This window comes from Podarcis vaucheri (genome assembly GCF_965113315.1).
Source record: "Podarcis vaucheri genome assembly, chromosome: 8".
Taxonomy (NCBI): domain Eukaryota; kingdom Metazoa; phylum Chordata; class Lepidosauria; order Squamata; family Lacertidae; genus Podarcis; species Podarcis vaucheri.
This window is the reverse complement of record NC_138766.1, coordinates 15,939,217-16,011,305: the sequence shown is the minus strand read 5'-3', so window position 1 is coordinate 16,011,305 and position 72,089 is coordinate 15,939,217.

The following is a 72,089-nucleotide window of genomic DNA, read 5'->3' as shown; positions in this document are numbered from 1 at the left end:
ACCAGACTCTGCTCTGTTCCAGTAACAAGAAGCCGAAAGCACCAGCCTGAAGATGACGAGTGAGACCTCGTCGAAACGTCGCACAGACACCCCGACTCTTACACGGGAAGACACCCGAAGACACCAAAACCTGCATTCCTGTACCCGTGAAAATCTACGAAAGCATATATATATATATATATATATATATATATATATATGCTTTCGTAGATTGTTCTCTGTTCCAGTAACAAGAAGCCGAAAGCACCAGCCTGAAGATGACGAGTGAGACCTCGTCGAAACGTCGCACAGACACCCCGACTCTTACACGGGAAGACACCCGAAGACACCAAAACCTGCATATATATATATATATATATATAGCAGTCCCCATTGATAACATAATTCCACACGAATAATGTGCCATTCCCAGAGGCATTATAAGTGTATATATATATATATATATATATATATAGAGAGAGAGAGAGAGAGAGAGAGAGAGAGAGAGATGGCCCATCCCCTAGTGCAAGCCCTAGTGCATACTGACTAGCAATTGTATTCCTGTTACACACACTCAAATTAACATCCAGATCCTATGCACTGAGAGCCAGTGTGGTGTAGTGGTTAAGAGCGTTGGACTCGTAATCTGGTGATCTGGGTTTGCATCCCTGCTCCTACACATGCAGCTGCTGTGTGACCTTGGGCTAGTCACACTTCTTTGAAGTCTCTCAGCCTCAATCACCTCACAGAGTGTTTGTTGTGGGGGAGGAAGGGAAAGGAGAATATTGGCTGCTTTGAGACTCCTTCGGGTGGTAATAAAGCGGGATATCAAAGCCAATCTCTCTCTCTCTCTCTCTCTCTCTCTCTCTCTCTCTCCAGAAAGAGAGAGAGAGAGAGAAAGAGAGCACTTTGGAATCGATCCTCTTCAGCCTGCCTGACCCATTCAGAGAGTGGGAGCACTCTTCACTTTGCCTAGAGTAGCCACTGAACTTTGACCTAAAGCAGGTCAAAATTGAAGGTCTTGTGAGGGAGGCCAAAATAAGTTTGAAAAGATGGTGATGGTGGTTGTGCAGGCATTCTACCCCTCTATCAGTGGCCTCAATGAAAAATGAAAAAGGAGTTTTTGACATTGCCCACTGTCACTTGCAGAGAGATGCTCTTTATTCTTCTCTTCTTCTCTTCTGTGCAGAACAGAAGGCATGGTGGGTGTCCAGTCCTGGAATTGATGAATTGTAGGCACGGAAGAGAGCCTGAGGCACTGTAAACAGGAACTGAGCAGGAAGAGCTGGCAGTTGTGGAAATGTTTACTGAGAGATTTTACCGGTGCCATAGGTGGTATCAGCACTTTGGTGCATGTGGGTGCCTCACTGGTGGCTGCTAAAGGAAGGGGAATGCATGTAAGCAGGAGCATTGCGCACTCCAAGGAACAATGGGCAAACATCTGAGAACTGCCTCGTGCATATAAAAAGGTAAAGGGACCCCTGAATATTAAGTCCAGTAGCGGACGACTCTGGGGTTGCAGCACTCATCTCGCTTTACTTGCCGAGGGAGCCGGCGTTTGTCTGCAGACAGCTTCCGGGTCATGTGGCCAGCATGACTAAGCCGCTTCTGGCGAACCAGAAACACTGTTTACCTTCCCACCGGAGTGGTACCTATTTATCTACTTGCACTTTGACGTGCTTTCGAACTGCTAGGTTGGCAGGAGCTGGGATTAAACGCGGGGATTCGAACCGCCAACCTTCTGATCAGCTAGCCCTAGGCTCTGGTTTAGACCACAGCGTTACCCACATCCCTGTGCCTCTTGCATACAGTTAAAAATAAAACACTCTGGAAATGTCTTCATTATGCAGCACTTGAGAATGGTGTCACTCTGTGACTTGGTGGTGTTAGACGCATGAAAAAAGAGGGCTTCTAGCTCTGTTGAACCAGGAACGCAAGACATTTTTATAGTTAGTAGGTGTGATGCTTGTTCATCACAATGTGCAGTGCCATAATTAGCCTGAGCTAATTGTTTTCCCCAGATCTGCATCAGAGCAGCCCTATGATGTCCACAAATCTGCTTCCTAAATGTCTCTTTTCCAAAGGTGACGCTTACCTGAAGCATGTTACAGCTGCACGGGCTGCGAGTCAGGGATCAAAAGCAGCAATTAAATTAGGAATAATTGGTATTTATCTAATCCACAGTGTTAGTTTAAAGTATATAATAGCACTGGCACTTGGTGTTTTCCTAAGGAGACAAAGAAGGATAGTTTCTGGCAGGGAGTCATTGCAGCTTGCTGGCACAGTAACTATTCAGAAGAGAGGATATCAATCAATTCCTGCACTTTTCATTGATCTTCCACGCAGGCATGCAAACTATCTGAATTTAAACCACAGGTCCAGAAGCAAATAGTGGCCAGTCTTGGCAGCATCCTATTTTACCCTTTGCATCTCCTTATCAATCTTATGCTGGGGTCCAGAACTGGATTAAGAAGAACCAAAACAAACACACACAATTAATTTCCCATTAAAGCTTGACTTGAAAATAAATGATTCAGCTGTGCTGACAACATGGACTTATGTGGAATAATTGATTCCATACATTTTTTAAAAATTATTATATTCAGTATGCAGTACATTTTTAATTTTTGTTACTCATTTCTGCCAAGATCATCCATATTCCCCAAACAATGCAGACCTAGAAAACGCCAAATGGAGAAATATGTTTCAATCATTGCTTTTGATGGATGACAAACTGCAAGGAAATCAATTGAAAACTCATATTCTCTCTTAAATAAAAGCACTTTCACTCGAACGGGCATTACTCCTGACACCATGGGGTTGTCACAGTGCTTACCGTGATCAGCATGTATATACCTGAAATCCTCACAGGTACACAGTCTGGAGGTCACATCAGGCTAGGACCAATGCCATCCAGATTAATTTATGGAATTTGCCACCACCAGATACCATGTGAACAGATTGCTTGAAGAAAGATGATTTAGAGGAAGTTGCAAAAATGGGTCTGTGCACACCTAACTAGCTATGAGGCACTATGGTCCTGGACATAAGATGCTGGGGACCAAAAGCAGAAGATGGGCATTATCTCCTTACTCTTCTTGTGAATCCCTAGAAGGACTTGCCAGGCTGCTGTTGCAAGCAGAATGATGGATTAGATGCATCTGTTTGATCCAGTGGGAGTCTTCTTGGCCACGAGTTCAGGAAACTTGAAATATATGAAGTTGTTTGTTTGTTTTGTTACACAATTGCCCTCACTAGCAACTAGTACATGCAGACTGGGCACATGCGTTTTGATGTATACATTTGATGAAACTCCCAAGGTTTTCCCCCACCTTAGTGCAGGGTGGGAGATGAAGATTGCACAGAGGATGTTGTGGATAAGCTCTTAGACATGCATGGAGAATCTGTGGCCCTTCAAATATTGTTGGAGTTCAACTCTCAGTCACCCCAGCTAGCATGGCCAATGGTCAGGAAAGATGTAGTCCAACAACATCTGGAAAGCCAGAGGTGAATACTGCACTTGTTCCCTTGAATCCAGCAATTGCCTCCAGGAATGGGAGCTCTCATGTTTGTGTGTGTGGAGCTCATTCATCTGGATTTGATTCCATGTTCATTTCAGTATTAAAGCCTTCCTATGCAGATATCCTTGGGACACGGGTGGCGCTGTGGGTAAAAGCCTCAGCACCTAGGGCTTGCCGATCGAAAGGTCGGCGGTTCGAATCCCCGCAGCGGGGTGCGCTCCCGCTGCTTGGTCCCAGCGCCTGCCAACCTAGCAGTTCGAAAGCTCCCCCGGGTGCAAGTAGATAAATAGGTACCGCTTACCAGCGGGAAGGTAAACGGCGTTCCATGTGCTGCGCTGGCTCGCCAGATGCAGCTTTGTCACACTGGCCACGTGACCCGGAAGTGTCTCCGGACAGCGCTGGCCCCCGGCCTCTTGAGTGAGATGGGCGCACAAACCCCAGAGTCTGTCAAGACTGGCCCGTTCGGGCAGGGGTACCTTTACCTTTACCTTTATGCAGATATCCTTAGTGCACACAGATCAGCTGTATCCCTTAATCTGACATGTATGTACAGCCAAACCTTGATTGTCAAACGTAATCTGTTCCGGAAGCCCTTTCAGCTTCCGAAACATTCGACAACCAAGGCGCGGCTTCCAATTGGTTGCAGGAACTTCCTGCACTCAAGTGGAAGCCACATTGAACGTTTGACTTCTAAAAAAACATTCGAAAACTGGAGCATTTACTTCTGGGTTTTCAGCATTCGGGAGCTGAAATATTCCAAAACTCAGCCGTTTGGGAACTGAGGTTTGACTGTACAGTGGTACGTCGGGCTACATATGTTTCAGGTTACATATGTTTCAGGTTACAGACTCTGCTAACCCAGAAAAATTACCTCAGGTTAAGAACTTTGCTTCAGGATGAGAACAGAAATCGTGCTCTGGCGGCGCGGCAGCAACAGGAGGCCCCATTAGCTAAAGTGGTACCTCAGGTTAAAAACAGTTGAAGTGTATGTAACCAGAGGTACCACTGTACACATATATTTTATTTATTGCATTTTTTTGCTGCCTTTCTTCCTCCAAGGATCTCAAGGTGGCACAAATGTTTCTCCCTCCCTCTCCTCATTTATTTCCCACAACAACCATGTGAGGTTGGTTAGGCTGAGAGGTGTTCAAGTGTCACTCAGTGAACTTCATGGCCTAGTGGGGATTGAAATTCTCCCAGTTCCTAGTCCGACACTAACCACTATACTACACGGGCCCTATATGCATCTGTCGACTTCACACTGACTTTTCCGCCATTTTTTAAAGGGGGAAATGAGGCCTTTGGAGCAGGTGAAATTTATCATCACGTGGGCATTTAAGGTGTGCGATTTTTCCCTCAGAAAGGCACATCCTCTGTTTGTCTCTTGCTGCTTATGGGCTTGAGAAGAGTTGTAAATGCAGTTTCAAATCACAAGTTAACACTCCCCGCCACTGCCTTCTTTGAACACCTTTAAAATAATGCCTTCTAAAGGTATTTATACTGTGACACAAACAAGAAAGGCTTCAAGAGACTCTCTGGGGAGTGTTTTCTTCTTCCAGCAATAGAGACGGTTGTCTGGATGCGTTAACAAGAAACTGTAGTGTAAATTAAGGAATACAGGATTAGACCTGAACTGACTGGAAAGAAAAAGAAATCGCCAGTCTAGCGGTTCACACCTGAAATAATTCTTGTGGCTCATGCCATATGCGGCTGGTCATTACCATAGCAACAGACAATGTTGTGTTACATCATGAGAGGCAGGCAGGGAAACATACGTTCGGAGTGAAGCACTTCTGAGGTGCAAACAAACATTGGCCGGCACTGAAATGAGGAAAGAGTAATAAAAATGTAAATAAATGTGATTATAAGCATTTGCCATTCTCTTGCATGTAGCTGTTAAAGTAGCGGAAGTAAAAGGTCAATGGCATGCAGTCGGGAATCACAAGGAGCTGTACGCTTGGATTTGTTTTCTTGAATTTTAAGCTTTTCACTGACCTCATTCTTTCTTAGGCTGTGTACGCGCCATACATTTAAAACACATTTAAAATCCCCCTTAGAGAATCTTGGGAACTGCAGTTTACTCCCTGGCAGAGCTACAATTCCCAGCATCCTTATACTACAGTTCTTGGGATTCTTTTGGTGGGTGGATGTGTTTTAAATACATGGTGTGTACACAGCCTTAAGCCTTAAAGAGAATACAGTGGTACCTCAGGTTAAAAACAGGGTGATAGGGAAACGAACTGCTTATTATAATGCAATAAATAATGTCATAGTGTTACAGTGGTACCACGGGTTAAGTACTTAATTCATTCCGGAGGCCCGTTCTTAACCTGAAACTGTTCTTAACCTGAAGCACCACTTTAGCTAATGGGACCTCCTGCTGCCACCGCGCCGCCAGAGCATGATTTCTGTTCTCACGCTGAAGCAAAGTTCTTAACCTGAAGCACTATTTCTGGGTTAGCAGAGTTGGTAACCTGAAGCGTATGTAACCTGAAGCTTATGTAACCTGAGGATCACTGTAATAAAAGGAAGTAGGCCACAAGAACTACTCTTCTTCTCTCATCTCCTATGAGGAAAAAGGGAAGTCTGCCACTTTTTTGTGGTGGCCTCATATATATTTATTTTGGAGATTTCTTACTCGCTCTTCACCACAAGATCCCAGAGTGGAAAAGAGCACCACAACAATGCAATTGTCATAATGGACAACTTCATTCCACGTGTATTCTAGAATCTGCCAGTGTGAAAGCATGTCCCACATAATGGATTGTTCTAAATGTTTTAAAATTATTTATTGGTTATTGGTTTGTTTTTGTTATTATTATTTATTTTGGGTGGTGTAGTGGTTAAGAGCGGTAGTCTCGTAATCTGGGGAACCGGGTTCGCTTCCCTGCTCCTCCACATGCAGCTGCTGGGTGACCTTGGGCTAGTCACACTTTGAAGTCTCTCAGCCCCACTCACCTCACAGAGTGCTTGTTGTGGGGGAGGAAGGGAAAGGAGAATGTTAGCCGCTGTGAGACTCCTTCGGGTAGTGATAAAGCGGGATATCAAACTCCTCCTCCTCCTCCTCCTCCTCCTCCTCCTCTTCTCTTGTATTTTTATGTTGTGAGGCACCCTGAGATCTACGGATGAATGGCAATATACAAAATGAATGAATGAAGTCAAGCTGTAAGACTATAGTGGAATCCATTCTTCTATTTTCCCAACTCCACCAGTGACAGCCAATGCTGTGGGATGGATCTGGAGAAACACGGGGGGTGGGGGAGGTGGGATAATCTGATGTCACCAGGCTGCGGTATACAGAACATTTCAGAGCGGGAGAATTCATCACTGCTTTTGGCCCATTGCTGAAAGGCAAATTTGCGTGCAAAAGGTCCCAATTTCAGTCCTTGGTATTTCTAGTTAAAGGCAGCAAATGATGTGAAAGTCCTTTGGTCTGAGACCCTGGAGAGCAGCTGTCGGTCAGAATAGACAGTTTCCTGCTTGGCAGGGCGTTGGACTCAATGGACCTTGTGGTCTCTTCCAACTCTATGATTCTATGATTCTAGGGCTAGATGGACAAATAATCTGACTCAATAGAAGATAGCTTCCTATGTTCCTGTTATGGAGAGTCAGTGGGGTGCATTGGTTATAGTGTCAGACTAGGACTTGGGCGACCAGGGTTGAAATCCCTACTCAGCTATGAAGTTTGGCCAATGCCTCTCAGCCTCAGGCAGTTCCTGGGGTTGTTGTGAGGATATAATGGGGTAGAGGAAGAACAATATATGTCACATTGAGCTCCTTGAAGGATATACCCGGTAAATGTAATAATATATAAAGCCCTGCTGCTTGAGGGACAAAGGCCAGTGTATGACCTCCAGGTTATCTGCCACTGCTTCTCCTTTTATCCTAACTCCTGAGAAGGTAGGACTCTAAGTTTATATCTGGAATTATTCTGATCACCTCAGAGAAAGGTTTGCCAATGTTCACCTTGCTTCACCTTGGTCAAAACAGGTAGGTTGAAAGAGAAGTCTGTCACACAGGGATTGAGCTGTCAAAAGGTATAGTGCATATTCCGACCCATCGCTCCATATTTACTTTTTAATATTGAAGGTGAAGAATATGATGTAAACAATTTCTGTACTTGGCTCAGTCACAGTCATGGTTACAGTTGTATTTCCTCCCTTGATTTGTATACCCTATTGATTTCTTGCAGGTGTACTGTCAAAAACTAATAAACACACACACACTTAAAAAAGGACAGTGTCAGACTCCAGGTTCCATATTAAGAAGACATTAAAATCAGGGATGGTGATTAGGGATGGAGGGGAAATTCAATTAAGTGGGTATTTTAAGACAAATCTATCAAATTTCTAAGGGACGCGGGTGGCGCTGTGGGTTAAACCACAGAGCCTAGGACTTGCCGATCAGAAGGTCGGTGGTTCAAATCCCTGCAATGGGATGAGCTCCCGTTGCTTGGTCCCTGCTCCTGCCAACCTAGCAGTTCGAAAGCACATCAAAGTGCAAGTAGATAAATAGGTACCGCTCCAGCACGTAAACGGTGTTTCCGTGCACTGCTCTGGTTCGCCAGAAGTGGCTTAGTCATGCTGGCCACATGACCCAGAAGCTGTACGCCGGCTCATTAGGCAAATAAAGCGAGATGAGCACCACAACTCCAGAGTTGACCACGACTGGACCTAATGGTCAGGAGTCCCTTTACCTTTACTATCAAATTTCTGAAGCATTAAGCAAACCAAAACATAGCTATTATTTGAAATTTGCACTGATCTGAATTCTGCAGTGCAGTTCATCCACTGACTTATGTTTACAAAACTGCAGATATATGGAGAAAGTGTGCATTAATATGATATTAGTGAAAATGACATACAAAAATGCATTATATTAGGGGAAATTGTTTGTAAAAACATATACATTAGCCAAAGCAGCATTATAAAAAATGTGTTTACCTAGAGAAATTTGCATTAAATTGCTGGTGAATTTTCATGTTTTTTTTTTTAATGTGGAAACTGGTGTGGAAATGTGGGGGGGGGGAATGTCTTAGTTGCTGCAAATTGTGGAGACAGGTAGCACAAGGAGAAACAAACCCAACCCAAACCCCTACCCTAGGCAATGTGTGCGAGGCAAAGATCACCTTGCTGATGCTCAGGAGAGGACAAATTTTCTTGGCAATAACCCTCTTTTTTAATCCTGTGGAATCAGGGTAGGAATTTGATTGGAGGTGGGGGAAGGATCATTCAACGAGATATGTGTTGATTTTTCTTTATCTTAAAGTGGTCTATAATGCTACTCAGGAACCAGGTTGGTTTCAGAGGTGTATGTTTGCAGTTTAACCTACTTAGCTGCACACCTGTGGTCTCTCGACTTTTTGCTTAATTAAAAGGGGAGTTACTTTCTGCACCGGGTGCAGGAAGGGATGTGATAGGATAATTGGTTAATTGAAACTGTATTTAATTTGATCGAATGCTTTGTAAGCTGCTGGTGAGGAGGAGTGATGGCTTGCAGCATTTGGCTGTTATGTTTTTGAAAATAAAACTTAAGAAATATATTGCGGACAGCTTTTTATTTCTACGCTCCATTCACTGTGCACACTCTGTGTTGATGAAGAAGTTCAATAATATGCCCTATGGGCTGAAGCACAACTCTAGGGGCAAAGAGTGGTTTTGCTTTGTTTTGTTACACTTGGGACCTTGCACGCCCAACATTTGGAAAGAGTGTCTAAGAAACTGGGCCATTGGCACCTTTCAATAATCCAGGAAGGTGGCAGTAAAAGATAAGAACTTTGAGAGCAGGACTCATCTCAAAGGAACCCCAGCCTATGCACCCAGAGGAAAATTGAAGGAATGGGTTTCCCAAAACCCAAAACTGACTGTGCAGGCAGTTTGAAACAGGCACCAAAATCCCTATTTTTCCTTAGCTAAAATCCATTAACTTGAGCTCTGAGTCAATGCATAAACAAAAACCCAGCTGTAAACACAAGTGCTCAGAGCCCTCTCCTTTATCAGTTTGTGACAGCAAGGATGGCCTTGACTGTACCAGTAGAACAGGGATGACACGTCTAGGTTTTATTTTCCGTCCTGACCACACCCTGATGCACAGACCTAGTCTGAGAACAGCACCAGAGTGTGTTCTTGGAGTTAGTGACCTCTTGCTCCAAGATAAGAGTAGGAACAGGAATATCCTTTTATGGTCAGGAGTACAGGAAGGAAAACCCTTTTATGGTTAAGAGTGCCGGAGAAGGAACATCTGTGATGTCAACCTGCGTGTACAAGCTGACGTGCTTGGATTCCTTGGGAAGGGGGAGAGGGTGCCTGGAGGATATATATACTGCACGAAATTTCTCATTTCTTTGGACTTGCTGTGGACTGAAGACGCAAGTGCCTTTCTGCTGCTCCGGAGAGCAGAAATAAAGAACTCTTTCTCTGAACCAACCCCCAGTGTCATTTGACTTCCTTCCTCCTGTCTGGGAGCAGCACAGAGCCCACCAATTGGTAAAGTCTAATAAGGCTACAACATGACAGAAAGGTTGCTGTGCAATGGGGAATCTAGGCTACTGTGCCATTTAGAGGGATTTTTTTTTTTAAAGAGACAGATATTATTTTCTCATGTTTTTCTCCACACCTACATTCTTGTAAATGTAGTGTCATCCTTGGATGGCTGTCTGGTTCATACTGGATCAAAACATTAGTCATTGTTAATATGCTTCACATTTTGCAGCAGGTTACCCAACTATTTTAATAAGTGCATACGATTTAAATGCTCCTAACAAAATAGAAATAAACTAATTACCTTTTGATCCCTAAATTAGAAGGCTGATTAAGTACCCTGCTGCAAGCTGTCGTAATCTGTAAAATCTAACTGCTCGTGGGCTAAAATACAAACCCTATTTGCAAGGTTTGAAAGTGAAGAAATTTCTGCCAAAAATACGTTGGAGGGTATTCTGCCCCTTTGGAGTCTGTGTTTCTGCCACTGCCCCCCAGAAGTTCTTACTCCCTCCAACTGACCCTCATTGACTTCCACTTCTTTGGTCCCTTCCACTTGCCCTCATGCAGAACATAGGTGACCAGTTATGAAGTCATAATTATGAGAAATGCTTTATAATCTCATCCCCTTGTATTGACTTGCCAGGTAAAGGTAAAGGTAAAGGGACCCCTGACCATTAGGGCTAGTCGTGACCAACTCTGGGGTTGCGGCACTCATCTTGCTTTATTGGCCGAGGGAGCCAGCGTACAGCTTCCGGTCATGTGGCCAGCATGACTAAGCCACTTCTGGAGAACCAGAGCAGCGGAGGGAAATGCCGCTTACCTTCCCACCGGAGTGGTGCCTATTTATCTACTTGCACTTTGACGTGCTTTTGAACTGCTAGGTTGGCAGGAGCACGGACCAAGCAACAGGAGCTCACTCGTGGGGATTCAAACCGCCAACCTTCTGATCAGCAAGTCCTAGGCTCTGTGGTTTAACCCACAGCACCGTCCCTTTTTGACTTGCCAGGGACTTCTCTATATTTCTGATCAGCTTCTGTTTACCACAGTGCAGATGACAGAATTACTACATGGCTGCACTGAACATTGCAATAAGTTTGCCAACTGGTGTGTGGCTCTTTGAACCCATACAAGCCTGACATCAGTGGGTCTTGCTTCAAAGTATTTTGAAACTGGAAGGCAGAGCCCAGGCGGCCGAGGCTGTCATGTACCTTCTGTGCCTGGGCTTTCTTATTTAGACATTTCATTCTCACTTGTCATAAAGTTACTGATTATGATTATGTGATTATGATTATGCATCTTAATAGGCTTATAAAGAACAGAACACGCACTAATAATAGCATTTATAACTGCTGTTTGCAGTTATTTAGGGCCAGCTCTTAGATGTTTTCCATTAACGGAGCCCCCTCTGGGATTATTCTCGTTGTTTTTGGTGCAGCTGCAGTCCTGGGCGCACTGCATTGTTAAATTTATTTTAGTTCCACTTAGATTCCTGCTCTGAGGCTACTTTCAGATGTGGAGCTGAGAGAGGCTTTTATGCAAACCTGATATCATCATGACTGTACAACGTATAAAAATAGTTTGTCATTGCTCAGAGTTCAAAAGAGGAATTGTTGCTAGATGGATCTGGTGTAGCATCTAAGAGATGGAGTTATGAATCAAGAAATCTCCAGTTTTAATCTCATCTCTGTCATGCTTTATCTACTCCAATCCTTATAACAGCCCTACAGGGTTGTTGTTGTTGATGATGCTACAGCTACTATTGTTATTTCTTTATCCATTCATAGAGATCTCAAGGAGACTTAACCAGGATACAGAATGATGATAAGAACATATGAGAACATATAAAATTACACACTCTGTCTCCAAAGATGATGTAAGGGTCTGTAGAGCTTCATAAAATATGAGAAGCTCCATAATGCACTGAGGTCTTGACCTGCACTTAGATCTGAACCTGGAAAATATATCGGAAGCCAGTGCAGTTGGGTGAGAAGAATTGACACCATATGTCATATTGTCTTGTCCTTGTTAGGAATCTGCCTACTGAATTCTGTGCCAGCTGTAATTTCTGGACAGGCTTCAAAGATAGCCTTCATATGACACATTGCATTCATCTAACCTTGAGGTTACTGAAACAGAGGGATCTGGAGCAAGGTTATTCACATTCAGATAGGGGCATAGTTGGGCTCCAACCAAAGCTGGTTGAAGGGGCTCCAGCCAAGGTTGGTTGAATGTGCTCTGCACCACAGAGGCCACTTGTGCTTTCAATGGCAGTAACAGATTCAGAAGAATCCTCAAGCTATGAACCTGCTCCTTCATGGGAGAGCACGAGTACTGGTTGAAAGCCATTTATCTGGACAGTGGAACCACTCAGTAAATGGGCAGGATTCAGCTAAATACCCTGCTGGTAGAAGCCCTCATAAGGACTTCTGCAACTGCATCTGGGATCCCTGCTCTCTTCCCTCCATGTGCTCTCCTAATTGGCTTGGTGGGTGTGGAAGAACTCCAGGAACAGGTATCAGGGATGAAGAGAGCAGATCATTCCACCATGCAGGCAGAAATAGGATTAGCACTATGTTGAATCCCTCCTAGTATCTATGGACCACAATTCCCATCATCTCTGACTATTGGCCATGTTTGGCTGGAACTGATGGGGACCAACTATTCCTGTAAGGTCTTAAAATAGCAAGATTTGTACTATACAAATGTTAAGTATTACCGATACTAGTTTAATATTTTTTTAAGCAGCGAAAAAATACAATACTTTTCTAGAACCAACCGCAATTCGAAGTGTGTTGTGCAAGTTTTTGAGTTACACAGAGCTCTTCCTCAAGCAGGATATTAAACAAACGCAATTCAAAAGGGACATATAGTAAGCTGGAGGATATGATTTCATGCTCTGCTTTCAATCTTACCCTTAAATTGTTAATGGTGGGGGGGGGGGAACCTTCCGCATACATCTTAGGTTAGTTTTGTGCTCTATGCAAAACTACAATATGGCATGCTGCACTAGAAAAGCAATGGAGGCAGTCTTTGACAAGACAAAAAAACCAGGAGTTATCTTAATCTGTCTCTGGCACTAATTGGAACTCACAGATTTCTTGTAAGACAGAGAACAGAAGCAACTCTGAACAGAATTACTCTGTGAGATGCTTTCATTAAGACATATATAACCTGGTGTTTTTGCTTTTTTAAAAATGAAACAAAATCTTATCTAAAAATGTGCGAGCTATTAGTGAAATTGTACTGCATTATTTTATTTACTTGAAACTGAATTCACTGAAAATTCAACAGACATTCTAAAAAGAAAAGCCTTTTTATAATCATGTGTGATGCTGTAAGAATGAAATGTAATAGTTCCCATGCATAGCACTCTAAACTTTGCGGTACAGCATGATGGGAAAATCCTAAACTGCCAGAAACAGTGACAGAAGGGACAACAATATCCTGCAGAGGCCTTCTCATTATGGCAATGGAGAGCTCCTCCACCACTGGTGCAGTGATGATGACAGGTTATGAAAAGGGACAAGTTGGAGATGAATTTGAGAAGGCCTTGAACCCTGGAGATGGCATTGTTTTCCTTCTTGCTGTTGATGTGGGGGGGGGGAGTATCAGCAAGAACATCAATGCAAACAAAGCACACACACCCCTCACAAACCTTTTGCCCCAGTAAGAACAAGCCCAACAAGGTGTAGGAAGTGGTTGTTCCTCTGACATGTACTCCCCACCTCCAGCGTGGTGTAGTGGTTAAGAGCAGTGGACTAGTAATCTGGGGAACCGGGTTTGCTTCCCTACTCCTCCACATGCAGCTGTGGGTGACCTTGGGCCAGTCACACTTCTTTGAAGTCCCTCAGTCCCAGTCACCTCACAGAGTGTTTGTTGTGGGGGAGGAAGGGAAAGGAGAATGTTAGCTGCTTTGAGACTCCTCTGGGTAGTGATAAAGCGGGATATCAAATCCAAACTCTTCTTCTTCCATAGGATTTACCTGCCCATTGTCTTAGTCATAGGCCATTGGCATTATATTTAAAATACCTATTCAGTGTGATTGTTGCCTGTTTAGTGGTCATTCCTGGCTAAACTGTAGGAATACTTGTTAGAAGGAAACCAAAGTTGGACAAGAAAATGTAAGGGATCACATAATGGGTCTCATCCAGTGAAGTCAATGTGCAAGGAGATCTGATGATTGAGGTTGACAGGGGAGGGGGGGTACATGGCGTACTGGATGGCAAAGCCCCTTGCTGGAGATTTTAAAGAGGCAGGGGTGGGATTGAAATGACCTGCTGAGCAAGAAGGGTTTCCTGGGTCCTGAAAATCAGTTGTCTGCATGTACATAATTGTGCCTCTTCTACATTCACTTTGTCCAGAGTAGCTCCGAAAATGCACATCATAATTATGTGAGCCATCATAACTATGTGAGTCAGTGTGGTGTAGTGGTTAAGAGTGATAGATTCATAATCTGGTGAACCGGGTTCGCGTCTCTGCTCCTCCACATGCAGCTGCTGGGTGACCTTGGGCTAGTCACACTTCTCTGAAGTCTCTCAGCCCCACTCACCTCACAGAGTGTTTGTTGTGGGGGAGGAAGGGAAAGGAGAATGTTAGCCGCTTTGAAACTCCTTCGGGTAGTGATAAAGTGGGATATCAAATCCAAACTCCTCCTCCTCCTCCTCCTCCTCCTCCTCCTCCTCCTCCTCCTCCTCTTCTTTATGATGGAATCAGGATTGATCCATCTTCCAATACAAACAGTATATTTTACAGTATATTCAAATGTGTCTTCTCACATTTTCAGGGTCAATCTTTCTTTCTTTCTTTCTTTCTTTTTTAAACCCCCCTGTTTCTACTGAAAATTTTCTAGTATTTTACATCTAGCAGCAACAAAAGATAGACGGCATATTAATGGGTCAGCAAAACAAACTTGTGCGCTTAAATATCAGCAGAGAAAATTCAATCTCTTAAGGACCCTGGAAAGCTGAAAACTTTACAAGTTAAGTCCATCTGTCCCAAAATGATTTATGGCTGTTAGTAAAAAGTCTTGTGTAACTGGTTTTGGTACAGACTATGGATGGTATTAGATGTTAGCCATACTCAAAGCCGACTCATCAAAAGTTATGTAACTCAATACCATTCATTTTCAATGAGTCTTCTCTGAGGATGACTAATATTTAATACCACCCACTTGCTAGTGTGTCAAATATCAACCATTGGGGGGCTGTTTAGATGTAACTTGATTTAGACTGCACCTGAAGAAACTAGTAGCATCAGGCAAAAGGTCCATCTTCTAGGAATCTGTCTCTAAATTTAAATAAGCATGAAATGAAAAGTAGACTTCAAAGAAGACAATCAAACCACAAGCAGCTCACAGTTGGGCTCCATCAGAAGTTTGTATCGCTGCCACCTTCTCAGCTTGAGGTGGCCATGCCGCCATATTTTGAGGTCCTTGACTTCAAGGTTTGTCCCATGCCGTTGGTGAAAGTGGCTGTTGAACTGGAAAGTTTCATTTCAGTGAAATAAGATATTCTCAGCAGAGGCAAAACTACAGTGGTGCCTCGCAAGATGAAAATAATCCGGTCTGTGATTCTCTTCATCTAGTGGTTTTTTTCGTCTTGCGAAGCAAGCCCATTGACGGATTAGCGGATTACTGCTATTAGCGCTATTAGCGGCTTTTAGCGGCTTTTAGCGGCTTATCTGCTGATCGGATCAGCTGATAAGCGGCTTAGTGGCTTAGAAAAAGGAGGGGAGGGGAAAAAACCAGCAGGAACTCGCAAGACATTGTCCTCTTGCGAAGCAAGCCCATAGGAAATTCGTTTTGCAAAGCACCTCCAAAACGGAAAACTCTTTCGTCTAGCGAGTTTTCCGTCTTGTGAGGCATTCGTCTTGCGGGGCACCACTGTAAACACCTAGACTGGGCTGAAGTCCCATTGAGGTCCAGAGATGTCTGTTAGTTACTAAAGTAACATTTGAGATGCCATTCTGAGCAGCATATGGAGCTGTCCAGGGTGCTACCCAAACTTGAAATTTGCATTGCCGTGTTGGAAATTGGAGGCTGCCTTGCTTTTCCTTACCAGAAACTGAAGGTTGACTTGGCTGGCTAGTTTCTCTGGTTGAATCCCAAACAGTTACCTAGAAACCCCATCTGACTGAGACAATCACCAAGGACAGAACATCTGAAAAACTTTCTGGGGAAGCCCAGAAATGGGCTGGGGTGAGAATGGGGGCAGGGGAGAGATTCATCACAGAAGCATCCTTCCTCTCATGTCACCTTTCGATCCTATTAAAAGTTTTCAGGTAGTATCAAAAAAGAGATCCCACCAGAAAGTAAAATCTCTCACTGCTTCCATTTCTTCCCCTCCTATTTGCCAGGAGGTGATGGGACCAGTGGCCATGATCTTCATTTTTTTGATGTTGAGCTTCAGACCATATTTTGCGCTCTCCTCTTTCACCCTCATTAAAAGGTTCTTTAATTCCTCCTCACTTTCTGCCATCAATATTGTGTCATCTGCATACCTGAGACTGTTGATATTTCTTCCGGCAATCTTAATTCCGGCTAGGGATACCTGTATTATTATTCTTCTGAAGAGAGATAGATGCAGAAAGATATTGCTCTGTGCATTTCCTGTTCCAAGTACAGGAAGAAACCAGAGAAAATGGCCGGCCTAAAAAGAGCCCTGCTCATCCACCTTCCTGTTTTTCCAGTGGTCAACCTGCCCATGGGAAGCCCGTAAGCAGCAGTTGAGTGCAGTAGCTCTCTCCCCACCTGTGATTCCTGGCAGCTGGTATTCAGAAGCACACAATTTAGCTTTGTTTAGTGATCTCCCTCGGTGCAAACTTCTGGTTTCCATTTATTCCAACTGGGGAGTGTAAAATGCTGTACTTGAAGAGACCATTGCCATGCTGTCCATAACCTTCCCACCATTCCTAGCCTTGGATGGTCTGGCCACGACCACCAGAAATCTCTCAGATGCTCCTCTTTCCTTAAGGCAGCTCCCAGTAAGAAATAGACTTTTTCCACACACATGCTTAGGGTGGATCATCTGAAAGCATCCCTGAAAGATGTCAGTGTTCTCAAACTGGTGACTCTGGGTGCCCTTTGCCTTGCATTACAGTGGTACCTCAGATTACATACGCTTCAGGTTACATATGCTTCAGGTTACAGACTCCGCTAACCCAGAAATAGTGCTTCAGGTTAAGAACTTTGCTTCAGGATGAGAACAGAAATTGTGCTCTGGTGGTGCAGCGGCAGCAGGAGGCTCCTTTAGCTAAAGTGCTGCTTCAGGTTAAGAACAGTTTCAGGTTAAGTATGGACCTCCGGAACGAATTAAGTACTTAACCCGAGGTACCACTGTACTCTTTCTTTCTTTCTTTCTTTCTTTCTTTCTTTCTTTCTTTCTTTCTTTCTTTCTTTCACAACATTATATACCACTTGATTGTAATAAAACCTTGAAGTGGTTTGCAAAAAGAATTAAACAGTAGAATTATAAGTTACAAACACACACACACACAGGAAGAACAAGGATATAGTTTGAGATACTCTCTTGTAGTTTTATAAATCATTTAATGTGTCAACATGAACAGAAGTTATTGATATTGCTGCTGTTGTATAAGGGATTATTATTATGACCAGAATGTAATTGAAATCAATAAGATTTTGGAATGCAGAAATAAAGAAAATCATCAAAGCATCAATTCTAGCATGCGGGCAGACACCTTATCTAATTATATAATTTGGTATTTGAATGATGGATATTAGTAATTGTATTATAAATTGGTATTGTTATAATGAGGCTATTATTGGATTGTAATTGAAAACTAATAAAAATTATTATTTAAAAAATTATAAGTTACAAACAAGTATTTGAAATATTTAAAAATAATTTAAATTAACAAACTAAAACCAGATTAAAACACATGACAGCTTCAACATTTCTGGGTAGGGTTGCCTAAACAAAAATGTTTTTAGCAGGTGCCAAAACAAGCACAGTGAAGTTGCCTGTCTCATAGAAAGAGAGTTTCAAAGTGTGGGAGTTGCCACACTAAAATATTATTTGCTTTCAAGTGTGGAACAAGTAAATGGGGCACCTGTAACCACAGATCAAAGCAGTCACATGGGCATGCATATGTAGACAGAAGGAACAGCTGGCTTGGCTTCTCTTTCACTACTGATCCAGCCTTGCAGATTCTTGGGGAACGGTTCTGCAGCTTGCAGCCCAGGAGGGATCTGGTGACACCTTGAACCAATTTGATCCTACAGGCCCTGATCTGGTTCCTGGTGTGAGCTGCTTATGGACTGTCAGCCCCTGTACTGCATAACACTGCACTTGCCTCCAGCTTCTCAATGCCACTCATGACATCCATCCTGTTAGGGCTGCCGCTGACAGCTCTCACTGACAGATGTTTCTTAAGATAGGAGTCTGCTTCAACAACAGGCCCCTAGTCTCTTGGGTAATAGACACCAGTATTTCTGCCTTTTCTTAATGTCCTTGGTTCTAAAGAATGAGCTAGTGAAAATAACAATAATTCATGTGCAGGCACCAAGCTGCCATCACAATGACTTTGGAACAGATGCACATTAGGGATAGGGGGGGAAATCAGGTATGAAAGTTCACTAGCCATTAATCAAAATATCATGGTAGACAGCTGCCAGAAATGCAGGTCTTAAATTCCATGCAACGATAAGGACAATGTGAGATTTCTATCCCTTGTTTAGCCCTTAATATTTCATTGAAACCATTTGATCAAAGGAGAGAGAGGAAGTTCTGCAAATATGGTTACTCTTGTCCTTCAGCTGGGCACTTTTGTCACAGTAAGTGAGCCTGTATGCACACATGATTTTGAAGGAGTGCCACACATAAATTGCTAGGCACTCTGGACAGATGGTACCTTTGCAGGAGTACCTCATTCTTGGATTATGAACCGTTACAACCAGAGCTTATCACATCATATTACTTTCCTCTTGCTAGCCAGTGAATGCACATTCTCGATAATGTAATATAAATTAAAAATCGTATTCACTATCTTTCAATCGTGAGTGTGAAATAGTAGCCTATCTGTTCCATGGTCCCGTAGTGTTTGTGCGCATGTGTTGTCAAGAATGTGTAGAAGGGGGGGGGGGACAAAAACAAAACCCGGCTCTTCTCCTTCCATCTTCCTATTTGATGGCAACAGATTGTGGAATGCTATCTAGAGGAGGTGGGGGAAATAGTCCCCCAAAAATTGTGGGAAGGGGATTGCTTCTGTCTTATATGCACACACCCACACCAAAAACTGCCCCAGCCATTTCAGGGTTGGTACAGTACAGTGGTACCTCGGGTTAAGTACTTAATTCATTCCGGAGGTCTGTTCTTAACCTGAAACTGTTCTTAACCTGAAGCACCACTTTAGCTAATGGGGCCTCCTGCTGACGCTGCGCCGACAGAGCATGATTTCTGTTCTCATCCTGAAGCAAAGTTCTTTACCTGAGGTAATATTTCTGGGTTAGTAGAGTCTGTAACCTGAAACGTATGTAACCTGAAGCGTATGTAACCCAAGGTACCACTGTACATTCTTCATGTATTCGGGAACTGAATTTCTGAAGACTTTGGGGGTAAAGCCAAAGTCTGAAGAAAACAACTGGCAAGTTATGCAAACAGAATCTTGTCAGGGCATCCCTCAAAGACGAAAGCAGGGAGGCAAAACAGAAGTAGTGATTTACTAAGAACATGTACCAGAAAATAAGCTCTCTTACTTTTTAAATACAAATTCCTGGAGAATATCAGAAGTTCATGGTGGGGGCGGTTCCAGGAGAGGATATTCTCTGTGGCATTCCCTCCTCACAGAAATGCTTCCGGCACCTTCATTGTATAGCTTTCCTCATATTTTGAAGAAGCACCTCTTTGACACCTTCGACATAGGTTTTTAGGACCCACCCTATTCTCTTGGAAGTAGATTGTTTTAGTTTATTTTGATATAGTGTTTTTACATTGCTACAAGCTTCCTTTGGACCTTGTAGAAAAGGGTAGGCAAGGCATGGTGCTGATGTTGATGATAATGGTGATGTGCTGTTACATACCAAAAATACAATAAAATGCTTTACTTGTGGAATGTTTACAGTCTACGCCTTGTGGGTCGGGTGAGTCACTGTTCTAGGTGTATCAGATTGGAAGGAGAACAGCCCAGAGCAGTGACTCATGCAGAAACCCATAATGCAAGGCTCCTTTGTGGGCATATAATCTAGCTACATCTCCTGACTAAAAACCACAATTTACAAATACATAGCAGAATTATCCACCCTCAATGGAGGCTGATTAGAAGGAGGCAAAACCAGAGCAGGGAAATGTCTGACAGCAGCCTCTTCTCTCTCTCTCTCTCTCTCTCTGTGTGTGTGTGTGTTTATGTGTGTGTAGTATAAACACTGACAACTGGGAAACACTGGCCTGTGAACACTCCAATTGGAGAACAGCCTTTGCCAAAGGTGTCACGGGCTTTGAAGATGCTCAAACTCAGGACAAAAGGGAGAAACATGCTAAGAGGAAGGTACACTTGGCAAACCTTCACCGTGGTCAACTCCCGTCTGGAAACATATGTCCCCACTGTGGAATTGGCCTCCACAGTCACTTACGGACTCACTGTTAAACCGTGTTTATGTCTTCTTCTATTTGTCCCTGTGTCAGCTTCAGTTTATTGGTTATTTTTTTCTAGTAAGGCTGTTTCCCATACTATTTGGTACCATTGGTTCATGCTTACTCCTGAGTATGGCTCCCCTTTATCATATCACAGCCCAACAAGACAAAAAAATCCACCAACAGCATACAAATCAACATGGCTAACCTGATCCAAAACACCCACCCACTCCACTCACACATGAAAACAAAGACCACCACAGCCAACCACAAACGAACAGCCACACCCTAGGCCAACCCCAACCTCTCTCACCAGCAAAGGAACACAAGTGAGCAGCAGAGAACCTGCACAAGCAATGCCGACACCAAACCCTACATATATTAAGTAAAATAGAAACACCGCCACCTGACCCCACCCCCACTCATCTTTCCCCTCTCCACCTCTTTCCCCCTTTTCTTCCTAATGTCTCAACAAATGAAACCGATTTGTTAAAAAAAAAAAGTTACACGGGAAAAATAACACGAGAGAGAGAGAGACATTGCACATACCTTTGTAAATCAAGAATTTTTTTTATAAAAATACATTTAAAAACCCCCAAACAATGTGTTTATGGAAGACAATCTTACTCAGCTATGAGTGATCGCCAAAGAAGAAGAAGTGTGCAGCAAGAATACTTATTGCAAAGTATTGGAAGACACAAGATTTACCCACTCTGGAAGAATGGCAGATGAAGGTGATCGACTACATGGAATTGGCAGAAATGACTGGCAGAATCCGAGACCAGGGAGAAGAGTTGGTGAAAGAAGACTGGAAGAAATTTAAAGACTATTTACAGAAATATTGTAAAATTAATGAATGTTAGAAGGATGTTGGATAGAAACTAGGGGGTTTCCAGCTGTAATGCTTTAGGAGATACGGGGAAAGAAAGGTTTATAAATGGGTAAAAGCTTAATGGTAAGGATTTGCTGAACTAACAAATTGAAGTGGAATACAAAGAAGGTAGGTATGAGGAGGTCTGGGGAAATAAGCGTAAGGAAGATATATTATGGAAAATTATTTGTTTTTTAACTGTTTTTATGTTGTATTTTGTTTCTTTTTATTTATTTTTCCATTGTTATATTTTAAAAAACTTTAATAAATATCTTTTAAAAAAAAGAAGTGTGCATGAGGAATACCTTAGGCTCACAGGACCCATTTGGTGTACTCAGGGCAGGACTTTGGGGCAGACGTCTATGATGACCCTACTAAACAAAATGAGCAGGAGGGTACCCAGATGTAAGCAGGGCTGCTTTGTTGCATAAGAACACAAGAATCCTGCTGGATCGGGTCAAGGCTCACATAGTCCAGGATCCTGTTCTCACAGTGGCCAACCAGATACCTATGGGAAGCTCATAAGCATAACCAGAGCACAACAGCATTTTACCCTCTGGTGGTATCCAACAGTTGGAGTTCAGAGGCACATAAGGTAAGGTAAAGGGACCTCTGACCATTAGGTCCACTCGTGGCCGACTCTGGGGTTGCTGTGCTCATCTCGCTTTATTGGCCAAGGGAACCAGCGTACAACTTCCGGGACATGTAAAGCTGCTTCTGGTGAACCAGAGCAGCACACGGAAACACCATTTACCTTCCCGCCAGAGCGGTACCTATTTATCTACTTGCACTTTGATGTGCTTTCGAACTACTAGGTTGGCAGGAGCAGGGACCGAGCAACGGGAGCTCACCCCGTCATGGGGATTCGAACCGCCGACCTTCTGATCAGCATGTCCTAGGCTCTGTGGTTTAACCCACAGCGCCACCCGTGAAACTGCATTTCAAAGTGAAGCAATATACACTGCCATTTAAAGAGGCACTCCTCCCCAAGACCATTAAGCCCAGAGTCATATATTACCTAAGTGTGCCACTTTTAATTATTTCATTTATTTATTTGCAGCATCTCAGCAGTTTTCTCAGCGTACTCTGGCATACCATTGCGGGGGTGGGGAATGGGTTAGTATCTCCAGCCAGTTGGTCTGAGCCAGCAAAACTGGAACAGCTGCACACTTCTGCCAATCAGTTCCGCTCAAATAATGGGGGGGGGGAGTGAATGGAGGAACAATGAGAATGTCTCCCCCTCCCCCACTTTGCTTATGAAGACTTACTGTATGTCACAAGTTTGGCATCAGTACTTTTGACAATGGCAGATCCATGGGAGAGGACCACATCAGCAATTTTTGCCTTAATTATAATTAACCGAACTGCCTTGCTGACCTGGCACTTCCAGGTATGATAAAAGTTCTTCCGAGAAGAGATCTCAGAAAATGTTAAGCGGCTATAACCAAGTAACAAGACAAGCAGCAAGACACAAAACTGATATATTTTTAACATCAAAACACAGCAATTTTCATTTCAAAATCCTTATTGCTTGCTGCACCAAACAAAGAAATGTTACTGTGCTTTAGACCCAAAGGAGAATGCAATTTTAATGGAACGCTCCTCAGTAAATCTGCCTGCTGTGATAGGCATTTGACTTTTACCAAATTGCTGCTCAGTAATCACACTGTGCTAAAGTCACTCAAAAAAGGAAAAGCAGGGAGAAGGCTTAAGTCAGCGAGGAAGCAGTATAGCAAAGTTCCCATCTCTTGCAATGGGTTCTGGGTTCATTTAAGTGATGGACAAATTCATCCATTCCAGTTCCTCTCAGCTTCTCATATTTCCAGTCATGAATTTGGTCCTCCATATTTCTGTAGTAATTTGCTGTCAAATAAAAATCTGACAGTTTCTCAGTGCAGATTTCTCCCAGTCAACACATGTCTGTGTTTTGACTGATAAATTCATTTTTGCAAGCTATTTCCTCTAATGTAATGCTATACAGTGGTATCTCGGGTTAAGAACTTAATTCGTTCTGGAGGTCCGTTCTTAACCTGAACCTGTTCTTAACCTGAGGTACCACTTTAGCTAATGGGGCCTCCTGCTGCCGCCGTGCCGCTGGAGCACAATTTCTGTTCTTATCCTGAAGCAAAGTTCTTAACCCAAGGTACTATTTCTTGGTTAGCGGAGTCTGTAACCAGAAGCGTCTGTAACCTGAAGCGTCTGTAACCCGAGGTACCACTGTATATAGATGAACACAAATTTTATATTTCACTTGGTTGTAACAAAATCTCTAAGTGGTTTACAAGAAATATAAAGCTATCAGTAAAAACATATTTGCATCTTTGTAACACCAGAGTTCGTCTGTCAACAGGCCTAGTACCTGAAGCCAGCTCCCTATAGAGCATGTCCTGTCATCTTCTATTCTGTGTATATGACCAAGCCAACGTAGATGTTGTGGAGACAGAATTGTGAACATGTTGAGGTCAGGGACTGGACATTGGAGGAGGAATGGTGGAGACCACCTTCCCCTCTTCCTGAACCTTCCCGGGGAAAGGAGGATAGTATAGATTTACAATGGTGGTTTGCAGAGGGTCACAGCTCAGAGACAGAAGAGGGGCAAAGCTGTGGAAAAAGAAGCAGTGCAGGAGCAGCTGGCTGGCACGTTATCACTAGAGAGCATTCCAGACCCCCCTTCTCCCAGAACACGGCGAGCGGTGAAAGTAGGAGAATAGAGGGCTAAGAGACAATTGGCTTTAAGCAGTCACTGTAAAATGGGTGGTGCTATCGATGACTGAGAAGGGAAGGGGGGAGGAGATTACTCGGAGCAACCCCATTACCCCAAGAGGCGACAAGTCTAAGCCTCTCTTTGTGAATACTGAATAAAGACTTTGATAAGATCTTCTTCAGGGGGCACAGGTGGTGCTGTGGGTTATACCATAGAGCCTAGGACTTACTGATCAGAAGGTCGGTGGTTCGAATCCCCGCGACAGGGTGAGTTCCCGTTGCTCGGTCCCAGCTCCTGCCAACCTAGCAGTTCGAAAGCACAAAGTGCAAGTAGATAAATAGGTACCGCTCCGGCGGGAAGGTAAACAGTGTTTCAGTGCGCTGCTCTGGTTTGCCAGAAATGGCTAAGTCATGCTGGCCGCATGACCTGGAAGCTGTACGCCGGCTCCCTCGGCCAATAAAGCGATATGAGCGCCGTAACCCCAGAGTCGGTCACGACTGGACCTTTCCCTTTAAGATCGTTTTGTTTAACCATTATTGGCAGCCTGCCATGAGGGAGGGGGGTGGGTTTCCCTGAAGCCTGACACCTATCTGCATTTGTCACATGGATGAACCCACATAGCATAGTGAACAATATGTCATCATGCTATGTAACCAATCATATTTACCTGTGTGATGTGCTGTCAATGAACTTCTGCTAAGGAGCCCCTGAGCAAGAACTTCCAGTTGCACATTTTGGGGTTAGAAGAAGCCCCAGAACAGCACACAGGGGGGAGAGAAGGGGTACTGTTCCATCTAGCAAGCTGAATTCCACCCATTGGGCTAACTTGTATATTATTATTATTATTATTATTATTATTATTATTATTAATGATGAGATTGAACAGCATGGCCATGGAGAGTGTGCCACTTTTCCAAAAAATAAAATAAAATAAAATAAATGTTGTACAGGGATTTCGCCTCCATAAGACCCCTTCATGAATTGACACGATTTTTATTTAGTCAAAAGTGACTCCAAATTCTGCTTAGGCCATTAATGAGCCAAGTGCTTTTTAGCCATAAGAGAATCAGATGAGAAGTGGCTTGGATTGGCATCTGGATAAATTACTTTTGTTTAAATAGGAAATTTCAGGGGGGGGGAATGCAGGGGGGAAACGGCAATATTACCCTAAAAATCAACATTGTTTTCTCCCTAGCTGCTTTTAAAACTGCTTTGGGAAAATTCCCTGGCTTCTGGTTAAATATAAAAAAGGAAAGGTAACGATCAGGAAAAGAAAATCCTTCTCATTAAGATTCATGAGCAAGGAAAAAGGTATTAGAAAAGGGGATATAAGAAAAATTAAATATGTCTATTAACTTAAGAGTTCAAATAAGCACAGGAGGCTTAAGAAAATCCTATTTTGAAAAGGGAGGTAAGGCCAAAAGATTCTTTGCCAGAAGACTGGCAAGGAAAAGCACACACACCCTGTATGTAACATGATGACCCTCCTTTTGGCTAGTGGAAATAAGGGCCAATCTAGATTCATGCATTAGAAGCTGGTTCATTGGGGTAAATGGGGCAACTTCCCCACCAATCTCAGTCTGCCCTCTGCCAGTCCCCAGCTGCCTGTCTTCTGACTTATAACCAATGTTATTTTTCTAGAAAAAGAGGTGTGGGAAGTCATCATGAGTGCTTCCCTTGTTCTCTTATATAGCAATGGCACCCACCTGTGAGGTGTCAGAACTGAGTCCTGGTACAGTGGTACTTCAGTTTAAGAACATTCCCATTTACGAACGATTCAGTTTACGAACTCTGCAAAACTGGAAGTAGTGTCCCGGTTTGAGAACTTTACCTCAGTTGAAGAACGGAATCCGAATGGTGGAAGGGCACTGGCAGTGGGAGGCCTCATTAGGGAAAGTGTGCCTCAGTTTAAGAACGGTTTCGGTTTAAGAACGGACTTCCAGAATGGATTAAGTTTGTAAACTGAGGTACCACTGTATATAAGATGGAAGATGCCAGTCAGATGGGCGGGGAATGAATGAATAAATAAATATTGTATAAAATCTTGTAATAATTATTATTATTGTACAAGAGATTGCACAAAATATTCTCAGAAATACAGTAGCCAAGCTTAAATTTCCATTTAATGGAAAACAATTTTTGAGGTGGTTCTTCAGTTATCCAAAGCAGCCTTGTTTGTCTGCTGCATGATGTACACTGGGAACTAGATGTTTCTGCTGCCCCATTCAATGGGCTTTGACTGTGGCCTACTTTTGGCCTGCCCAGTTAGTTTTCAGTTTGGGATCAGGATTTTGCAGTTGTTTTCAGAAAGTGGTGCTGGTAGACTACTGTTTGACGCTATGGCCATTGGCATGTGGAGTGGAGAACCTCAAGCCAGAGAACCAAAAAACAGCCTTCCAGCTGACCCTTAGAATTCTTCAGGGACTGCAGCCCTCATCAGTGCTGCTCTGTGCTGTCTTTGAGTTCTTTTGCCTGGTGGAATGCGTCCTTGAACTGTGTTGGTGCATGAAGCATGGAGAGAAGTGTGTGGGTCTTTGTGTGCACGTATCCATAGAAACCTCTGAATGTTGTGTGGCTGGAATGTAGCCTGTTATTCAAATGCAAAAGCAATATCCATTGCTCTGCCCACTCTTACCTTTGTTGTTGTTTAGTCGTTTATTCGTGTCTGACTCTTCGTGACCCCATGGATCAGAGCACACCAGGCACTTCTGTGTTCCACTGCTTCCCACAGTTGGGTCAAACACATGTTAGTAGCTTCAAGAACACTGGCCTACCATCTTACCCCCTTCTCCTGGCGCTCTCAATCTTTCCCAACATCAGGGTCTTTTCTAGGGAGTCTTCTCTTCTCATGAGGCGGCCAAAGTATTGGAGCGTCACCTTCAAGATCTGCCCTTCCAGTGAGCACTCAGGGCTGATTTCCTTAAGAATGGATAGGTTTGATCTTCTTGCAGTCCATGGGACTCTCAAGAGTCTCCTCCAGCACCATAATTCAAAAGCATCAATTCTTCAGCCTTCTTTATGGTCCAGCTCTCACTTCCATACATCACTACTGGGAAAACCATAGCTTTAGTTATACAGACCTTTGTCGGCAAGGTGATGTCTCTGCTTTTTAAGATGCTGTCTAGGTTTGTCATTGCTTTTCTCCCAAGAAGTAGGCATCTTTTAGTTTCATGACTGCTGTCACCATCTGCAGTGATCATGGGGGCCCAAGAAAGTAAAATCTCTCACTGCTTCCATTTCTTCCCCTTCTCTTTTCCAGGAGGTGATGGGACCAGTGGCCATGACCACTCCTACCTTGGTTACACCCAACTGAGATGGAGCCACCAGAAGGCAAGTGACAAAGAAAGGTGGCCTCTGGGCTGAAAATTGTTCCAAAACCCTGTTGTTTCCTTTTCCTTGTACCTTAGTTACTGCAGCACATTCTGCATTTTAACTAAACTATACTCGAACATTTCATCCTTTGTGAACATGAACCATTTTTAATTCTGCTTAGTTCCTTTGACCTTGTCATGCTCTCCCTTTCATTTCTCTTTGTGTGTTTTTTTGGAAAGCATTTCAACTCTTCATAATTTTATTATGATTCTGTATTTTGCTGTGCTTAAATTCCAAAAGGACTTTAAATAAAGAAGTAAACAAGTAAGTGTCATGTAGAAGTCATTAAGGGATGTAATTAACATGGCATCCTCGCAGAGACCCTTTTTTCAAGGACCAAAGATGACAGCTGAATCCTGACCTTTGGTATTTCAGAGTTTCGGAACGGTCTGTGGGACATCTTTATAGCATTTTTTACAACACAATTTCATTTTATTCTGTGGATAGAAATGGCTGCTTACCTGCTGGCTGGAAGGGAGCAGTGGTTGCAGTCGTCATGGAGTGATCTTCCAGCTTCAGCATGGCTTAGGGAGTGGACCAGAGGGGAAACTATAAAAGTCAACTCCCAAATTCCAGTCCGTATCAATTTCACATGTGTTTATCCTGCTCCATCCTATTTCCACATTAACCTACAATTACTTTTTTAAAAAGTGCACGAAAATCATATTTAAATTCATAAATATGCATTCTATCACAAAATACATATTTAAATACCCTATGCCTACATTTCTAAATGTATTTTCTCCTAAAATATGCATTTTTAATGCAATGTGTTACTTTCTTTGAGATAAGAACTCTATCACAAAATTTGGAAAAGTGCAACATCGAGAGGGTAATGATGTTCTCGCAGACCCAATGAAATTTCACTCCATCTGTTCTCCCACCTTATCAGTGCATGGCAGAGGCATGATTTGATCCAGGCTCTTCTTGATTCAGCATAGCTCCAACTCTTCACCACTACTTTACATCAGTTTACAATAATAATAATAATAATAATAATAATAATAATAATAATAATAATTTATTATTTGTACCCCACCCATCTGGCTGGGTTTCCCCAGCCACTCTGGGCGGCTTCCAACAAAGATGAAAAATACACTAAAATGTCACATATTAAAAACTTCCCTGAACAGGGCTGCCTTCAGATGTCTTCTGAATGTCAGGTAGTTGTTTATCGCTTTGACATCTGATGGGAGGGCGTTCCACAGGGCGGGCGCCACTACCGAGAAGGCCCTCTGCCTGGTTCCCTGTAACTTGGCCTCTCGCAGTGAGGGAACCGCCAGAAGGCCCTCGAAGCTGGACCTCAGTGTCCGGGCAGAATGATGGGGGTGGAGACTCTCCTTCAGATATACTGGACCGAGGCCGTTTAGGGCTTTAAAGGTCAGCACCAACACTTTGAATTGTGCTTGGAAACATACTGGGAGCCAATGTAGGTCTTTCAAGACCAGTGTTATGTAGTCTCGGCGGCCGCTCCCAGTCACCAGTCTAGCTGCCGCATTCTGGATTAGTTGTAGTTTCCAGGTCACCTTCAAAGGTAGCCCCACGTAGAGCGCATTGCAGCTGTAATGCAACCTCTACTCCCATTGATCCATGTCTGCCATTATAACAGCATCACAGAATTATTAAAAACCTGCACCATGGTTACTGTTGCTATGTAAATGGTTCCCCTTGGCATGAATGCATTTAATTCTTCATCTTCCTTTGTCTTTGGAGGTGTGACTACAATCAAAATATGGAAAGTATTTAAGTGTGTTTGCTGCCGGGTTGAATTTGGGAGGCCTAGAGCGAGCCTAATCCTACAGCTATAGACACATCTGTTTTACAGTTTGTGTCGGAAGCCATCTAGCGATGGAAGGCAAAGGTAGAAACATATGGAAATAAGCTTGGACGTCAACTTTACATTCAGTGGGTAGGAGATTTACCATAGTGTTCAGCTGAAACCTGTAGGAGAAGCAATTTGTCTGTATGAGGCAAGTTCTACAATTCCTTCCCCATCCCACCGCAATGACAATTTGAATGAAAGTTGGCCCTCTGGAAAGAAAGTTGGACCAGAACACCCAGGATCATGTTATACCATTTGTGATGGATTTAGTGTGAGATCTAAGGGAAAACCAGTCTGTATGCCTGCAGTTCCAGGAGTTGGCTTATACTGAATCATGGTAAACCAGAGGTTCCAAAACATTTTTATTCAGCATCCAGCTGTTCAGCTGCTGAAGGCACCAGGACAATATTATTGATGCCTAATGGAGCAAGCCCCCGGCTCACTTTGAGAATAGCGCTAAGCCGTTATGAGCAATTTGGAGCCGTTGCCGAGGCTTTAGGGGAAATTGTTCTATGCAATCAATCTTGTTTGAAGCGAATGAATGAAATATAGTGTTGGAAGCTAATGAATAAAATAAATATAAAGATTCAAGGATAGAGCTGTAATCCTATGTACATTTATTTGGGAGTCAGCTGCAAAGAATGCCACAGGCGTTACCGTCCTCCCCATATAAATATGAATTGGATTGTGGCTGACCTATTTATAGGTAAGGATTTCCAGACAATATGGCAGTAAGGGACTCTGTAATTGTCTAAAACTTGATACCACATGTCGATGGTTCTGTGGAGTCTCCAAATATATTCTTTTTCTAGAAAATAAAACTAGCAATCCTTTTCATAGGTTCTTGTGGCATTCCCTCATCCCTAGACAAAGAGACTGATAAGACATTTGGGTTACTGGTATGATCTCGAGGTCTTGAAAGGAAAAGGCAAAATATACAGCGATAAATGCAAATTATTTGAGGGAGTATGGCAGTAGCAATGATGAACAAGACTCCTAATACACTGCTTACACTTCCCAAAGAAAATGAAAGCAGTAACCCCCAAAGTTCAAGTCCCCAGTCACATGTAATTTGATGGGTAGGAAACTGCCATGTTATGTGCATATTTGAAGCTATGTGCATGCTAATTTAAAAAATGCAAACCTGATCCAAAGTGCAAAATATATTTGGAAAAATCAACCTGACTCACATATACAAAAGGTGGTTCATATATGCATGTTCATCAGTTGATCACTGATAGAACAGCACAGATAGAACTTTGTATCACCTGAAGTGCATTGCTTTTCAGCCACATCAGTTCACACATTCAGACACCAGTCTTTAAGGTCTGGTTCCAACATGCTTGCTCATCATTTACTAATAATAATAATAATAATAATAATAATAATAATAATAATAATATCCCACCGTCCCCAGCCGAAGCTGGGCTCAGGGCGGCTAACAACAATAAAATAATACAACATTCTAAAATCATTTCATTAAAATTAATTCAACTCAAATTGATGGCAACCATTAGGTTAAAGTTCTGTGAAGACTGCCAAAGGAGGGAGTCAGGCTGTGCCCTGACCAAAGGCCTGGTGGAACAGCTCTGTCTTGCAGGCCCTGCAGAAAGATGTCAAGTCCCGCAGGGCCCTAGTCTCTTGTGACAGAGCGTTCCACCAGATTGGAGCCATAGCCAAAAAAGCCCTGGCTCTGGTTGAGGCCAGCCTAACTTCTCTGTGGCCTGGGACCTTCAGGATGTTTTTATTTGAAGACCGTAAGTTCCTCTGTAGGACATACCAGGAGAGGTGGTCCCGTAGGTATGAGGGTCCTAGGCCGTATAGGACTTTAAAGGTTAAAACCAGCACCTTAAACCTGATCCTGTACCCCACCGGGAGCCAGTGCAGCTGGTATAGCACCGGATGAATGTGATCTCGCAGCGAGGACCCCGTAAGGAGTCTCACGGTGGCATTCTGCACTGGCTGGAATTGATGAATGCAACATTGATGAATGCATTCATTAATGAATGCAATGTTTTATTATTTTATTTTTAATTTAATTTCTATACTGCCCTTCATCTGAGGATCATAGGGAGGTTTTCAATAAAAAACACAGAAATACATAACCTAGTAACAAACAAAATAATAATAATAACCCCCACCCCTGTCCATAGATAGTTTCATGAACCAAAGGCCTGGGAGAAAATGAATGTTTTTGCCTGCCACCTAAAGATATGTAACAAAGCCTCCAGGTGAGACTGCCTGGAGGAAGCAATCTACAAGCTGCCAGCTGCCCCATGATGAGCAATAACTTGCATGTGTTGATGGACCATTGCAAGTATGTTAGCTCTGGACTTTCCTACCTGTTGACATAAGCCGAAATGCAATGTAGTCAGTTCATACATTCAACTGTGAGTTGCCAAGGCCTGGTTCAAACAGGCCCACCAGGGCCGGCCCACCATGAGCTGGGGTGAAGCAGCTGCCTTGGGTGGCTAAAGTCCAAGAGACGGCAACCCCACTGGTGCTCTGCCTGGCCTGGCCTGCCCTGCCAGCTCCAATGCTGGTGGAGAAACTGTCACACAGCTTAAGTACAGAAGGCTTTGACAGCAGTGGGCAGCATGGCAGAACGTTCCCATTTCACCTCTGGTGACGAAGCAGGATGTGCCAATCCTGATGCATGCACATTGCTCCATCTCTCTACACATGACGGCTGTGTGTGCTTGGTGACATCTCTCTACACATGACGGCTGTGTGTGCTTGGTGACAGGCAGGTGAGTGTGTGAACTGATTCCAAGTACACCACAATAATCAAGAAATCCAATGATGTAAATGCATATGTGAACTGGTCCAGAGAGGATAAGGAAATTGGATTAGCACTTGCTAAACCAGGTCTTTGCCAATTGCTGGCTCTGGGACTTTGAGCCCAGGTGTTCCAACATGCCTTGTAGAAAAGCAAGTGCTCTCTTTTGGTTATTCAGCCTATATCGTTCATTCAGAATAAAGTTTAAGAGCTTCTGTCAAAGTGATGACTGGCCCCTTGCCTATTGAAATGTCACATCCAATGTCTACAAATCTATGCCCATATGTTTGGAGAGTAATCCATTTTTTATTTCTTTAGTAGTCTTTTATTATCTTCCTTTTCTACTATCTTCTCTGCTGAATTAAAGTTGCTCAGCAAGTCAGATTTTCTTTCAAATTGCACAGTTGTAAAAAAAGAAAAAAAAGAACCTCAAGCTCTTTGTACAATACTTATTGCTGGTATTATTTTAGAAATCCATGAAATAAAAATGAAAGCGAGCACCATGTAGTCTTCTGAAAGTCAGATAATTGCTTAATTGTAACATTTTTTTTCGTTGTGGTGTTCCACTTAGAAGGCTTGTGTTCTATTCCACTGTGAGCTATCGCGGAAGACCATTATAACATTTAAATCATGATTTTCAATGAAAACTAGTAATATTTAGAGCTGCATGAAATCTCTCAAGTCAATGGGAGATTTGCATTTACTGAGTGATTTCTTAGACACAAAGTAGGTCTATGTCAAACTGATTTTGAGGGTCACTTTTACCTCCTCATTGGAACTACCATTGAGATTTTTATTCTCCTCCATTCCCTTTGTCCAAATTAGGGTGCACTAAATATACTCCAGTTTCAGTTTGCAGATCATACATAGGGATTCTGGCGGGATGGAAACATTTCCTGAAAAACACTGTAAAAATGAACACCTTTATTTGTGGATAGTTGCTGCTTCCTTTTTTTCCTGGGTTAGGAAAAATTCCAGCCAATCAAAGATCTCATGAAAATGATGACACTCTGATGATGTATACCCAATTAGAATTGACTAAATATTTTTGGGAAAAATAGGGGAGAGGGAACCAAAATCCATGATCAAAAAGTAGGGAGCATATTTGATGCTACAAAAAAACATTCCTGAAAAGCTATGAGTAGTTTTGCCTTTGTTGTTGTTGTTTAGTCGTTTAGTCGTGTCCGACTCTTCGTGACCCCATGGACCAGAGCACACCAGACACTCCTGTCTTCCACTGCCTCCCACAGTTTAGACAAACTCATGTTAGCAGCTTCAAGAACACTGGCCTACCATCTCGTCCTCTGTCATCCCCTTCTCCTTGTGCCCTCCATCTTTCCCAACATCACGGTCTTTTCCAGGGAATATTCTCTTGTCATGAGGTGGCCAAAGTATTGGAGCCTCAGCTTAAGGATCTGTCCTTCCAGTGAGCACTCAGGGCTGATTTCCTTCAGAATGGATAGGTTTGACCTTCTTGCAGTAGTTTTGCCTTAGGTCTAGTTAAAACTGTAGTAGAAGTAATGATGATGGCACAAATAGTTTCACCATCAGAAATAATGGAAATCTAATCTACATAATCTGAATCTTGCACCAGATATTCTCATTGAAACTAAAGCTACAATCCTAACCATGTCTACACACACAAGTCTTACTGAATTAAGCTGGGCTTACTCCCAAGTAAGGGCGGTAGGATTGTAGTCTAATACAAGAAACTCTCCACCTCCAATTGGGGGGGTGGGGGAGAGAGAGAGGAGAGAGAGAGAAAGAGGAGGGGAATCCCTATGAAGGATAGTTTAGAAATGTGGTGACACAACATAGGATGTATCCCAGGAAAAACAGATGCATGTACACATGTTAAGTACTGCCTGTTCCTTTTTCTTGGTTCTACCTAAAAGATGCAGCTGAAATTTTGCACCAGTGATTCTCAGTGCTGATAATAAGTCAGTCTTTTCAGTCTTAAATTGATATTTCTCTTCTCCTCCAACATAAACAGTGCGGTTTGATTCCTGGCCTCGTGGTTGTTGTAATGTTTCTCTCTCCACAAAGCCGAAAAGTAGAAAAGGTGCAGGTCGCAGAACTCATGCACAGCTACTGAAAACCAAAACGTCGTTCAACACAATTCTACTCAAGCCTCCTGAGATTAGTTTTGTTTGCATGTCAGCCCTAAGCCAAACCATGGCATGAATGTGCAAGCATGTGGGCTCCTCGGGAGGAGAATGTAGCCACTTCACTTCCCCCCAGTTGTTTTCGCTGCTGTAGTGCACGGAGCTAATTCATAGTCTGGAAATGCAATGGCCTGAACCCAGACTTGAAATATAGATCTCTCTCTCTAGACTAACCCCACCTGTAACCCAAGCTTGCCCTATAGTTCTGGGCCTGGGACAGAAGAGTAGGAGGCAGCAACATCATTAGGTGATCCCAGAACTATGTAGGTGGAGCAGGTGGAAGAGAGAACCTGGATGCTTTTAGGACATCATTCCTAATTTTATACATCTCCTCTGTCATGTTGCCCTTACCATTTTCTACATTAAAGAAGCCCCAGACATTGCAACCTTTCCTTCCAGGAGAGACTATTCCTTCCCTGAGACTATTTTGGATGTCATATTCTGTCCCTTTCCCACTTTTGCAATATCATTTTTGGTACAGCAATAAAAAAAACCTGCTAGCACATCTGCAAAGCTCAGCAGGGTCCGGCAAGGTTTCAGATTGGATGGGTGACCTCATGTTGAGATTCCTGTATTGCAGGGGGTTGGACTAAATGACCCTTGAGGTCCTTTCCAACTCTACAACTCCCATCATCCCTGAGCTCTGGCCTTGCTAGCTAGGGATGATGGGAGATGAAATCCAACAACATCTGGGGACCCACAGGTTGAGAACCACTGACTTGACAAGGTTTCTTCAAATGGATCTGAAGGCTTTCAATCCATTTGCCTACATCCTTCCACGGGATGTTCAGCATCAATGAAGCGTGTGAAATTGCAGGGTGTCATCTCGCACTTCATTTTCTACTTGTTCGTTTCTAAGGCAGTTTTTCTGTAGTCCACTTTAACAGCGGTAATTAAAAACAACAAAGTCCCCAAGAGCCCAAGCGACATTTTGGATGACATATAAAGCCAAGGCTACTGTGTTGTGGAAATCATTCACAAGATAATTTCATATCCCATGAAACTCTTTCATTCACTAAGTCAGGGCATCTTTAGGCAGGAAAAAGATAAATATTTTTCCATACTTCTAAGCCATACTATTGGTTGGTTGGTTGGTTGATCACATTTCCATCCTACCATTCCCCCAAGGAGCTCAGAAGTGTAAGCATGGGAATGTATCCAATTTCATCCTATTTTAACAATAATCCTGTGAAGCAGATTAATCTGGGAGGCACTGACTAGCCCAAAATGACCCACTGAATTCTTTAGCTGAGGAAGGTTTTTAATCCAGATCATCACAGTCCAAATCAACTTCCAGCCACATGGCTCCAACCACCAGTTTCTTCATCTACAGCAGGGGGGGGGGCAACTCCCAAGAGACTGTGATTTTTTTAGGGAGGAGGAAAGCCCCAATAAGATCACTGGGGAAACAAACAGCCCCACTGAATAAACTCAGTCTTCCATTCTGCAGATTGTGCAACAATGGAGGGCGGGGTGAGCGCAAGGGAGCCGATTCTATTTTACCAACGCTAAGGAAAGGGACCCAGCAATCTACCGCAATCTAACAAAAGCTACCTGATCTACAGAGTTGAGGACAAGGACTCCTGTGCAAAAGTTGGGTACAGTATCTTCCTCTTGTCCTAGTCAAAAAGGACAAGAATTGCTACAAAATGAAAGAAGTGCTTCTGGTTACATGGATTTGTGCCAAATAATATTGTGCTGCTGAACCTATAAGAGAACGGATGGTGGAACGTCAGCATTTTATAATGGTGGCTACATTGCTTCTTTTTCATTGGCTCTCCAATACAAAATGGTTAAGCAGAATCAAAGGGAGAAAGGAAAACCAACACACACACACATACCCCAGGTGCAGAAAGAGGTGAATGTGGAAATGTGTGCTGAAATGGCAAGTGACAAACATAAACCACAGATTGCACCATTCTCCAAATATAATCAAATCTCTCCTCTTTACTTGCAATAGGAGGGTTATACTTCAGAGCTGTCAGAAAAAGCTAACAACCGTAGATAGTGCAGGAAAAGGTTTTAGACTCTTTATACTGTCACATACTTCTGCAGCAGAATGATTAATGATGCCATGAAAAGATTAAATAATGGAATTGGAGAGGGGAAAGACAAAAGGTTGGGGCAGGGCAGAGACACACAAATAGAATGAAATAAGCTCTTTAGGGAAGAAAACTGCCCTGATTGGTCCAGCAGGTGTGAAGCTCCATTCTGTATACAGAAGCTGCTCAGGTATGGCTGCATTTATAAACTCCCTGTTTCCGCAAATATTTTCTTCCTTTTTGCCGTTTGAACCAATTTGGCCCTCCAAAGGAAAGGAGACCTGCTGGATTTCTCTGCAGTGTAGGTGGACATTGTGACAGGAACTTCAGGGATGTAAATTCTAATCCACAAACAATTTCCTTGCTGGCTTGAAAGACACACACACACACACAGGAAGGTTTGGAGTTGCATCCACATTCAAGACATCAAGTGCAAATCCTATTTACACTGTAGGGTGAGACTGGAAATGCATGCAAGGATCCCCTTTGTCTTGGTTTAGGTTCCCCTGGTAAAATGTTTTTCAGCTGATGTATTTTCTATCTCATTTTTTGGACCATGTGGGGTGCAGCTACAGGAGATGGAGTTGGGGACAATGCTGACATTAGCACCCCCTTAAGTTAGTCTTTGGGATTGGACTGCCTGGTGCTGCCTGTGTACAAACACTACTGAACCTAAGAGCATGTTGGAGTGAAGACACTGATGTTGTTTGCCCTAGTCCAGCAAAATAGCAAGCAGGTATACTGGGCTTGGGACGTGGGTGGCGCTGTGGGTTAAACCACAGAGCCTAGGACTTGCCGATCAGAAGGTCGGTGGTTCGAATCCCCACGATGGGGTAAGCTCCCCTTGCTCAGTCTCTGCTCCTGCCAACCTAGCAGTTCGAAAGCACATCAAAGTGCAAGTAGATAAATAGGTACCGCTCCAGTGGGAAGGTAAACAGCATTTCCGTGTGCTGCTCTGGTTCACCAGAAGCGGCTTAGTCATGCTGGCCACATGATCTGGAAGCTGTACGCCGGCCCCCTAGCCAATAAAGCGAGATGAGCGCTGCAACCCCAGTGTCGGTCATGACTGGACCTAATGGTCAGGGGTCCCTTTATCTTTACCTTTATACTGGGCATATCAATACATAATATGTATATGGATGCATACCAGTTTAACTGTTATGGATTTTCTCAATGATTCCTGAAATTTGCTGTTTTGTGAAGGTACTTTATGTTAGAAATCCCTATTCCTTTGAACCACAGTTCCCAGGATTCCCTGGAGAGAGGGAATGACTGATAGCTCAGGGATGTGGGTTTGAGCCCCAAGGTAGGCTAAAGATTCCTGTATTGCAAGGGTTGGACTAGATGACCCTTGTGATCCCTTCCACATCTTCAATTTTATGAAACAGTGTCTAATCTGGGCAAAGGTGCCATCCTGGGGATTGTTCCAGTTGAATGTGCCTCCCTGGGGATTGCTTTGCAAATCTCACCAATATAGCAAATAGCACAATTTTATATGCTAGGTTATAAATGTTTAACCCATTTAAATTTGTCGTGTAGGTTTGCCCATAATACCAATTGATGCATGCCTGGAGACTGTATTTACATTCCTCAGAAGGTCAAGGTGGGGATCTAGTCTTACCCTTTACGGACAAACCATCATAATTTCCACAGAACTTCTCTGGGTCAACATCCCTTAATGCACTGAGCTGTTTCCTCATCAACTCCGCTCCACAATAGGCCCCTGCAGCAAAGAGCAAGTGGCTTAAAATTGCCCCTTCAGTTCGCCAAGCAGTTCTGAAGTTATCTTCTACATGGGTACTGTGGGATGTAAGAATCAGATGCAGTCAAACACAACATTGCTTGAGTAGACATGAAGGTTATCTCAGTCCTCCAGCTGGAACTTCCTGCTTTCCAGGACTGAGACGATACTTCTTATGTGTAAGTTGAGATGGGTGTGGCCTCTCCTGAAGTAGAAAGAACCAGAATCACAAGGTGGTGACCATCTTGTCTCTCTGGTCTCTATCGATGCCATCTTAACAACATCACTACTAAGATGCATTCTTGGCTCCAGGCCAAGAGAAGAAAAGACTATAAGGATAGTCACCACATTTAAACTATGTTCTAACCTTTTAAGTCTGCCTTCTGAGAACCTTTGTGTGAACAGATGATTACTTGTGAGTAAACATTTTATACTTTACAGAAGACTGTGTAGCGTCTTATTTTAGGGGGGGAAATACCAGGAAATATTTGCAGAGACTCTAACAAGTCTGAGCAAGCTATCTGCTGTGTGTGTGTTTAAAAAGGGGAATGTTAACTCTGCTGATTTTGTTGAACTTGTAAAGACAAGTTGGGATAGGATATCTTAGACAATATATCCTCCCCTGCATCCCTAAACATTCCCACAGGTGTGACTTCAGAACTTGGATTATGTAGGTACCTTCATTTTCCACATTCAAAAGCATCTCTTGGCTCCTCCTCACTTGCAATTTCCTCCTCCTTGTGCTGTTCAATTCAGTCTCTTTGCAGGGGGTGGATCCCCAAAATGGCCAGACAAAAGGGGACATGGCTTCTTTGAAGTGACAAAGCACCGGCATTTATTTCCACCTGCCAAAATCCTGGCTGCTGTAAACACGAAAGAAAGGCCACTCGCAAATGGTATGTGCTACTGTTTGCTGACATTTTGTCAGGTAGACAGTTAATGTTATCTTGACTAAACCAGATGAAATCTACAAACACGGTAAAAAAACTACACTGTAAATATGGGAAGACACAATGGGCTAGCAAAATCTAATTATCATGATGGCAAGTGTAGCCTATGGAGGTAAGAGGATAGCTGTCAGAGTCGTTAAAGCTGAAAGGTCTCTTTACAATTTCAAAAAGCATCACTTATCTCCCTTTTGTCTGGGCTGTCAACAGGAGATAAATGCTGGCATCCGTCCTAATCAGCGACATGGGTTTCTTAATGTGATGACATATTTGGCAAAGAGAGCACTCACTTTGCTCCACCTATGTGGAATATTGGGAAAAGAAGAGGGTGAGCAAAGCAGCAGAAAGGGTGGTAAAGAGGTTCACAAAATACTGGACTTCATAATAGCCTTTTATTTCAGTAAACGGGAGAAGCCTTAATGACATAGGAACCACGCACGTCCCTGCAGACCACTAGGCCCAAAAGTCCTCTCACACACATTGCTGGAAGCTGCTGGGCGTGGGATGGTATGCAGTCAAACCAACAATGCGTGTTTGTGAGTCGAGGACCCACCACCCGCTTAGGGATAAATAAGACACAAGGGTGCATGTATTTTAAGTTAATGGGCTAAAGAAGGCCACAACATTATTGGTTACAGCATGTGAGTGGTATTGGCTTAGGCATTGGCTCAAGCAAACTATATATGACTCCACCCCGCACAGTGGGAGGTCATTTGAAGGTTATTAACCAGTGGGAGGAGCTTGCTGATGCAAATACAACTGGAAGCTTCCCCTGACGTCACTGGGGGTTGTGCCATAGCCCTAGCTACCAGCAGGGCATCGGACAGGATCCATGACCACCGGATTCCTTTAACGGAATACCCAAGAAGGGGAGGGGTAGGTGATGGCCACAACCCGCCCTCCAACACACGACACATATTCCAATGCCTAACCGCCAATACCCAAAAAGTTGTGACAATTTGCTACAAGGTAGGCAAAAAACCAGGGACGCAGGTGGCGCTGTGGGTTAAACCACAGAGCCTAGGGCTTGCCGATCAGAAGGTCAGCGGTTCGAATCCCCATGACGGGGTGAGCTCCTGTTGCTCGGTCCCTGCTCCTGCCAACCTAGCAGTTCGAAAGCACATCAAAGTGCACGTAGATAAATAGGTACCGCGCGGCGGGAAAGTAAACAGCATTTCTGTGTGCTGCTCTGGTTTGCCAGAAGTGGCTTACTCATGCTGGCCACATGACCCAGAAGCTGTACGCTGGCTCCCTTGACCAATAAAGCGAGATGCGTGCCGCAACCCCAGAGTCGGTCATGACTGGACCTAATGGTCAGGGGTCCCTTTACCTTTACTAAACCAACGATGCATGTTTGCTAGATAGGCACACAATAGGAGTTCAAGCTCAGAGTTTTCCTGTAAGTTTGCTAGAGCCACTTCTACTGTGCCTGGACAGGGAGAGGACATGACCGAATATAACTTCCCCTTTGCTCTTTCAGTTCATTCCAGCAATGTAGAACATCTTCATTTCTGAGCTCCATCATTCAGACACCATTTTAAACTAGACTATAAAATAGGTCTTTGTAACTGAATTACCATTTTAAGCCTGCCTGAACAAAGCCACTGTCGTCTGTTATTCTTCAACAAGAAATACTGAGTGAGTAAATGTTATTTTTAGCTTTTACAAGGCTGTTTGTGTGATTGTTGTTTGAAGGGGGAGAAAAGAGGAGAATGCCAGGAGAATCCAGTCTGCCTTAAAGCATCCTGGATTACCTAAACTAAAAGGCTAAAACTAGCTTATCTAAGATTCCCTTCAAGCTGCAAAGGGATGGCTCTCTGCCAAACTCACCAAGGAAGGATAGGATAATATTTAATAAATATATCCTCTCCTAGCATCTAAGCCAGGCGTAGGCAGCCTAAGGCCTGGATGCCGGATGCTCCCCAATCCGCCTTCTCAATCCACCCGCAGACAATCCAGGAATCAGTGTCTTTACAGGAGTAGAATGTGTCCATTCATTTAAATTGTGGGATGTAAGAATCAGGTGCAGTCAAACACAACACTGCTAGAGTAGACAGGAAGGTTGTCTCAGTCATCCAGCTGGAACTTCCTGCTTTCCAGGACTGAGACGAAACCTCCTATGTGTAACTTGAGATGGGCATGGCCTCTCCTGAAGTAGAAAGAACCAGAACCACAGGCTGGCGACCATCTTATCTCTTATCTTATCTCTATCGATGCCGTCTTAACAACAGCACTACTAAAATGCACCCTTGGCTTCAGGCCAAGAGAAGAAAAGACTATAAGGAGATGGTCACCACATTTAAACTATCTTCTAACCTTTTAAGTGAACCTTTGTGTGAACAGATGATTACTTGTGAGTAAACCTTTTATACTTTACAGAAGACTCCGTAGTGTCTTATTTTAGGAGGGATTAAACGGGGGAAGGGGGACGCGGGTGGCGCTGTGAGCTAAAGCCTCAGCGCCTAGGGCTTGCCGATCGAAAGGTCGGCGGTTCGAATCCCCGCGGCGGGGTGCGTTCCCGCTGCTCGGTCCCAGCGCCTGCCCACCTAGCAGTTCGAAAGCACCCCTGGGGGCAAGTAGATAAATAGGTACCGCTTACCAGCGGGAAGGTAAACGGCGTTCCGTGTGCGGCTCTGGCTCGCCAGAGCAGCGTTGTCACGCTGGCCACGTGACCCGGAAGTGTCTGCGGACAGCGCTGGCCCCCGGCCAATAGATGTGAGATGGGCGCACAAACCCCAGAGTCTGTCAAGACTGGCCCGTTCGGGCAGGGGTACCTTTACCTTTACCTTTAAACGGGGGAAATACCAGGAAATATTTGCAGAGACTCTAACGAGTCTGAGCAAGTTATCTGCTGTGCGTGTGTTTAAAAAGGGGAATGTTAACTCTGCTGATTTTGTTGAACTTGTAAAGACAAGTTGGGATAGGATATCTTAGACAATATATATCCTTCCCCGCATCCGTAAACATTCCCACATAAAAATGCATCTCTGGGTTATTTGTGGGGCATAGGAATTTGTTCATTTTTTTCTTCTCAAAATATAGTCCGGCCCCCCACAAGGTCCACAAGGGGCATGTTTAGATATGTGTGTGTAGTAAGTACTCTATGCACACATCTTCAGCTGGATACATGGGTGCTGGGAGTGAGGAGAGCAATCCCACCCCCCTTCAAAATGTTTCGTGGCTGTATGCAGAGTAAACAATCTTGTTGTTTTACACAGGATGCACATTCTAAACATCCCATAACACTTTGAGGTAGGATAGGCTGAGAAGCGGGTGGCGCTGTGGTTTAAACCACAGAGCCTAGGGCTTGCCGATCAGAGGGTCGGCGGTTCGAATCCCCATGATGGGGTGAGCTCCCGTTGCTCAGTTCCTGCTCCTGCCCACCTAGCAGTTCGAAAGCACAAAGTGCAAGCAGATAAATAGGTACCGCTCCGGCAGGAAGGTAAACGGTGTTTCCATGCGCTGCTCTGGTTCGCCTGAAGTGGCTTAGTCATGCTGGCCACATGACCCGGAAGCTGTCGGCAGACAAACACCGGCTCCCTTGGTCACTAAGACAAGATGAGCGGTGCAATCCCAGAGTCATCCGTGACTAGACTTAACGGTCAGGGGTCCCTTTACCTTTACCCTTTAGGCTGAGAAGCAGTGACTGGCCCAAGGTCACCCAGCGAGCCTCATGTCTATGTATGGATTTGAATCCAGGTCTCCCAGACCATAGTCTGACACGCTAACCACTGCACCATGTTTCCTCTCTCGTTCTAGACTTTTGAAAATGGGTGAATTAATTATTTCACAGCGTTATTGCAAACTATGCTGTGCAGCAGCTATTTTAGTTCACAACAGTAGCCAAAAAGGAAAATTGCATTTGAGTTTGCATTAATTGCTTTCAATGGACCGGCATCATCCACATTCCCCCTGTTGTTCTGCCTTGTGTTTCTCCACCTTCCCTTTATCTTCCATTTCATAATACTGTTTTTCTTATGAGGCTTCCTTCCTACCAGCAGCCATAACAGTTTGAGGGCAGCAAGAGAAGAAGCTCTCGTAGGAAACTGCCGTGGCCAAAGAATCTAGCAATTTCCCAAGATGGATTAGATACCAGTAGAAAACAGGGTCCACAATTGCCAGCTGACTGTGCTAAACTGCCTGCACGTGCTTATTTATGTATATCCTCATCCTCTCATTGGAGTGATAAAAAAGAATTAAAACATCTTCACAACGATTCTAGTGAATAACAACAATTCTAGAGACAACATCAGTGATGCCAATTAAGAAAGATCTCAGAAGGCTTGCTGAAAGAATAGTCTTCAGTGGAGGCTGAAAAGACAAACAAGATGGTACCTGTGTAATGGTCAACAGGCTTATATGACTGGTTCTGTCCCTGCACCTCCATTTTGTCAGCCCTGTTTAGAAAAGTTTCTAATGTTTGATGTTTTTAATATTCTGTTGGGAGCCGCCCAAAGTGGCTGGGGAAACCCAGGGAGGTGAGTGGGGTATAAATAAGTTGTTGTTGTTGTTGTTGTTGTTGTTGTTGTTGTTGTTGTTGTTGTCACCTTGTCCCACATCCTGAGAATGGAAAAAGCACTAGGAGTGTGACAATGCTCACAGCTCACTGAACCTCACCAGAGACTTCACCTACTCCCTAGGTCCAGCCGTGCCACTGGAGCAAGCCCAAGAACTGCTTTTTGAAGATAACTTAAACTGCGAGGAAGGTTAGGGCTGCAGGTTGCAGCATAGGCTTCTGCTTGTTTCTGAGATTATGGATAGAGGTCTCTCCTGCTGCTGTCCATGGTACTGATCCTAGATCACTCTGTTATCCCATGCAGCCCACACCAGTACTGTTTACTAGGGCGAGTGAAGTGTGATAAACCTGCTGTTTTTTGCAGTTTAAAGCAGGGACCAAAGCAAGAGATTTAGGGTACAACTGGGGACGATGCAGAAGATCCTTAGTCACATTCTCCCTTTTAAAAAAAGTTAATTGCAGCTGGTAAATCAAGATCTTGTTGCCATTTTGCTGATTAAAATCTCTCTCTCTCCCTCCCTCCCTCTCCCTCTCTCCCTCTCTCTCTCACACACACTGCTTTTGCCCTGCAAGGAACATATATCTTATCTCACAGGGTGCAAACAGCAACTTCAAGGGGAAAATTAGAATGTAGCACTGAATGGCGAAAATTTGCTCCTCTTCTCCAGCATCACAGTTCTGACGCGGTTGCTATGGACCTTTTTCAAAACCCCAAGAGATCTTGGTTAAGGATCTCCCACATAATGTCTCGTTTGGCATTTATTGAGCACAAACACCAGGATTCCCCTATCACATTCAATGAAAAGATACATCTTCATATGGATTTCCAATTGCACTTTCAGCTATTTCAGAGCCATTTGATGTTCACAACAGGCAAGTGTTTAAACAGGCAAGTACCATCAACATTTCCCCTGGTCTTCTGCCTCACATTATTCTACTTTTCATTCTGCATAGCCTTTTATATGAAGCTGGGTGGTGGAGAAAATATACAATACCACCTAGTAAACTTTGCGAGGCTGAAGAATTATTTCATTCCTGTTGATGTTTCAGTTTGTTTATTTTCTTTCCCCATTGTCCCTAATGTTGGCAATTATTGCCTCCTTACTGCAGTTTGCAAATGTAATTAATATGCATTTCCCTTCCTGTTTTGCATTATTAATACAAGTGCAGTTGCTCTGAACTTCAGGGTCAGCAACCAGTCCAGATGAACTAAACTGTACTGATGGATTTTGAATATTTGTTTTATACAGGATGAACATTCTAGACTTCTGAGAATGGGTGCATTAAGTGCTCTGCAGTTCTACTACAACCCATGGTGCGTAACAGCTCTTCCATGTGCAGCAGCCGTTAAAAAGGAAAATTGCATTTCAGACAGGATGCATTTGAGTCTGCATCCAAATTGTACGGCATCTCAAATAACTTAAATAAACATAAATGTATTTCTGTGCTCAGCGAGAAAAGGGATGATTAAAGCAACAAACGCAAAAACACATATCTTATGCCTTGTATATTTCTAGAGTGAAGGCTTTACCTCTTTGTCAGAAGTGATACTTACTAAAATATGGAGTGGGCCTTTTTTTTTGGTAGCTGCAGTCACCCTTAGAAGCTCCTTGCCCAGAAAGATCCACAAACAGCTTCCTTGTTTCCTTTCCACTGTCACATTAAAACGTTTTTTATACAAGAGCTTTTCCCAGAAAGTTAAATGATCTGTGTTGCAACTGTATTTTATAGTTTTAGGTAGTAATTTACAATACTTTTACAGGAATATTTTGACAAGAAACTTCAAGTTATCATGTTAATTTGTTTATAAATGCCTGTGATACTTGTATACTGCCTTTCCTGAGAAAACGTGCTCTGAGAACTATCTTTAGGGGAATGCTGGTAGTTATTAGCTTACTAGAAATGTAAAGAAAAAGAAGGTACTTTTCGTCACATGTGGTGGATGTGTAAAGTAGTAAAAAACTTTTGGGAGATGATATATAATGAAATGGGGAAAAAAAAACATGTGTTAAAAAAACCCCAGAAGCTTTCTCACTAGGAATTATAGGTACCAAGATCCCAAAGGATCATAAAAGATTGTTTATGTATGCGAAAACAGCCGCACAGATGCTACTTGTCCAAAGATGGAAGGAAGAGTCAACCCCAACCAGAGAAGAATGGCAAATCAAGGTGATGGACTATGCTGAAATGGCAAAACTAACTGGGAAGCTCAGAAATCAAGAAGACAAGAATTTTTAAAAAGCATGGGGAAAGTTTATAATTTACATACGAGACCACTGCAAGCAGGTTAAAACATTAGCAGGATTTTAATCACACTTGTAAAGTAACTATGGGCAATCTAGAAGGAAAAATATTTGGATAAATATTGATATGCCGTTGTAATTATTTTTATTAGGACCCATGGAAGGGAAGGGGGGAAATCAGGAGATTCAGAGTAATCTCAGTATTTGGATTTTGAATTGATGTTTGTTGTGTGTTTATATTTTTTAGAATCAAAGATAGATAGATAGATAGATAGATAGATAGATAGATAGATAGATGATAGATAGATAGATATAGATAGATAGATAGATAGATAGATGATAGATAGATAGATAGATAGATAGATAGATAGATAGATGATAGATAGATAGATGATAGATAGATAGATAGATGATAGATAGATAGATAGATAGATAGATGATAGATAGATAGATGATAGATAGATAGATAGATAGATGATAGATAGATAGATGATAGATAGATAGATAGATAGATAGATAGATAGATAGATAGATAGATGATAGATAGATAGATAGATGATAGATAGATAGATGATAGATAGATAGATAGATGATAGATAGATAGATGATAGATAGATGATAGATAGATAGATAGATAGATAGATGATAGATGATAGATAGATAGATAGATAGATAGATGATAGATAGATGATAGATAGATAGATAGATATAGATAGATAGATAGATAGATATAGACAGATAGTTATTAGGACACATGGATATCAGTGAAATAAGTTTCTGAATTTGGAAAAAGAAGCAACTTTGACAAAACTCACAATAAATTAATCCTAACCTCCAAAAATCCATATCAGATTGTGGAATCAAGATGGAGACCAGATGAGCAGCAAAGACTGGCGTGGTCTAGTATTGTGGGTCACAAGCAGCCGAGTGCACATCCTCTCATCTAGCTAGGATATAGATATTCAAACCTTACCTGCATTGTGTTTGTAGAGGGGCCCAGATAGATCAGTGTGCATTCAACTGCATAACAGATTATACCTTGGCGCAAAAGACCACTTGCATCTCACATCAGATATTATGGTAAAGCTATTCCTGCATGAAGATGATCTCTATATGGGGAAGTGTAAACACATGTCAGCCCTTAGCACAGGGTTGGAGAGCATCAGGTACGTGGGCAAATACAGTATAGCCCTTCACACTTCCTTGTCAGGATGCTCTCCAGGCCACACCTCTAGCTAACCACACCTCCATCTTGCCTGGAGTGTTTTTGCCTGGCTGGAATGTGTCCTTCAACTATGGTAAGGTTATAGTGAAATGTCTTCGTTTGAATGGTCTGTTGTAAAATCACCCACCTTCTGATATGTGAAAAATACAAATATACAGCCCCAAAATTAAGCATTTAAGAATACAGTTACTGGCAAGAGCTGGGTGTCCCCCCCCAAAAAAACCAAACAAACTGAAGGGGGTATTGCATTACCCAGTGTTATTCCAATTATAGGAAGCCCATCAAAATGTACATTCGGCTCCACATCCTTTTCTCAGTGCAATGTTGCAACCATCTGTTATAAACACTCACTCACACTCTCACATACAAAGAAATAATTAGTGCTTAATCACGATCAAGACAAACTCCAAGATGCACAGAGGCAAAACACAATACAGAGAGAGATGCCAAATCTGCAGATTGTGTTGATAAGTGCAGAGAGAATAAAGATTGATTGAAGCAGAGAATTTATTGGGTTTTGGATTGTTTTGATTGCTTGCCTGGCTGTAGGCAACAGCCAATCATTTCTGAACATGCTTATACTGAAATGCGAGCCGGGGAAAATGGTAGTAGGAGAGAAAGCAGTGAACTGGTGGTATCCGAAAGAAACACTGCCACATACCCAGATGTATTCCATATTGCCAAGGACTCATGGGTAGCCTTGTAGCCTAGAAGGACCTAGAAGGTCATTTTCCAGTCGCGAAAGATTTGTGCCGCATTACATCAGGAAGTATAAAGAGGGCTGGTTGTAGGTTTTTGTGCCTGCTGGGATGACACTGGTGGAGCTTGCCTGTGTCAGCCTTGACAGCTCCTTCTCCTTATGTGTTGGACAACGGGTAGGTGGTGGCGGTTGTTGCTTTGCCTCACCTCTCTACACAAGCAATGGCTGAGCAGCAGTGGCTGCTAGAAGGTAAAGGTAAAGGTAAAGGACCCCCGGATGGTTAAGTCCAGTCAAAGGAGACTATGGGGTTGTGGCGCTCATCTTGCTTTCAGGTCGAGGGAGCCGGCGTTTGTCCACAGACAGCTTTCTGGGTCCTGTGGCCAGCATGACTAAATGGTTTCTGGCGCAACGGAACACCATGACAGAAGCCAGAGTGCATGGAAATGCCATTTACCTTCCCGCCACAGTGGTACCTATTTATCTCCTTGCACTGGTGTGCTTTCGAACTGCTAGGTTGGCAGGAGCTGGGACAGAGCAACGGGAGCTCACTCCATCATGGGGATTCGAACTGCTGACCTTCTGATCGGCAAGCCCAAGAGGCCCAGTGGTTTAGACCACCACCACCACAACTATCAACCCCCAAAGGGAGAGGACAAGTAAGATAGTGATTGGTGGCAGTGGCTTGGAGCAGCTGATGATGATGACACCTATCCACTTCTTCTGGGCGACTGTTGCTCCTAACAATAGCTGTCACTGAGAAGTGGAAACCAATCCCCCCAGGGCATTGTCCAGTCCCACTGTTGTTGCTTTCCAAAAAGGGCAAGTATTGGTGGTGGCTGCTGTTGTTGTACAGCTATAGGTCATGGGTCAGTGGTGACTACTCCCAGAAACTGGGGCCTTGGCAGCTGCCCAACCATACTGACCCCTGGCACTAGCCCTAAGTATGAAGCCTTCAGATTGCCCAGACCTAATATATCTATGAGGAGGCTGGCTTTCTACTTTTGCCTGGTCAACAAAGTGGAAAAACCTAAAGCTCCAGTCGCAGCAACAGGAGAGCACACATTCAGGTACAAGTCTGGCCCTGATGTATATTAATCTGGAATATGGAAACTCTGAATTGGTGTAAATTGTAAATTGTACACTTTGGTTGGGACTTTCCCATTGTTCTGATATCTCCCAGGCTTTTCCTGACCCGGAAGACTTGACTCTGGATTTCTGTTTTTATAATACTGTTTTATTTATTTTATGTTTGCAACTCTGTTTATATGATACTGTTTTGTTTTTACGTTATATTTTTGTATATGTGGAAATGTGGCCATCAGCCTCTCCACACGGCTGCTCCTCTCTAAAATTGTGCATGTGGGTTTTCGATCACAGGAACAAGTGCACATGTAACCTGTCCAATGTGATCACCATTGTCTCTGCACATTATGGATGGAAATGAGTGGAAACAGAATGAAAGGCTAGATGGGCCTTGGCTGATGCATTGGGGCAGTTCTTACCATCCTCAGTGAAGGTGGAAGTGTATATCCTACTGGTTACAGCTTTCCCCTTGCCTATCTTGTCATGTTCACTGCCGTGTTGTTTGTGGCTATGTCTAGTTCTACTAAGAATAAATCTGTCTTTGAGAGCTTTAATAACTCCTCTGATCAAAATAACATGTTGGTCTGTAACGCTGGGAACTGAAATACTGAGTGGAGGCAGTTTGCTGCTTGGGAGTTGAAATTGCATTTAAAACATTTGCAATGAGAAGGGGTGATGGGGGATAGTGAATTTAAATGTACCAGTTCCTGGAGATAACTATGTTAAGTCTGTTGCAGTAAAAACAACCAAGGCTGATGAAATGGACTGTGGCCTAGAAATCCACAGGCCCCTTTTCCCCCTTTCATTTACCAATATATTTGAGAAGCTTCTCAGGTAGGAATAACTGGGAAATTCTGCAAATTTGCTGCATTCCCTCCTCCTAATTTGTCCAAGAAGAGGTTTTAGAATGATTTTTTAAAAACTTTGGCCAAAGGAGGAAGAAAAAACCCTCCAACCCTTGTGGTTTTCTTTTGTAATATGTCAAGCAATCTTTGTAACATTGTATAGTGTATTACATGAGAGGTTAAGAAGCTGTACATGATGATCTCATCTTGCTCCTTTTTTCTATTTTGGTGATCATGTTGTGAAAGAACCAGTCTTACCTTTTGACAGGCTCACTGTTGGAGTGAATGTTTTCAGCTACCTTTAATTAATTTGGGTCATTTTAACCTAGACCACAAAAGAGAATTAAAGCACCCACGAGGCTTTCTGTATTTTTCTTTAGATATAATTCAATTGGACAGCCTACCAAGCAAAGAGTGGAAAGTGAGTTCCATTGCATTTCCCCCTCCCGCCCCGCATATCCTACAGGTTGCTTATGTCTTGTAGCACAGCCAGTAATTCTGCCAAAAAGTACTACCTGCCTAGACAGAACAATATAGAAGACAAAATTGTTTCATTTCTTGTGGATCATTGATATATAATGGTTCCTCATTGGATTGTCCATGGAAAGGTACAGCCTCCCCCACTTATTTTAGACTAAAATTACCATGATCCTCATCCAGCACAGTCGGTGGTAAGGGATGATTTGGACTACAACTCCCATCTTTTGAGCAGAATCCTCTGATCAAGACTTTGTGTAGAAATAAACAAACTCCACCACAAGGATGAGTTCCAAAACGTTTTATCGCAAAACTCTCCTAGTTACAACATAAAACATTGCAAAATACAATCCAGCCTTCTTTAAGTCCTTAGTTCCGTCCAATACCTGTCTTCTCTCTGGTCCCAGAGAGAGATCCTATCTAAGCAACTTGCTTGCCCAACAGCTCTGAGCTGAGATTCTACTACTAGCTTCGACTGGCTTCATCTCCTGGTGAGGGGGAACTGCTTGGATTTCCTCCGATGAGTCATCAGTTAGCTTAAGCACTCAAACAGAAACATCCACCCTCTTCTTACCGCATTCACCTAGAGTTAAACCTCTTGCCTAATGCAAACTTTTATTTGCAAAATGCAAACTTTTAAATAAGTTTTAAACTTCAATGCATACCAGTGCAATGCTGCATTTTATGCACATTAATCTTGTATCTTTAACACCACCAGCTCCAGCCAGCATGGCCAATGAAGGGCACTACATTGGGGAAGGCCATTGTAGAATATTGATCAGATATTGAAGAATAGCCCCTCAATTCTCCAGGGCTTATTCCTAACAGAAATGCTTTTGCCAGATACATAACACTAAGGTGTTGGCTTTCTGATCACATATATTGAGCTGAAGAGGTCATAATATTATGGGAAGAGAGAGCTTGCTTTTTTGAATGGGCTTACTACCCAAAATCAGGTCAGGAACGCAAGCAGCTGCCTTAAACTACATCAGGCCATTGCTCCATCTATTTCATTACTGTCTCTCTTAGTGCTGGACCCAGTGCTTGGGCCCAGTGATTCTTGGTGCTTTTTGGGGGGTGGGGGTGGGTCTGAACATGCCCTGGAGATTGGATTAATTCCCCTGGAGGAACATCGCCCGGCTGTGAGGCATGAAGGCCGCTCCCTGCAAGGTCCTTTCCACCTGGCCTAGGGGACAAGGCCCAGACTCACCAGCCCTACTGAAGAGGCTCCTCATGAGGCCAGAGGAACAGCTCCCGGCTATTGTTTTATTGTTTTATTGATTTAATATGCTGGGACGTGGGTGGCACTGTAGGGACATGGGTGGCGCTGTGGGTTAAACCACAGAGCCTAGGACTTGCTGATCTGAAGGTCGGTGGTTCGAATCCCTGCGACGGGGTGAGCTCCCGTTGCTCAGTCCCAGCTCCTGCCAACCTAGCAGTTCGAAAGCATGCCAGTGCACGTAGATAAATAGGTACCACTCCAACGGGAAGGTAAACGGCGTTTCCGTGCGCTGCTCTGGTTCGCCAGAAGCGGCTTAGTCATGCTGACCACATGACCTGGAAGCTGTACGCCGGCTCCCTCAGCCAATAAAGCGAGATGAGCGCCGCAACCCCACAGTCGGTCACGACTGGACCTAATGGTCAGGGGTCCTTTTACCTAAACTGCTTTGAGGTTTTTGTTAAAAATAAAAAGTGGTATAGAAATTTAAAAAATAAATAAAAAGATTTGAGGGGGCGGTTGAAGAACTTTCCGATGGGTGGGGACTTACTTTCAAGACCATTTAGACAAGAACAGAAAAGAGCTTTAGCACCACTTTGGGCTGCCCAGCCACAGCCCATTTATAACCAGGGACCTGTAAAAATGGCAGTGTGTCATGGGCAGTGCACTTTAAACATGCACAGTGTTTTCTCCTAATTGCATAACCGCCAATTGAACAATATTTTGTGCTAGCTTGTTCCGTCTCCAACTCTCAATAATAAGCACACACACAGAGAGAGATCAGAAACATCCTTCATTTCTTTCCCTCCTCGATATTGCTCCCTTTCAGATAGAAGCCCGCTCTTGCGATGTCACCATCTGCCTGGCAGAATGAGAACCTCTCATTATTTATAGGCCAATTTAAGTGACGTGGCTGCCACTAGAGGGTGCTCTCTCATTAACGTACCATAAGAGAACAACTGGATTAGCAATGTAGTTACCTTGTTGACTTGGAATGCTTTGAAGCATGTTTTTGGTTACCATTAGAGAAGCCAGCAAAATGTGTACTTCCAGGCCCCGGAGACAGGTTTCGGGAGTCGACCACACTTGCCTTAAAGAACAGGGGAGCGTTAGGAACATTGGCTCATATTAACGCTATGCACCCGCCAATCAGTCCATGCTTATTTTCCCATTGCTTCTCAACCACCCGGGAAGCCTGGACCATACCCTTTTAGGGAAAGCAATTTCCAAGGGTGGGTGTTCATTCTTCGTTAAGGAAAGGGCCATAGTTCAGTGGTAGAACAGATGCTTTGCATGCAGAACATTCCCAGTTCAGTCCCCAGCAAGTCCAGCCAGAGAAAAAAAAAGCTTATCTAGACCCAGAAAGGAGTTTTATATGTAATGATGGATACACTACTGCTAGCATCCAATATAAAGAGTTTTACATGTAATGATGGATACACTACATTGGCTCCCAGTACGTTTCCAAGCACAATTCAAACTGCTGGTGTTGACCTTTAAAGCCCTAAATTACCTCGGCCCAGTATATCTGAAGGAGCATCTCCACCCCCATCGTTCTGCCCAGACGCTGAGGTCCAGCGCCGAGGGCCTTCTGGTGGTTCCCTCGCTGCGAGAAGCAAAGCTACAGGGAACCAGGCAGAGAGCCTTTTCAGTAGTGGTGCCCGCCCTGTGGAACGCCCTCCCACCAGATTTCAAAGAGATAAACAACTACCTGACATTAGTAGACATCTTAAGGCAGCCCTGTTCAGGGAAGTTTTTAATGTGTGACATTTTAATGTATTTTTAATCTTTGTTGGAAGCTGCCCAGAGTGGCTGGGGAAGCCCAGCCAAATGGGCAGGGTACAAATAAATTATTATTATTATTATTATTATTATTAGTATTACCACTACTACTGCTAACAGTCAATATAAGTCTACCTCTTGTTTGGAGGCAAGATGTCAATGGTTCTCAAAGGCAGGCATCCTATAGGACAGAATCCTTTTGCAGGCACAGAGAGTTTACAGGGAAAGTGAGAGTTATTCCACAACCCCACTGCGGCTTTCTACTTAACTGACCCCTGAGTGGGGAAAGGGCATCCTCCTCATGCCCGCCTGAATTCATGCATTACTCCATTGTCAAGGCAGACCGTGCAGGTGGGCAATGCTCAATTTTTCACAACACTTCTGAGTCCTTTCCCCAAATAACCTACTCCCCGATTCCTTTGCTCTGCTTACCCTGAGGCAATGGGCAAGAATGAAAGAGTTTTGTGCAGTTAGCAATGGCAAAGAAGTCTGGGTTCTTTTGTTGTTGTTGTTGGTACAGACACAGTGCTGGATTTACGTATAAGCTAAGCAAGCTACAGCTTAGGGCCCCACTCTTTTGGGGGCAAAGGAAAAAACAACAAATGGATGTACATTTCCAAAATATAAAATAAAAAACAAATAAAATAAAACCTACACACAGCAACAGTGTTTTGTGTTGTCTAGGCTCCTATTTGTTATGTGCAAATGGCTTTAGATACTGATTAGGTGCATAAATTACCATATAGCATATATTCAATGCAAAAAACAGCAACAATTTGTTGTTGACAAAGGACACCTGGACATATAAAGGGCCCCATTACCTTCAGTAGCTTAGGGTAAACCCTAAATTCTAAATCCGGCCCTGTACAGAGATACGGACCAGGAGACCTAAATTGAAATCTTTTTTTAAAAAAACCTTACTTATCAGACTTCACCTGATCCTACCTGGAGAACAGCAGGGGGGGGAGAGAGAGGAAGCAACTGAGGGCTTGTAGGCTCTCTCCTCTACCTGGCAAAATGCAGATGGATGCACCCCCCTCGCTGTCTTCACACATGTGCATATGCAACCCCCACTTGGCACAGTAAGGAATCCTGATGGGTTCTTTGCATTCATTAGCCTTCGGTGACAGCTGTTAAACAGGAGTGGATTGCTGGAGCAGCTCGGAAGAGAATATGGCAATGCTTATCCTCCTGCCCGCGTGTATTTATCCTTCGCTGATGAGACTGCCCCCCTGCCTGCTGAGGATGAATCCTGTTGTTTATTCTGGAAATGTTTAGGCTTCTCTCTGGCGTAGAAGTGTTGCTTCACGCTGATCCTCACACTGTCTGGAAGCTCTCGAGCCTGATATAATTGGCAGAGAGGTCATATCACTGCGAGGGGGGATCCCAAAGCCTGTTATTCTTTATTGTACACTATCTGCACAATATTTGATAGCTGCGTGAATGGCTAAGGTGATCCCTTGTAAGCCATAGCTAAACATACATTGCCTCGACTTAATGTTCAGGCGCACTGCAAAAGGCAGTCAGAATGAAATAGGGACTCTTAAAAAGATTTGTATACTCTGGCCCCCGCCACAAAAATTAAAAGCAGGAGCACTATCTGGCAACAGGTAGGTTTTAATCCCTGGGTATCCACATCTATCAAGGACAAGAGAAGTTACAGGGCAAAGATGCACTTGAGAGTGGAACAAGTGAAGCACACTTAATTAACATTAATAGGATATTAAATCTGTGTTATATGGCTAAGTCCTCAAATTCCTCTAAACAGGGCAGCTGGGGATTGCGCCAGTCACATCAAGTAACATCGGGCTTTCATGGCCTCCGCAAATCTGCTGTGCAATCAACTATTGTTGCATTAGTGTTAATTACTTATTTAGCGTATTGCCAGGTCAAACAAAATGGTGAAAAATATGGGGGGCAAACGTCAGGGACAACTTTCATTGTCACATATAAGAACACTGACAGGTGCAATTCACATAAAGGCTGACAGGGCTGCAAAGGGCAGCGTCAGCACACTGTTATGCCCAGGGAGCGGACCTGAATGAGGACTGCAGCACTCAGGTCCATTCTCCAAGCACCACCTCCCAGGCTGTCGCAGATTGGCTGCATTTGAACTGAGGGCCTGGCAGTGCCCACAATGCTTTGCAGCGGCTGGGGAGAAGCAACCACTGCTCATCGCAAAAACGGGTATGCGGCCATGCACACATTTCAGTTACCGTAAATGGTAAGTTTTTATTCTTATCCCCTCCCACAGTAGGCAAAAACCAAATGGCACAAGCCAATCAGCCAAATGGACAAAATTCCTACTGGGCCCCTGCCCCAAAAGCAGACGACCCCATGACAGGCATAGCAAGGTCAAGCGAAAAACCTGAAAATAGGGAGTAAGGGTGGGTGTAGGGAAAAGAGGAAGCTCAACGCTGCGCGCAGGGTATTTGAAGGCTATGGCTGTCAGTCATGAAATGGCAACATTTAAATCTCCCCAGCAACAGGAAGCTCAATGATAATGGTGGCCAAACTCTTTTCCCGCCCAGCAACAGTGGGTGTCTTGTTAGCTCCCACCGCAACATGTGCTCTCCATGAAGGAGAACACGCTTTGACACACCAGTTGATGCTGATATTATGCACTCCTGGCTACAGCAACCACCTGTTAGTGTTAAGTGCAAGAGACCTTCCAAACTGTAACCCTGGGGATGAGGGAAGGCTGCCTACTTTGTGCCTGACAACTATGCGTTATTATACTTATTTAACTTTTGCTTTTTGAGGAAGTTGGTAGAGTGGGTTTTTTAAAAAAAAGAAAAGAAAAAGGTAAAATGAAGGACTTTCCTTGAAAAGAAAATCAGTGAGCACACATATGTCAAATGCTCAGTAACTGGCTCCCCATGTTTCAATTAAAGCCCAGAAAAAGTCATCATGAATTACTGCCTCCCACTTGGCTTTTTCAGATCTGGAAGCCGAGGAGTCTGCTGAGTAGTTGGGGAATGTACGGTATTTGATGGAAAAGAGAAAGGTTGCAGCATAGCCTTCTGCTTGTTTCTGAGATCATGGTTAGAGAGTTCTCCTGCCGCTGTCCATGGTACTGATCCTAGATCACTCCGTTATCCCATGCAGCCTACACCAGTACAGTGGTACCTCAGGTTAAGTACTTAATTCGTTCCAGAGGTCCGTACTTAACCTGAAACTGTTCTTAACCTGAAGCACCACTTTAGCTAGTGGGGCCTCCTGCTGCCGCCGCGCCGCTGGAGCACGATTTCTGTTCTCATCCTGAAGCAAAGTTCTTAACCTGAAGCACTATTTCTGGGTTAGTGGAGTGTGCAACCTGAAGCGTATGTAACCTGAGGCACCACTGTAAGCTCAACCTCACACTCACTGAAATTCTAATGCGATCCTTAGGTACCGTGTGGATGGCTCAGAAAAATGGAAGCCTCTTTTGCGGTGGAAGAAGACTTTCAAGAAGCACAAGGTACTGGTTTCAGCACAGCGTGACTTTAATTGGGTTGGAAAGACAGAAATAAAATGGAATCAGTTTCCTATCAAATATTTATGGTATCCAGATGAAAAAAAATATGGCTGGGCTTGTGCATATTTAATAGTGGTGTAAAAGAGGCAATTTTAGCAGGCAGATCTTGAGCTACTCTTCATCTTTGCCACTATTAAAGGCACCAGATGCCTGTCTTCTTTCACATCTGAACACCCTACAAACAATGCAGGATGTCAGATCAATACCCTTTTTGGAAAAACACCTGTATACACAGAGAAAGATAAAGGACAAATCTCTGAACTCACATGTTCCATAAACTATCGTATACAGTAAAGGAGTCTAGAATACTGTTGGCATCTTCCTCCAAATGATTCTTTGTGCGCAAGCTTCTCCAAGTAGCATCCGGTGCTCAAATGGGGTGGGGGTGGGGGTGGGGAGGAAGCGGAAGGATTTGATTTCAAATTAGGCCAGACACAATTTAATTCTCAGTCTATTCATCTAACCACATGAAGAGCACACTTTCATTACAGTCGCGAATCATTAGAGTCAATATATTTACATCAGAGCCATCAGTCTTTGCTGTGAATAGTTTACTATAAATGAAGATAAAAGCATAAAATACCTCTGGAAAGGTGTACAGATATTCTCATTGTGTAAGCGCCTGCAATGTAGCAGTACTGTATAGTCATTCTGTCAGTTCCCCAACCATCATTTTGCATAAGCTTCTGATTTAAAAACCAACCAAGTTGTGTTCTCTCTGCTAATACTGAGTTTCCATATTTGGAACTTTTCTCTTTGTTTGACAGTAATAGTTATTATATTTATTTATTTATTTATTTATTCATACCCTGCCCATCTGGCTGGGTTTCCCAGCCACTCTGGGCAGCTTCCAACAAAATATTAAAATACAATGGTCTGTTAAACATTAAAAGCTTCCCTAAACAGGGCTGCCTTCAGATGTCTTCTAAAAGTCTGGTAGTTGTTTTTCTCATTGATATATGGTGGGAGGGCGTTCCACAGGGCAGGTGCTACTACTGAGAAGGCCCTCTCCCTGGTTCCCTGTAACTTGGCTTCTCGCAGCGAGGCAACTGCCAGAAGGCCCTCGGCGCTGGACCTCAGTGTCCGGGCAGAACGATGGGGGTGGAGATGCTCCTTCAGGTCTCCTTCGTTATTGCAGACCTTGTGTTTTCACTGGAGTGACATAAGACTATATCTTGAAAGCATGTTTCCCTCCCTCAGAGAATTATGGACACTGTAGTTCAAGGGTGGCTGGGAACTGTAAAGTCTGTGAGGGGTAAACTTCATTGCCCAGAATTCTTTGTGGGAGAGAATGTGCTTCAAATGTGCTGTAAAGATATAGTTTGTATGCATTCTGTGTCTAACTTCCTTATAGACTTCCATGGATTTCCTAGGTTTTCCCCTCTACAATCAATCATCTAAGTTGAAAATAGTCTTCCATACCCTCCAACATTTCTCCAATGAAAATAGGGATGTCCCATTCCATAATGATAATTTTACTATTTATACCCCACACATCTTACTGGGTTGCCCCAGCCACTCTGGGTGGTTTCCAACATATAAATACATAATTAAACATTTTAAAAAGCATTCCCATACAGGATTGCCTTTAGACGGCTTAGGGGTCGGATAACTCCATACCTGGATGGTTGGCAAATTCAAAAATTTTCTGCCATAACATTTGAATCTACCATTCAATTTCTTGATTTACCAACATCAAATATTGTGTTTGTAACATTTTTATGGTTTGTTTTATTGAGTCTTTTCCAGGTTTTTCAATCAATTTTTTTTTCATTTTTAATCAATACTTCCAACAATTCTCATTTATTTATTTTTTTGGTCTCTCAGCTTCTTTTGAAAAGCATTTTGTTGAATAAAAAAGCCCTGCATTACCGCCTTACTTGAGTCCCAGACTCCACAACAAGGTTAGATGGCATAGAGCCTAGTCTGTTCCTGTCCAGCTTTGCCCAGAGAGCTATGAGCAGATGAACATATTTAGTGACTTTTCACAATACCGCTACGACCTTGCCCTGTGTTACAAGGGCAAAGCGAAATGGCTGCATATCCACTGAGAAGCAGCAGGATGGTTTCAGGTTTGCTGGGAAGGAAGCAAGAAGACACCCCACTCCAACCTGCCTCACTTCAAACACTTTTAATGCAGCTAAAAAAAGTAACAATGTCATTTTTGCCTGTAGAATATATACTCTCCCCCGCATATTTCATGCAGTGAAACCTGATGTAGTCATCTCATTAAAATGATGTAAAGATAGCACCCATTATATTCCACCCTGAATTCGGGGTTTTCTATAGACTGAAAGAGGAAGCTTACCTGACCTCTGTGAGCTATAGACTAGCTACGGAACAAGAGTATTGAGGAAGGGCTTAATGTAAATGCGAATTTCTGATTGCCCCAATATTCCCTGTTCAAACCCCCTTTAAAGGAACAGGCTCCTCTGTAGATAGAACCTTTACAGAAGCAGAACTTTCATTTTAGAATGAAATGAGATACTTCCCAGGACCAATGAAATGACTTTGATTAGGTGTGCTGCCTGAGATAAAATGCAGCTCGCCAATTTGCAAGAAGAACTGAACTAGATGAGAAGAAATCTGGCCCGCTCTCCCCCCAAAAGATTAAATCAGTGTTTACATATCTACATCAAATAATTGAGGTAGTGGTTTTCAGTCTATGCTCCGGCCAAATGTGAGATTCTGCAGAATGTTACCAGGAGTTCCATGATGAAAAGATCCATAACCATCTCCAATCTTCTTTCTCTTAATTCTGACTTGCCCATTGTCCCTTTTCTTCTTCCCATTTCTTTTGAATATGTTTTCTTAGTAACACAGGAGGAGAGCAGCAACTAAGCATGGATGAGATGGGTAACTGTGACTGTTTATATTGTGCAGTTTGTTAGAAAACTGAAAGGGGGGGGGAAAGACCAATAAAACAGATTAAAAAGGATTCAAAGTGCTCAGATAGCTCTGTGCTCTCAACTTCCTCAGACATTAATATGTTTCACAGGGGCAACATTATCTGGTTTTGCCATTCTTTTGGAGCAGAGACTTTATTTATTTAAAATTTATTTGCAAGTATTCAGGCAGAGCATAGCTGAAGGAAGAGCTGAGGTGAAAAGTACCGGCAGACCATTTTCTGAGGAAACCTCTGAGATTTTTCTTTTTCTTTCCCTGCCAAAGGCCACTTTCCAGAACTTTCTCTAATAATAATAATTTATTATTTATACCCCGCCCATCTGGCTGGGTTTCCCCAGCTGCTCTGGGCGGCTTCCAACAAAATACTAAGATACAGTAACCTCTTAAACATTAAAAGCTTCCCTAAACAGGGCTGCCTTCAGATGTCTTCTAAAAATTTGGTAGTTATTTTTCTCTTTGACATCTGGTGGGAGGGCGTTCCACAGGGCGGGCGCCACTACCGAGAAGGCCCTCTGCCTGGTTCCCTGTAGCTTTGCTTCTCACAATGAGGGAACCTCCAGAAGGCCCTCGGCACTGGACCTCAGTGTCCAGGCTGAACGATGGGGGTGGAGACGCTCCTTCAGGTATACAGGACCGAGGCCGTTTAGGGCTTTAAAGGTCAGCACCAACACTTTGAATTGCGCTCAGAAACGTACTGGGAGCCAGTGTAGGTCTTTCAAGACTGGTGTTTCTCTATTCTCGACTTTGTTGTGGTAGCTAACATCTTCCCACCCACTGCCCCCCAATGGTCCTAGGTTTGGGGCATTGTGGAAGCTGCACCTCAGGGAAAAAAAAATAACTGTGTGGCTTCTGCTTCAACTGGTGACACAAACAGACATACAGAAGGAGCCCCAGGAGAATTTCTCCTCTCCCTGGAAAATTTCAGTGAAATCCTGCTCCCCCATCCCTGTCTACAAGGAGGGCGGGTAATTTTGAGAGGCTATTTGTGCACAGCTGAAAGCAGACAGTCAGACTCACCATCTCCCCATCAGTTCATTAGAGAAAGGGATATATATAGATATATTTGTTGTTGTAGTAGTTGTTTAGTTGTTTAGTCGTGTCCGACTCTTCGTGACCCCATGCACCACAGCATGCCAGGCACTCCTGTCTTCCACTGCCTCCCGCAGTTTGGTCAAACTCATGCTGGTAGCTTCAAGAACACTGTCCAACCATCTCGTCCTCTGTTGTCCCCTTCTCCTTGTGCCCTCAATCTTTCCCAACATCAGGGTCTTTTCCAGGGAGTCTTCTCTTCTCATGAGGTGGCCAAAGTATTGGAGCTTCAGCTTCAGGATCTGTCCTTCCAGTGAGCACTCAGGGCTGATTTCCTTAAGAATAGATAGGTTGGATCTTCTTGCAGTCCATGGGACACTCAAGCACTATAATTCAAAAGCATCAATTCTTCTGTGATATATATATGGAGCCTAAAATAGACCATGAAAGACTGAATATGCTTATTAGTCATGGAATACAGTGGTACCTCAGGTTACAGACTCTTCAGGTTACAGACGCTTCAGGTTACAGACTCTGCTAATCCAGAAATAAGAACTTTACCTCAGGATGAGAACAGAAATTGTGCACTGGCAGTGGGAGGCCCCATTAGCTAAAGTGGTACCTCAGGTTAAGAACAGTTTCAGGTTAAGAACGGACCTCCAGAACGAATTAAGTTCTTAACCCAAGGTACCACTGTACTGATTGAATAACAGGGGGAAGGCAAACCAGATAGATGGGAACCAAATCCAGTAAAGAATCTGCAATCAGTAATCAACCCCTCATTTATTTCTTAAATATCAAAATGAATGGAACGCTGTAAATGTATTTCCCCACAATTTCTTCACCAAAAGAAGGACTGCCAGTTGCTGAAATGTTCGTTCACAGGTGATATCATGCTTCTTTTTATTTCGCTCAGGTGTGGAACACTCTATTCATGTGGTGAGGGACGTTGATAGAGAGTATCTCATTAGCAATATATCACCGAAAACTATAGTATATTTTCTCTAATGTTAAATTGCAGCATGATATTTTTATTTATGCAAAAATCTGAACAGTGGTAAGCACATCGTAAGATTATCCTTTGAAATATGTGCTGCTGCACATTAAATACAGAGTTATAATTTAGCACATTGCTTCATAATACCTTTTTTTTTTTTAGTATCCTTATCATGTAGCACCATACTTTAAGAAAAAGCTGTCACACACTTTTTGGGTGCTCTTGGAACCTCTCACTCAATGTAAACTTATCTGCTTTGCAAATGCAAACCTTTACAAAAGTATTAACTCCAATGTATACAAACATTAAGGGACACTGAGCCTTGGGCTTGCCGGTTGGAAGGTCAGTTGTTCAAATCCCTGAGACGGGGTGAGCTCCTGTTGTTCAGTCCCAGCTCCTGCCAGTCTAGCAGTTTGAAGGCACGTCAAAGTGAAAGTAGATAAATAGGTACCACTCTGGCGGGAAGGTAAATGGCGCTTCCATGCGCTGCTCTGGTTTCGTCGGAAGCGGCTTAGTCATGCTGGCCACATGACCCAGAAAAACTGTCTGTGGACAAACACCGGCTTCCTTGGCCAGTAAAGCGAGATGAGCGCCACAACCCCAGAGTCGTTCGTGATTGGACTTAGCTGTCAGGGGTCCTTTACCTTTGCCTTTTTTATGCAAACATTGCATTTTATGCACATTAAATTTTTAACTTTAACAAGTTGGAGTTTGACAATATCTGGAAAGCCACAGTTGACTATGCCTGTGCTAGAAAACTATTCTATCTTTAAAAATAATGTGAGGTTGTGCAGCCTTTCTCTTCATCATAGCAGAAGTCATTCATGGCTTCTGACTATACCCTTGACTTATAATGGTGTCATAATTGCCCTTATGTGATGCTTTATTATTGCAATGGTAGTCTTCAAAGTTCCAAAGCCTTGACTCAGAAAACAGGCAGCATACTTTGGTATCCTGCTAAATGTTATACAGTGGTGCCTCGCAAGACGAAATAAATTCGTTCCGCAAGTTTTTTCTTCTTGCGAGTTTTTCTTCTTGCGAAGCACGGTTTCCCATAGGAATGCATTGAAAATCAATTAATGCATTCCTATGGAAACCGCCTTCAGACCAGGTCCGGGGACAGTCTGTCCCCCGACCTCTTCTGAAGGCTGGGGGGGGGGGGACAAGGGCTTTTCTTCCCACCGCCAGCCTTCAGAAGGCTGTTCTGAAGGCTGGCGGTGGGAAGAAAAGCCCTTCTCCCCACCTCCCGCCCCGCAAGCTCCGGGGACAGGAGGGCTTTGCTGCCGACCGCCAGCATTTTAAAAGCCCCCGCTGTCCCAGGGCGATTTTAAAATGCTGGTGGGTGGCAGCGAAAGTTTCGCTGCTGCCCGCCAGCATTTTAAGATCGCCCGGGACAGCAGAGAAGTCTCCGCTGCCCCGGGGGCTTTTAAAATGCTGGGGGTCGGCAGCGAAGGCTTCGCTGCCGCCCGCCAGCATTTTAAGATCGCCCGGGACAGCAGAGAAGTCTCCGCTGCCCCGGGGGCTTTTAAAATGCTGGGGGTCGGCAGCGAAGGCTTCGCTGCCGCCCGCCAGCATTTTAAGATCACCCGGGACAGCAGAGAAGTCTCCGCTGCCCCCCGCCGGCCTTCAGAAGAGGTCCAGGACCTCTTCTGAAGGCCGGCGGTGGGCAAAAGTCTTTGCTCCCGACTGCCAGCATTTTAAAAGAGGTCCCCAGAGATTTCCCTATGGGCTTTCTTCTTGCGAAGCAAGCCCATAGGGAAATTCGTCTTGCGGAACAACTCAAAGACGGAAAACTCTTTTGTCTTGCGAGTTTTTCGTTTTGCGAGGCGTTCGTCTTGCGAGGTACCACTGTATTTGGCAGGTGGTTAGCATAAATGGACTTATTGCTATGGCTTTATATGACAAACTAATGAGCGATCAGGGACTTAGCAAACAAATATTGGTTGTTTGTTTTTTGAAAGGCTGGAACTCTCCTTCCCCATCCTTGAAATATGGCACCCATCAGAGACAGTCACAATCAGTAGCTGAACTGGGTTCCATACAGTCACAAAAACAAACAAACCAAAAAAGCCTCAAGAACACAAAATAAATAGCAAAAACAAAAGTGCCAAACTTAATCTATTTGAGAAGTCCGTTTGACTTCTGAAATGTTAAAAAACGAATGCGCAGCTTCTGATTGGTGCAGGCGCCCCGGAAACAATAGCTGACAGTCATGTTGGGCATTCAGCTTCTGAAAAATGTGCAAAAACTGGAGCTCTTACTTCCGGTTTTTGGGCATTTGGGAACCAAGGCATTTGAGAAGCAAGGTACCACTGTATTTAGTTCATTCTCTGCAAATGGGAGAGTCTGTGTCAGGGACAGGGACAGAGCTGCCATACTATGAGCACTTTTCCCTGTTTTATACTGGCTTCTTGGGTTATCATGCTAGCATGTTTCCTATTTTCTTTTTATATGGATTGATTAAATTGGTTTGTTGTTCTTTCAGACTTGTGGGCTGCCTTGTAATTTCTTAAAATTACCAGTGGCAGGCTATTCATTGATAAAAATAAGTAAAATGCGCAAGTGAAGCATTTTGGGCACAGTTACTCTCTTTGGAAACTTGTTGCAGGATTCATGGTTGTGCAAGGAACTGGGAACAGGGAAAAAGCATTTTTAGAAAGAAAACAGGTAATTGCTTCTTTTGATTTCCTAGTATGTCCTGTGATGTTTTAGAAAGATACCGTATGTTCCGGCATATAAGATGACTTTTTAACCCAGGAAAATCACCCCAAAACTTGGGGGTCGTCTTATACACCGGGTATACATGGAGCCACCTGTTGGGAAGAAGGAGAGGGATCCGGTGGGCAGAGGCGCCCCTTCTGCCGTCGCTCCTCCTCCCTCCCCACAGAAGGGGACGCAGCCTCCTGCGATGCAGCGCAAGGCCCTGTCTCTTCTGTACCGGTACAGCGCGTGTCCGTTGACCACCACTCTCTTCTCACCGCAGAAAGTCCTTCTGAGCATGGTGCTCACCCGCCCACAAACCTGCCTGCTGCTGCCATCGTGGGAGCTGGATCTGGCCTCCACCGTGGCCGCACGAGTCTTCGCTCGGCTCGCGGGCACCATGAAGAGCCTGCCACGGCAAGGTGGTGTGCGGCTTTGGCCGGGGCTGCAAGGAGCTGGGCATTCCCAGAGGTGAGGGCGGTGGAGGCTGAGGCAGCCACTCACGGGCTTTTTCTCCCTCCCTCTGGGTGGTGGGTTTTGGTTCCGTTCCACCCACCAAACGTCTCGCCTTGGGCTGCTGCTGCTGCTACGATGGCAGAGGCAGCGGGGGGGGGGGGGTGCGCTCTGCCCCTGGCTATAATTTAATAGCAAAAGTTGGGGATCGTCTTATACGGCCAGTCGCCTAATATGCTGGAACATATGATATATCTAATATTGTTCTAATAACGATAAATAAGTCGGTGTAGATCCAGCCCTGGTTTTAGAAGCCTGCTTCCTTACAATAGGCTCTGCTTGTGTATTTGTAAATGTATAAGCAGCATAACTTTCAGAGAATTGTAGCGTTAGAGGGGACCCCAGGGGCCATCTAGTCCAACCCCTGCAGTGCAAGGATCTTTCACCCAATGTGAGGCTTGAACTCACAACCCTGAGATTACGAGACTTGTGCTTTACCGACCGAGCTATTTAGCAGCTCTCTTGTCCAAAGGAAACGAAACCCTGTAGTGCTGTTCCTTCTTATCATCTTGTGGGGAAGTGATGAGCATTTAACAATATTAATTACCTCATCTGAGCACCTCTCTAATAGTTTAGCAGGGTTTGTTTTCATAAACTAATGTTTCTCCTGCTTCAGAAAGAGCCGCATCCTCATTAGAAGCTTCAACAGCTTTAAAAAGGAGCATTGATTACTATTTCATCAGCTAAAAGACTAATTGGTCTCCATTAGTTTTAATTGGGACAATTTGCTTTCGAAGCTCTAAAAACTTGCATTGGATGACTTGACAGTTCTGAGAGGTTGCAAACCCTAATCACTTTCCTCCTTTTTACGTTAGACTAGCTAAAATTACTGTACAGTGCCAAGTTCCTAAATGATGAGGGACTCTAAAATCTAGATGGCTTTACTAGAGGGGATGCATTTGTTCACCTCTAATTAGTGGCTAATTGTGGAAAAAGAAGTAATTAAGCATTCTCTATGAAGCTGAATGGAAAACGTCTTTCAAGGAGCTTGTGATCTGAAGCCATGCAGGCAAACAATAGCTCTTGGGGTTGGTTTGTGATGAGCTTGTTGATAAAGGCCTGTTTTACCATTTAGCTTGTTCTTTTCATGCGATTGCCTGCACTTTAAATCATTACAAATCCAAAGTTATTGGGGGGAGGGGAATCCCCAAGATCTGAAAGGGAAAGAGGCTTAAGCCGCTGTACAACTGGTTGGCATTTTTACTGCAATTTCCACAATAAGGAAATTTTGCCCATGGTATGACTAGTTTCCACCTTCCCATTTTGACTCTCTGGCACCCAATCTGCATAACCTAGTAATTCTAAAGAATAGACACGCTTTTATTCTTGCAAGATTGAATGTACTGCCCTCGGCTGTACTCGATGGAAGATTCCAACAGATTCCAGACAAAAAACGCTTATGCCCCTGTGGAGATTGCAGTACCAAATCGGTGGAGCATGCTCTTGTGGCTTGCACTCTTTATAAAGACTTGAGGAATGAGATTATCACCCCTCTTTTATTGTCCATTCCGGGTCACCCAACCACTGCCACAGTGTCCTTTCACTTGACTGATGAAGATGAACAGGTGACAGCAAAGGTTGAAAGGTTTTTAGCAGGGGCGGTCAGAATAAGATCCACTATTTGACTACCGATTCAAAACCCTAAAATGTATTTTATATCATTGACTTTTTTATTTCTATTCTTTGTATATCGTATTGTTGTTTTATTGCTATGGCTGATGGCTGACACAAATAAAGATCCATTCATTCATTCATACTGCAATGTTATTAATGATGCATTGCATTCAACAACATAATGAAACTGCTCTAGTTATGATCTACTCCTCATTGTACCTTCATTGGGCAGAGGTACAGTTTTGGAATCTGAACTCAGTAGTTTTATGCCCCCCCCCCATTAGATAGCAATGTGTGTTCTTTAACTCAGACTGGGGTAAGTCAACCCTGCTGCTTCCCCGTCCATTCTGCCCCCAAGTTCTGCACTGATGGTGCCCCTTTCGCAGTGTGGTGTAGTGGTTAAGAGTGGTAGACTCGTATTCTGGTGAACCGGGTTCGCGTTTCGGCTCCTCCACATGCAGCTGCTGGGTGACCTTGGGCCAGTCACACTTCTCTGAAGTCTCTGAGCCTCACTCACCTCAAAGAGTGTCTGTTGCGGGGGGGGGGAGATTGTTAGCCACTTTGAGACTCCTTAGGGCAGTGATAAAGTGGGATATCAAATCCAAACTCTTCGCAGAGTATTTCAAACCCATTCATTTAACTAAGTCCTTTCTCCACAAAGATCAGAAGCCTCCATTTGGGGTTTATACCCTAGCTAAAATGGAAACAATATTTAAATTAAGAAAATAGAAATCTGCCCAAAGACCTGCTCTGACCATAACGCCGTGAAGATGGAAATGAAACCTATAACAACTGGTCAATTTAGATGGAGGATGAATGACACCCTGTTTCGAGATGAGGAGATCCACAGAAAGGCCCAAAAAACCTTAAAGGATTATTTTGAACTAAATCTAAGAACCGACGTAGAAAAAAGAGTGATCTGGGATGCAAGTAAAGCTGTGATGCGAGGATTTCTAATTCAACAAAACTCAGTAAAAAAGAGAAAGCAAAATGAGAAGAAGGAAAAGATCTTGGAAAAGATAAAAGAAGGAGAGAAGAAATTGAGATCAAAACCAAAGTCCCAGGAGATTTTGAGAGAGATCAAGTTATATCAGACACAATACATGGAACTGATGAATCAAGAGATTGAGTGGAAGATAAAGCAAATGAGACAAAAGACATTTGAATCTGCGGATAAATGCGGTAAACGTCTGGCTTGGCAATTGAAGAAAAGACAGAAATTAAATACAGTTACAAATCTAGAAGTGGATGGAAAGAACATATCCAAACCCAACGAGATCAGAAATTGTTTTTTGAGTTATTTTAAAAGACTATATTCACAAGGACCGCAGAAGGAAGAGGATATAGAGGAATTTCTTAAAAAATATGGATTACAAAAAAATCTCTCATCAAAGTAAGGTGGATCTAAATCAGAGAATAACAGAACAAGAGATAGAGGGTGCCATTCAAAACATGCAACTGGGCAAATCTCCAGGACCAGATGGACTGACTTCCAGATACTACAAAGCTTTGAAGGAGTGGTTGGTACAACCGTTAAAGGAAGTCTGTAACGAGATCTTAGAGGGGAAAAAGGCGCCAGAATCGTGGAAAGAAGCTTATATTACACTCATACCAAAGACAGAGACTGAAAAGACTCATCTTAAGAACTACCGCTCAATATCACTACTCAATGTGGATTACAAAATCTTTGCAGACATTTTGGCAAAAAGATTGAAAAGAGTGTTGATGGAGAAGATTCATAAGGACCAAGCAGGCTTTCTCCCAAAAAGGCACTTATCAGACAATGTGAGGAATATAATAGACATTTTGGAACTACTGGAGGTGAATATAAACACTAAAGCAGTGTTGATATTTGTGGACGCGGAGAAAGCCTTTGACAATATTTCTTGGAGTTTTATGAAGAAGAATCTTCATGGGATGGGTAGGCCAAGGATTTGAGAATGGTATGGGTGCGATATATTCCGAACAAAAAGCTAAATTGATTGTAAATAATGTGATAACCGAAGAATTTAAGATAGAAAAAGGGACACAACAAGGATGCCCAATTTCCCCATTGCTTTTTATATCAGTCCTGGAGGTTTTGCTAAATATGATTAGAGATGACCAGCAGGTCAAAGGTGTACAGGTCGGGGCAAAACACTAAAGTTAAGAGCTTTTGCAGATGATCTGGTACTCACTTTACAAGAGCCAGATACTAGTACAAAAAGGGTGTTGGAGATAATTCAAGAATTTGGTCAGGTGGCCGGATTCAAATTGAACAAACAAAAGACTAAAGTTTTGGAGAAAAACTTAACAGCTATGGAGAGGGAGAAATTCCAGAATGAAACAGGTTTGACAGTGGTTAAGAAGGTGAAATACCTAGGGGTTCATTTGACATCTAAAAATCTGAACTTGTATAAAGATAACTATGAAAAATGCTGGTCAGAAATCAAAAAAGATCTAGAAATATGGTCAAATTTGAAACTGTCAATGTTAGGCCGAATTGCAGTTATTAAGATGAATGTATTGCATAGAATGTTATTTTTGTTTCAAACTTTGCAGATTCTTGACAAGATGGATTGTTTCAAGAGGTGGCAGAAGGACATTTCAAAATTTGTCTGGCAGGGCAAAAAGCCCAGAATAAAATTTAAAATACTGACAGATGTAAAAGAAAGAGGGGGATTTGCCCTGCCGGACTTAAAATTGTATTATGAAGCAGCAGCGTTCTGCTGGCTGAAAGAGTGGATGCTCCTCGAGAACACAGATATCTTGGATTTAGAAGGTTTTAATAATACATTTGGTTGGCATGCATACTTATGGTATGATAAAATTAAAGTGCATAGGGCCTTTAAAAACCATATTGTCAGAAAAGCATTATATAATGTTTGGATAAGATACAAAGACTTGTTGGAAAACAAAACTCCTAGATGGCTGTCACCCTTAGAGGCTAAGGCATTGAAAAAGCTCAATATGGAGGCCAAATGGCCAAAGTATTGGGAAATCTTGGAACAAGACGGAGACAAATTGAAGTTACAGAGTCATGAGAAACTGAAACCCAAAATACGAGATTGGCTCCAAATAATGGAGGTTTATAAACAAGACAGGAAAATTGGCTTCCAGGTGGAGAAATCAAAATTAGAAACTGAATTGTTAGAACCCAATACTAGGAATTTGTCAAGAATGTATAATTTGCTGCTGAAATGGAATACACAAGATGAAACAGTTAAATCAGCTATGATTAAGTGGGCACAGGACATTGGTCATAACATTATGTTTGCTGACTGGGAATGGTTGTGGAACACCGGGATAAAATTCACGGCATGTAATGCCTTAAAGGAAAATATTATGAAAATGATCTATAGGTGGTACATGACCCCAGTCAAGCTAGCAAAGATTTACCACTTGCCTGATAACAAGTGTTGGAAATGTAAAGAATCTGAAGGTACTTTTTACCATCTTTGGTGGACGTGCCCAAAGATTAAGGTCTTCTGGGAAATGATATATAATGAAATGAAAAAGGTACTTAAATGTACTTTCCCCAAGAAACCAGAGGCCTTTCTCTTGGGCATCGTCGACCAATTGGTGTTAAAGAAAGATAGAAACTTTTTTATGTATGCCACTACAGCAGCAAGAATACTCATCGCAAAGTATTGGAAGACACAAGATCTACCCACCCTGGAAGAATGGCAGATGAAAGTGATGGACTATATGACACTGGCTGAGATGACTGGCAGAATCCGCGACCAGGGGAAAGAGACGGTGGAAGAAGAATGGAAGAAATTTAAAATCTACCTTAAGAACTATTATAAAGTTGATGAATGTTAAAATGCCGAGGTTTTGAGAAAGGAAGGGAGATTACAGCAATATAAGATTAGGTTGAAGGAAAGATTAGGAAGACACATGTTTGATAGAATTATTTAGAAGTTGCTGAAATAATTCTGGACATTGGGATGCAGAAAGGGGAGGTATGGGGGAGTCTGAGAAATGAGGTTTATGAAAAAAAGGTTATGAAATTATACATGTTTGTATGTCTTTTTATATGTTTGTATTGTTTAAAAAATTTTGTAAAATCAATAAAAATTTTTATAAAAAAATAAAATGGAAACAATATTTGCTCCCCAGTGTCTCCTGAATTATTTGCATTTTGAACCACTATTCCCTGATTTCAATACTGACATTTTACAATTGATGATACTTGACAGTCACCATACTGTGAAACTCTGTACAGTCGTACCCTGGTTTTTGAACGCCCTGTGACTCAAACGTTTTGGCTTCTGAACACTGCAAACCCAGAAGTGAGAGTTCCTGTTTGTGAACTTTTTTTGGAAGCTGCATGTCCGACACAGCTTCCAACTGAGTCCAGGAAGCTCCTGCAGCCAATCAGAAGCCACACCTTGGTTTTCGAATGTTTTTGGAAGTTGAACGGACTTCCAGAATGGATTCCCTTCGAGAATCAAGGTACGACTGTATTTGACAGTACAGTGGTACCTCTGGTTACGAATGTAATTCGTTCCGGTGGTCCGTTCTTAACCTGAAATTGTTCTTAATCTGAGGTACCACTTTAGCTAATGGGGCCTCCCACTGCCACTGCATGATTTCTGTTCTCATCCTGAGGTAAAGTTCTTAACCCGAGGTACTACTTCCAGGTTAGCGGAGTCTGTAACCTGAAGCGTTTGTAACCCGAGATGTTTGTAACCCGAGGTACCACTGCACCTGGGAACTAACATGGAACAGTAGATACTATGTTACAATAGTTGGCAACTGGTGTGCAACAGTATTAAATTGCAGTCCTATTCACATTTATCTGGGAGGAAGCCCCAATGAACTCAATTGGACTTGCTTTTGAATAGACCACTAGAATTGCCTTGTTACTTTTCTGATAATATTTAGTAGACAGCATGCAATGGCATTAATAGCCATTTCACAATTTATGGCATGTAATACTTGATGCTGTAATCTTCTTTTCCTTGTCAAGACCCTTTCGATGCCATGGTTTTGTCCTGGTGTTTCCTGGGGCAATGTCCCCTTGCTGCTCCTTGACACTGAAATGCTCCTAGCAGCCATTTTATCACGTCATTGTTTGGCTCCATCTTTGCCAGAGGCCAGAGCTACTCCAAGAACTTGAGCACAGTCTCCCATTACCCAGATGTTCTTCACGCACTACACCAGTTAAGTGTTTACTTCTTTCCTCTACTGGCTTAACTGCCCTCCAGCTGCCACACTCCAAATATTCCAGTTCCCTTAGCAACAATAGCCCAGAACCCTCAGACCTCACATGTGACAATTCCACTTGTTTATGACAGCAGAACAGAGTAGAACAAAAGCAAGAACATTAAACATATCAACAGAACCACATGAATAAATACGTCATCTCCCAAGGGGGTAGGGGTATACGTGTCCAGGTATTATTATTATTATTATTAGCATTTGTAAAACAGTCACGATGAACTCTATCACTTCAATATTGGTTTTCTTATCATTGAGGTCTGACTGGCAACTTTTAAAATTTTATTTGACATGGATTTTTATGCTGGTTTGCTTTCCGTCAAAGGGCACAAAAGCTAATGCATCGATCAGTCTATTCTTTTTATGTAAAGTGAGCTTTGATTTTTCTCTAAATGCCAGCTGTGCTCTCACACCTGTAGCACAAAGCAGTGTAATCAGAAAAAGCAGCAAATGACTCATTATCTTGTTGATAATTCTTTCCTACTGAAGAGTCATTCATTCGTAAC